Consider the following 72,089-nt stretch of genomic DNA (forward strand, 5'->3'; position numbering starts at 1 on the left):
AACCAGGAAAGACCTCAATTGGATAGACCTACAACCAATCAGAGCAACGGAGCGACGCATAACGTTAGTTATCAAATGTCAACAGAACTCAACTGCACTGTGTTGCCAAGTCCGCGGGTTGAAGTGACCCCAGTTATGTGATATACAGACCCAGGAATGCGATTTTTAGTTGCCAGCTCAGCCAAAATAACACATATTTTACCCCTCAAATGCCTTTTTCCCGGAGAACCCCCCCTGGAAAACGATTGGGCTTGTTTTTGGCTAGTTTTGAGGAACGTTAGCAATTGGGCGGGTTTTGTTGTAAAAACTTGGCAACCCTGTACCTGCAAACACGCTGGAATAAGTAGCCTAACGTTAGAAGAAAAAGATGAGATTAAACGATCTTGGTCGGTGTTGTAAAAAAAGATCTTTTTTTAATTTAAGGATACACAGAGTACTTACCAACACGATCATCATTTCTGAGAGAAATAGTAAAGGTGAACGCATATAACAAGTTCTCCGTTTAGGATTAGAACAAACTCAACCCAAGCGCCTTTGATGACGTGGATGATTACGTTAATGTTGATCATCTGTCCATCATCGTCTAAAGCCCGCCCTGAAAATTTCATTGGTCCGAACAGTTTCTGTTTGGGCATAATAGGCTTGTTTGAGATGCGCCTCGCCTCGCCTGCAGTTCAGCCGAGACTAGGCGGCTGCAGTGAGGGGAGGAGTGAAAAAAGTGCAGGCAAGCCGGACAGTTCTCTCTTCTCGTAGTGGATCAGACACCTGCGAGATCAAAGGCGGATATCGCGGGATTCACACTCGTGCGCTTTGTTGCTGATAAACTGGATGTAATTTAAGTTCTGTTACTCTTATATGAAAATAAATATGAAGACACCCAAAGTTTTTGTTATTTATTTCCATTCGAAAGACGTGTTTATCAATCATTTTTACTTTAATTAGGCCTACATACATGCTTTTATATATATATATTTTATAAATATGACAACAATCACATAACCCACAGAGAGATCGCCTTTGTTAGAGAGTTTGGGAATATTCACACATAAAAACATGATCTCAGAGTTTTAAAATCAAACACTTAAAAAAAAGAACCATACATCACGGTTGTTTAAACCAATAAGCATTAAGCTGTGTCGTCAGCAAGTCGTTTCCCATCATGCTTTTGCTCCGCGCAGTCGGTGGAGAGCAGCTGCGCTCGACTGCAGAATCCGACACATCCGCCTTTCGCTCGCGAGAGTTTTTTGACATACGTCGGCATGACATCAGAGCAAGATGGACCGCCCTCGGACACTTTTCTAACCGGCATGCATCTTGCGCTGATCACCGGTGATCGGTTCTGCGCAGATTTCGCTCATATCAAACAAGCCTATTTACTTCTCTACGGATCAAGTCCAGACCGAACTGCCCGAGTAAAAATGTTGTGGGCGGGGCTAAGTTCGGCTGGCATCCAGGCTAGAGTGAACCTGGTGATAAACCCAGAATTAGCACCTAGACTGAACGTCTACCCATTATCTTCACTTCAGAAGTCCATAGCAAGGCATAGCTAATAATAATAAATTTTTTCTATATTTACAGGAAGAAATTTACTAAATATCTTCGTGGAAATTGGTAACATTTTACAATAAGGTTCATTAGCTAACACGTAAACATGAATTAATAATGAACTGCACATATAAAGCATTTATTTATCTTTGTTAATGTTCATTTCAACATTTACTAATACTTTATTAAAATCTTGTTAACATTAGTTAATGCACTGTGAACTAACATGAACAAACAAACAACTGTATTTAACTAACGTTAACGAACATTAGTAGATACAGTAACACATGTTTGTTCATACTTTAACTAATGTTAACTAATGAAACCTTATTGTAAAGTGTTACCAGAAAATGGATAATTTTGACCAATACAATGTATTGTTGGCTATTGACACAAACACACCCGTGAGACGCATGACTGGTTTTGTGCTCCAGGGTCACATATTTCACTGTTCAAAATGTGCATTGGTCAATCTGAGGTAAGTGTGCGGTCAAACCGTTCTCATTGGTCAACCGTTTCATTCAACGCTGATCCGGCAAAGCCAACACACACTGATCTACTATTGAAGGCGCCGTTTACCAGAGGATAAAGTGCCTGAAAGCCACACTTGAGATATCTTACCAGTTTTAAACTATGTGATATTTATTGTACTTAAGTATGATGTATATATGTATATATATATATATTGTATGTATATATATATATATATATACATGTATTAAATATATATATATATGTATATATATATATTAAACGTACTTAAGTATTGAAAGAAAAAGTACAAAGTAAATGCAAAATACAAAATTATTTAAAAAAGTTCTATACACAGTTTGAGCAGCAAGATTGTGTTCAGTTTTAACTGTATCTTCCATTTTGTTTTCCTTGAACTAAAAAAATGGCTAAATGTTTATTGCAAGTTTTAAATATACATTTTTAATACATTAATTATACCTAATCTGGATATTAATGTGTTTTTGGAGCAACATGTAATGAAAAAAGAAGTGTAATAATGGGAGTAATAATTGGGGACATCTTCATAATAATATCTAATATTTCATAGGAATATTGATATATAATTTCTTTCTCTATTCACGTGTGTCTCCCAAAATGATTGAAGTCCTGGTGTCTCTACTGTGGTCATGATGAATCAATGCCCGTTTTGTAACAGAAACCCCATAACACTTTCCTGAGATGTTGATTTAAGACAAACAATTTAAACATTCATCTGATTTAAATGACAATTATAATATATATCCATAAGAGTGCTAAATGTGATCACTATATTAATGTCAGTCATGTTTAAACACCATGGAGTTGTTGTCATGTTGAAACCTCCACACATGTGGTATCTCTGAAAAGCCCTGAATGTGCTCTTTACAGGATCTCCAGACTGTAAAACTGTGACATGTATGATGTTAGAGAAATTTACTAAAACATAATGCACACTACATTTTGGGAAGTACAGGCCGATTTCTTACCAGTGTTAGTGGCGCCTCACTGTGGCCGAACTACGAACAACAGCAGTAACTGTAACCCAATATTAATGTGTTTAGTTTTCAATTAACATGTTGTAGAGCTGCAATATGAAAAAAAAAATGCATGGAAAAAAGCAAAGACTGTTGAATTAAAGAGACACGATGACACTGCTGGAGCGCCAACTAGTGGATGAGCATCGAAACAGCTCATTCATCACAATTTCCTTATAAACTTATGCTTAAAATGTTTATAACTCACATTAACACTTAATTCACAAGCAGAGAATTCAATATTACATTATTATTAAAAATGTTTTTAAAAAAGTGTTCTGAATGTTGTAATCCTCTCCTTAGGTTTTTGTGTGTTGATGTATATTATATATATCAGTGTTATTTCTTTAGTTTTACATCATACTTTTGTTTTTACCAGGCTTTTTATTTATTCTGAGCAACTTTATTATTTCTTTATACATCAGTGTGACATTCTGAAGAACCAATCTGAGAGGATATAAGGATAAGCATAAACCAGACAAAAGACCTCAATTATTTTTCTGTGGGTTATTTTTATTGTTTTATTCAGTAACAGCATGAAGTGAACGCTGAGCGTCCGGCTCAAAATAGCAAATACAAAAAATTCCAGCTGAAGCTTCTCTAATAAAATGAAATAAAGAACGATCAGAAATCAATAATGTCACACAACAGTGAAAATATTCAGAGTTTACAATTTTACATTCATATCTGATCAGAGACAGATGAGCGGATTTACTTCAGATAATATAAAATATAGATGATACAATATAAGTGCAATTATGTGTCATAAAAACAAGGCACAGATTATAACAAGCAAATCGCATAAAGCTAAATAATACTAAAGTAATATAAATGTGCAGATAATTTCTGCAATAAAAGCGTTACACAGAGTTTTCACACAGAGATGAACAGTCAAAGTGACACTGAAGCTTCTCTAATAAAATTAAATAAAGATCGATCAGAAATCAATAATGTCACACAACAGTGAAAATATTCAGAGTTTACAATTTTACATTCACATCTGATCAGAGACAGATGGGCGGATTTACTTCAGATAACAAAATATAGATGATACAATATAAATGCAATTATGTTTAATAAAAACAAGGCACAGATTATAACACAAGCAAATCGTGTAAAGCTAAATAATACTAAAGTAATATAAATGTGCAGATAATTTCTACAATAAAAGCATCACACAGAGTTTTCACACAGAGATGAACAGTCAAAGTGACACTGAAGCTTCTTCAATTAAACACAAACTCACGTGTTTTTAGAAACTTCTAGAAGTGATGAGTTGTGTGTTGAAGTGTCACTGATCTGATGAGGATTAATCATGAACATGTTATATGAAAAACACACATTAGTCAGAGAAATACTGGGTTAGTCCACACATTCTGGTGTAATATATAAACATGACAGCTCATCAGAGCTAACAATAAGTGGTTAGCCCAGTATGCATTATATAATGAGTAACAGGTGTGAAATGTGAGATTTTAATTAGATATACATGAGAAGATCAAATAAAGATGAGAGTTAGTCTACAGATCAGTGAATGAAATGTTTGTGTATTTTATAGTTGTTTAACTGCACAGCTCGACCGCACACAAACACAGTGAGAGCTTGTTCATACGGGATTTCAGATGCTCACATGAGGAGAAATATGATTTGGATTGATTCTGAATGTTGATAATGTCACAGTCCGGAGTCAGGAAACATTTACATCCGTCAAAGGCATCCCTTCTGGGTTATTTCCGTTATCTTCGCGATTTGAAAGAAAACACATGAGACAGATCATATTAAAGAAAAGCTTTTCTTTTGAATAAGGAGTTGTTGATTTCGAATGTATCAGTGCATTTCAATGTTTTTAATATTAACACAATCATTTACAATAATACACACACAGTGATGAGGAAGTGTCATCTGCTGGTCAAAATCACAGTCTTAGATATGTCTGACAGGCAGTGTTGATCTAAAATAAGATCATTATTATACAGAAAAATTTGATTTACTCACTTAAGACTTCGACCCTGAATAATTTAATTGAGTCATTTCCACTTTTGGTTTCGAGCACGCCTGGCTGCCCCGCACTTTTCTATTGCGTTCTTTTTCCTGAACTGCGCGTATATGTGTGATTGTTCTGCTTTTTAGTGAACTGTGGATGCAGAGCTCCTCACTCCTGCTGTCACACATTGACGCAAATGAAGAAATACTGCTCTTATTAGAGTGCTGTCATTTTTAAAGTACCGGTACTAATACAATTTCATATCGTACCCAACTTACCCAGTCGACTAAAAATATTGACGTCGACTAATTAACAGCGTCGACGCAGTCGATTGTCGACAGGCCTAGTAAGCAGACGCATATGTACATTAACGCGATCATCAAATATTAGCACATAAATCAAAACTGCCTATTATATTGTATGTTCATATATTCATACAAAATATTCTGGGGGCCATGAAATTTGGGTAAAAACAATCAAAATACTGCCGCTGACTGGCAACTTTAAAAATAAAAAACGCTTGCGGGTAAAGAGTTAATAAATTTCGTGTTTATTGATATAAACTCGAATAAGTTATTATTGATAATAACTCAAATTTCGAATAAGTGTTCGAAATCGCCCCCTATACACTCATTCACTATTCCCTACATTAGTCCACTGATATAGTCCACTTTGAAAACGAGTGAGTGATTTCGGACACTAAGTGCGCTGGAAAGGCTGCCGTTTTTGCAGTTTGTGCTTGCTATTTATGTGAAGGTAGCAAACCGGCAGCTTCAGTAATAATGAAAAGATTTATCATGAACTCTGCCACGGAAACTAGCATGTATAAACCTTAATCAAACAATATAATGATCATTTTAAAAAGGAATGTATACCTGTATGCACGATCTTGCGCTGGACTAGTGCGGTTTGGAAGATGGATGAATCCCACTATTTGAGGGAACAGCCATTTAGTGGTGTCCGAAACCATAGTGGATGTTATTAAGTGCACTCATTCAATCCCACAATGCATAACAATAATGAGTTTACAACCGATGTATGCTCGACGGCTAGAGAATACCCATAATGCACTGTGAGAGTCGCGCCGTGCATTGAATGAATTCCCGCGTTTCGCCCTGAGATGGCATTGACTCACACACTTTTTAAGACCAATAATATTGGACACACACTTTCATCGTCTAATTGAGCACATGTCTGTTTACATACATACCCTGATAAACACTGATTAAATGCGTTAGAAGCTTTATTTTCACTTTTCTAATATTTTCTTCATTTTCATTGAAAATAAATGCCTTTCCGATCTGATATGTGATGGGAAAAAAGGATCAGAGCGAGTTCGGCAAAAGGCAGATTGGAACCGCGGGTCGATTTGCGTCAAATCTTGACTTCATGCGTCTTACCCCTACACTATTGTTGCTGCGTAAGATTTTGAGTTTTCCGTAGTTTTGTCTGCCTCAACGTTTAGTAAACAAGCCGATAAATTTGTACTTAATGTGAATTGCATCTACTCCAGTTAGGGCTGTCAAAAGATTAATCGCGATTAATCGCATCCAAAATAAAAGTTTGTGTTTACATAATATATGTGTGTGTACTCTGTTAATTATTTTTTATATATAAATACACACACATTCATGTATATATTTAAGAAATATTTGCATGTATATACTGTATATACATTTATATAATCTACAGTATAATATATATAAATATAAATGTTTTATATATAATAATAATATTTTTTTCTTAAATATATACATGCTTGTATGTGTATTTATATATAAATAATAATTAACAGAGTACACACACATATATTATGTAAACACAAACTTTTATTTTGGATGCGATTAATCGCGATTAATCTTTTGACAGCCCTAACTCCAGTAAAAATGTTCTGTGAAAGGACCCACCCACATTTTTTGCTTCTGACATCATAGTATAAATAGTAGCCTACAATATAGTATAAAATATATACTATACTATATATATATTATAATATAAAATTTGTACATAAAAATATTATGTCTTTATTTTTAAATTAAATGCTTATGAGTTACTTTATTATTCATTACCCATTTCCCAGTAAGTTCAGTAAACCACACAAGTAAAAAGCTATAGGGTTAACTTTAAGCTTGTTGGCTCGTTTTTGGAGTAGTGGAGTAATGGAGAATGAGGGTACATGGGGCGATTCGGACAGCGGTAAGTTAATTCATTCAGATCGACTCTCACAGTGCATTGAGAGTACACCGTCTGGAATGAGAGCGATTCAAAAGCATAAGGAGTCATTTCTCGTTTGCTCTCGAAACGCTCTCGCGGGACTTTGCTGTCATACGCCGATCGGTCTGCGCAGCGCTGGTGCATCGAACAAGCATATTCTCCAGCGCGTACATCTGTACACTCGTTATTGCGGTGCATTGTGGCCTTTGCACTCAAAAACAGTCCACTATAGTTTCGGACACCACTACAAATGGAAGTTCACTCAAATAGTACCCTATTTAAGGGTATAGGGGGCGATTTCGAACAGCCGGCTTGCCTTATGTTTCAATACTTGTGCTGAATGCTACACATAAACTATAACTGAATCAAGTACAGAGCGAAAGTGAAAATAAATGAACAAAAACAAGTCATTACTAAGATAACTATCTGATCCCATGATTCATCTGCTTGTCATACAAACTCATAGTCATTAATTTAAATGATTCACACAGTGTTGATCTAACATAAAAGCACACAAAGATTTGAGTTACTCACCATAGACAGAAACAGTGAATGTATTCAATGATTCATGTCCTGCTCTGATGACCCGTAGTTCATAAGGTCCAGAGTCTGTGGGTTTGGTGTCTTTGATGATCAGTGATCCAATAACGTTGTCCAGCTCCAATCGGCCATTGAACATCCCATCATGTAGAGTGATCTTTCCATCGGCTCCTCTTTCAGCTATAAGAGCACCTCCAAACCTCCACTGTATGCGGTCGTCTTTAAGTATTTTAATACCACGGAATAAAGGGATTAGAGGGACAGATGCTCCCTCAGTCACTGACTGCATACGAACTTCATGTCACAGCAGCAAACAGAGACAGAGAAACACAGAACAGACATTAGCTGATAAATAAATAAAATCATCATGATCAACTGCTCCACATCTGACCCCTGCTCAATGATTGATCATTAAAGCGGGTTGTGAGCGCGTTGTTTGTGTTAGAGCTCCGTCAAAATTGATTCATAATCCTTGATTTTCTTCTTAATGCCTGGCTCACACTACAGGAGTTTTAGGCCGATTTATGGCCGATTTTCCCCTCCCGAGATTCTGAGAAAAAATCTTGTCCACGACCTCGATCGGTTCCGATGTTCGGCGCAGATTATCTGGTAATGTGAGACGTTCACAGATAAAATCTTGCCCCTCCCGATCTGCTCTCACACAAATCGGGCTCGCCCCGATCATATCAAACATGTTTGATATTTATCGGGATGAGCAAGATTGTAATAACGTCAGTACTGTCACAATAGCCAATAGGAAACAAGTCTACGACTATGTATGTGCGCGCGCGCTGTGTGTGTCTATGTGCGCGCGCGCGCTGTGTGTGAGAGAGAGAAACCTGCAAACCATTGTTTCTTATAAGTAGACACATTTCATAATACATAGCCTACTATACTAGCACCAATTGTATTTTCATATTACAGCACAAATCTACACTGTAAAAGCTGTCGCTTTTGAACTAGGCAGGCAATATTATAACGGTAAACATTCTAGTATAGCCCTATTCGCACGGGTTTAGTAGGCTATTATCTGGGGACATCTGGTGATTTGTATTAATTGCAGAGAATGTCTGTGATCTTAATCCCGTCCGAATCGGTCATGTCTGTAATATGTAAAGTAAATTTTCCCCCGCAAATGACCTACCATATTTCGCCAAACACCGAGGTGATAATATTAGTCCCGTGCGAATCGGCATCTCTGTGATTTGGCCGGGTTTAGGCGGATCGTATATCATTTTTGCAAGGTTTTTGTTTCCTGTGAGCATTTTTATCTTTATCTTTAACGAAGAATGGCACTAGGCTGCATAAAATGCGCACCGTTATGAATTCCCGTGCGGCCGCGCGGATTATACTTTCACTTTAGAATGAGCATCAATTTGGGATTAAATTGCTTGAATGGTGTGTTTAATATTCTTAATGAAAAACACAAAAACAGAAAATGACAATGACAAACTCACTTAAATGGGCGCTTTTACATTTAAGTTTGAAACTGAATCTTCCGCCGTATATATTATATTGCTCAGTTCAGTTTTTAATTGTGGCGTCTGTTCTCTAACTTAACTAAATTATTATTTTTATTACTATAAAACAATCAAAATGATATTGATACGACTGTTTATAATTTCATACAGCTATATCTATAACGAAAAAAACATTAAGTCTTGACATCATATCCGGGAGATAAGTCAGAAAATTCGAGTAAAATCACAGGCTTTGCTTATACCGTGCGAATGCGCCACGCAAAATTCAGATGTGGGGGAGTAATTTCTAAATCACACGAGGTCCCCAGATAATACTAATCCCGTGCGAATACTAGGGCTTATGATAGTAATATAAGGTACATTTTACCTCCATTTCTCGCTGAAGAACTGACAGTCCATGTTGATCCCGTCTCCCCAACCATTTTCTCATCCACACTCGTTTAATCTTACGCTTTTGTTTTTTTTTTCACAACAAGCGATCATTATTGATAGAGCAAGTTTTCGGTTTACAGTATCCATTTTCCCCGATTCCGATCTGCTGCGTAGATCACGTGACGCGCTTCCTCTGGCACGATAATCTTAATAACATTTTGTAGTGTGTGATGCTTCACGAATTTCAAATCTTGTAGTGTGAGCATGTTTAAGATTTGAGGGAAGAAAATCTGCAAAGATTCTCCTGAAGTGTGTGCTGCAACCAGATTTTACAATCGCATAGGATTTTAAAACTCCTGTAGTGTGAGCCAGGCATAACACTCGCTTACAAACGAATACTTTTTACTATTTACAGCGTGTGAACATATCTCCGATACGATTCTCTATAAAAAAACAAACGGATTGCTTTGATATCGCTACTTATATCCGAACTTCCGCTACTAGCCGTAGCCCGCTAGCATTGCACGCGTGGTAACTTGTTTACACCCGGTAACCACTGAAACTACAATTCGCCATCGTAGCACATCTGCTACAATGGCGAATAACTCGGATGTGTGTCTAATGCTGGGTACACACCAAAAGATAATCGGGCTGATTTTGGGCCGATTTCCCCCCTTCCGACAATCCTAGCTATGTCCCGATTATCTTGATGGTTCTAAAAGATTATCTTATCAGATTTTCCTGTGATGTGAAGTGTGTTAAGAGTGTCCGAACCTGCTCGGAAGAACGTCGGAGCCGTCCCGATCACGAATCGTAAATATTCAACATGTTGAATATTTACGATCAGAAATCCTGATGTGTGGGGGGAACCCCGAGGACAAACGCGCGCACACTCATGTGAAACGAAATAATATTCAATCCGAAAGCACGCTGAGGGAAACTCCATCTCTCTGTCACTCATGCGTCTCTCTCTCTTTCTCTCAACCCTGCTTTTGATATGAAACTTGAAAGTCTAAGCTTTTAAAATTGAATACGAAATTCAAACAATAAATATAGCGTTTTGGCGCTAATGTGGCATAAAAGTTAAAGCCAGAGGCGTGGAAAAACAGAGTTGCGACATGCTCTCATCTCCCGGCGGCGTGTGCGCTCATGTACGTGGTTCACAGAGTGCTCAATAGGTCCACAAAAGCTATTGGTAGTAAATAGGCCTACTATTTGTGCAATAATTATGGTCAATTAATGACCACTTAAAATATTTTTTTTTGTATTATTTATATTACAATTAGTGTAGTAATTAAGGTTAAAATAAAGAATTCCAATGCAAAGAAGCAAATTAGAGTCATTTTGTGGCTGGAAAAATCATTTTTATTTGTAATGTCATTACCCACCATGTGGATGAATGGCTCTTTAATACATTTACATGTATCTAGTCTGGTTGCTCAAAGTATTGCAGATCATAACTGCTTACTTATTTTTAGGTTTTGCATTTAAAAACATATTTATGATCAAACACTAGATTTCTTTAAATGTGAAATTTTAAAACGTTAACAATTTACATCCTAATTTTTTTAATGATACTTATATAAGCACACACAAGTGAATATTAATGAATGCAAGCAAATATAATTATAATAACCCTAACCCTAACCCTAACCCTAACCCTAACCCTAACCCTAACCCTAACCTAACCCTAACCCTAACCCTAACCCTAACCCAAGAAAAGTTTAAAATAGTGCTAAAAAGGCAAACTTTCCTTATACATAGGCTATATGAATTGATATTGAATAAAGATCGAAATTGATATTTGTGCCAATCACCGCCATACTTATTCTGAAGTCTCGCGAGATTTTGTGAGATTTCCTGTGTTTACAGTCGGGACTCTGGTTGAAAATCTGATCATAATTAGATCATAATAACCTAGCAAATTACAGACCAATTTCAAATCTTCCTTTCATGTCTAAAATACTAGAAAAAGTTGTGTCCGCTCAATTGTGCTCTTTCTTGCAAGAAAATGATAACTATGAAAAATTTCAATCAGGATTCAGGCCGCATCACAGCACAGAAACCGCGCTCGTTAAAATCACAAATGATTTACTTCTAGCTTCTGACCAAGGCTGTATCTCAATACTAGTTCTACTCGATCTTAGTGCTGCGTTCGATACTATAGATCATAAAATACTCTTAGATCGACTTCAAAATTACACTGGTGTTCAGGGACAGGCATTAAACTGGTTTAGATCGTATTTATCAGACCGCTACCATTTTGTCTGTCTAAATGGGGAAAAATCAAAGATGACGTCAGTAGACTATGGGGTGCCGCAAGGATCCGTGCTAGGCTCTCTGCTATTCTCAATATATATGCTGCCAATTAGTAATATTATAAGAAAACATGAAATTAATTTCCACTGTTATGCTGATGACACTCAATTATATATTTCATCACGACCAGATGAAAACGCTAAATTATCTAAACTGACAGCGTGTGTTGATGATATTAAATACTGGATGACGTGTAATTTTCTGCTATTAAATTCAGATAAAACGGAGGTGTTACTTATTGGTCCAAAAAACTCCCCACAAAACCTCTCACAATACAACTTTAACTTGGAAGGATGTCCTGTCACTATATCCACTACAGTAAAAGACCTGGGTGTTATATTAGACCGCAACTTGTCTTTCGAAAATCATATTGCATATGTTACAAGAACGGCATTTTTCCACCTTAGAAACATTGCTAAGCTACGTAACATGCTATCTATTTCTGATGCAGAAAAGTTAGTTCATGCATTCATGACCTCGAGACTAGATTACTGTAATGCTTTATTAGCTGGTTGTCCTGCATCATCAATAAACAAGCTACAGTTAGTCCAAAACGCAGCTGCTAGAGTTCTTACTAGGTCAAGAAAATATGATCATATAACACCAATTTTATCATCTCTACACTGGTTACCTATTAAGTTCCGTATCAATTACAAAGTATTGCTACTGACCTATAAAGCCCTAAATGGTTTAGCTCCAGTGTATTTAACGGATCTTCTATCGCCCTACAATCCATCGCGCTCTTTAAGATCACTAAACTCGAGGCTTCTGGTCTTTCCTAGGATATCTAAGTCCACTAAAGGAGGGAGGGCATTTTCACATTTAGCTCCTAAACTCTGGAATAGTCTTCCTGATATTGTTCGAGGTTCAGACTCGCTGTCCCAGTTTAAAACTAGATTAAAGACGCATCTCTTTAGCCAAGCATTCACATTATAATTATCTTTTTATACTACAGTTAAATCGAATCAAAAGCATTAATATAATATTCTGAACAGCAGCTATGCTAATTATTTCCCATCTGCTTTTCTGTTGTTATCTCGGGACACTAGTCCCGAGGTAACTAGTTCGTCAGCTCCAGTTTGTATCCAGCCTCTCATGGAGACTTCAGATGCCCCAACACCTGTGATGAGACGACTCGACGCCTGTGAAGAGACGACTCAACGCCAGCGTTGTTATGGCCTAAATTAATACATGATTGATTAACTTATTCTAACATTCTCTTTCTAACATTTTTCTATGTACATTTATGAAATGCACTTTCTGTAAAGCTGCTTTGAAACAATGTGTATTGTGAAAAGCGCTATACAAATAAATTTGAATTGAATTGAATTGAATTAAAGCCTGTACACACTGAACCACATTCACACTCACACCACAAGACAATATAAACTAACACATTATCTGATATACTTCGCGAATATTCATGTTTTGTGTTGTACTCATCATTGGATGCTTCTTCTTTTTAAATAAAAGTATCTGCTAAATGTGTAAATGTTGGGTAGTCAGAGAAGTCTTATGTATTTTTATTTTCATTTCTGTTTTTCATTCGGTTTTGTGAGATATGGTTCTGTTTATTATTTTGACATTTGGGAACCTCTGAAGCTACTGCTCTGCATTTCTTATCAGTTAAATAAATCTATAACTTTTCTATTAAGACGGATTACATTTTAAAATGTCTATTCTATATGTTTCAATTTCTTTAGTATGAAAAGCATCATCACCAGCCTGAGCTGAACCTGACCAGATGAAAAATGCACTAAATCTGTTTGAAATCTAAATCGAGGTATTGCACAGGCTTCTGTTGTTAAAGCTAGTTATAAATACTGCGACCTAACCCAAACCTGTGCATTTCATTGCTACACAAACAATAAAATAAGTGTTTAATGTTATAAAAATGTATTTAAAGTCCTTCATTATAAATCATTTATACTTTTAATCTTTACTGTGGCATAATAATGCTCAGGAATATTCTCTTGCTTTATCAGCTGTAATACTTACGCATTTTACTTTTTAGTTCAGTGGTCCGGCGGCGATGGTAAATCACAGCAGCTGCAGCTCCAAAGACCAGAAGAAAAGCAACAATCCCTGCTACAGCTCCTGCAGACAGACCTGAACCTGAACCTGAACCTGAAACAGATACAGACAGACAGTCATTAGTGTGAGTGAATCTGACAGTCTGATCTATATCAATATGAATCTGATTCTGTGTAAGGAGTGAATCATAAATGATCCTCTAATGTTCAGATCTCATGTTTCTCTTATTCACTGTGTTCATTTCCTGTATTACTGTGTGTTACAGCAGGTGTGTGATATGAACACAGGACTGCTTTCAATTAAAACATTACAGTAAATGCAGATTAAACAGTTTACAAACCTTCAGAAATGTGCAAACAGTCTTAAAGCTTTCACTGCAGATGTCATGGGCTCAGACATGTTCATAGATAACTAACATAAATGATCAGTGTCTTCCAGTTTACTTTAACATTTCCCAGACTTCTAAACACTTGTAATACAAATAAGAGAAACACATGCGACTAGGGGTGGACGATACGGCAAAACATATCACAATTTTTTTTTTTCAGGCAGGATCACGATTCACGATCTTATGATTAATTTTCATGTTGGTTTTTATATTTTGAAAGAGACTGAGCAGTCAGATAAACTAATTCCCTATTTTAGAAATGCAGCCTTACAAGTTAATAAAATATATAAAGGAAAAAAAGAATGATAAACTATTTAGGCCAAAGTTGGGGATGGAAGAAAATGAAAATCTGATTTCACTATTTTATTTAATTATTTTATCATTGATATAAAAAGAAAAAGAACAAAGGTGCAAAATACAATATAGTATACAAATGAAATAAACAGTATTTCTTTTTTTTCAGCTAGTAGGTGTATTATACGGAATATGCAACAATAAAATCTGTCGATTACTTTGAATTACTATAGTTTTCAGACAAATATTACGATTAAATGCTGTATAACACTGTATCTAAAGTGTCTAAGAAAACTAGAATGTACATGTTGATTGCATGATGTTAACATGATTAGCATTTTGTTACCATGATGCTAATACAATTAGCATGTTGGTAGGACAGCACGATGCTAACATGATTAGCATTTTGTTAACATGATGCTAATACAAATAGCATGTTGGTGGCACGATGTTAACATGATTAGCTAACACAATTAGCATGTAGCTAGCACGATTAGCATGTAGCTAGCACGATTAGCATTTAGCTAGCATGATGCTAACACAATTATCATGTTGTTAACACAATGTTAACACAATTAGCATGCTGCTAGCACGATGCTGTCATGATTAGCATTTTGTTAACATGATGCTAATACAATTAACATGTTGCTAGCACAATGCTAACACGATTAGCATGATTAGCTAACAATTATCATTTTGCTAGACGATGCTTACACAATTAGCATTTTGCTAGCACGATGATAACACGATTAGCATGTTTGCTAGCATAATGCTAACACAATTAACATTACGTAAGCATGATACTAACATGATTAGCATATTGCTAGCATGATGCTAGTACATTTTAACTTGTTTTTATCATGCTCTAACCCCAACCTAATTGCTTGTAGCATGTTGAAACTCCAGTTTGCTAGCACAAGTCAAAAGACCCAACCCCCATGTCTCTATGATGTTCTGATGCAGAGATATAGCTCTTGCTAAATGGTTGCTAGGGTACTCTGTTTGGTTGCTATGGAGTGGCTTGGCAGCTGCCAATGATACTCCAAAAAAGATACTCCGTTTGTGCTTGTCAGTATAAACGATATAAATCAACCCCCATGCCTCTATGACATTCAGATTAAAAGACATGGGAAATCCTTGCTCGGAGTTATGACTCGTTAAAGTTTGCCGCAATGTTAAGTCAATGGGATTTTTCAGCTACTTTTTTGCTTATAAAAATCATAGCACACACCATTCCCGAATAACCAGCACGATTTGATGCCTCATTCATGGGTTAGGGTAACAAACAATGCGGGAGGAGAAGCGTGTAAAAATTGTCCGGAAAAAGAATAATAATAATAAGTATGGAGAATAACAACAGTGATGCCTTGCTACTGCGAGCACCACTAATTATAAAAACAAAACACACCACTCCTGGTGAAAGCTGTGCTTGCATAGTCTGTGAATGAAATCTATTCTGCACGATCCTCTTGTTTGTTAACATTATTATTATTATTATTATTATTATTATTATTATTAAATCAATTGTTAAATCAATTGTTTTGAATTCAAATTGACGCTATGTCCATCTGAGTGAGTGGAGCTTGCTGAAGGGGCGGGCCATTTCCCGAACACACGCCAATCACTGCCAATCACAACACACTGGGTCAGCTACGATCACAGCACAAACAACGCATTCACCAAGACTGGGGAGAGAGGAGCTGTAAATTACAGCGGCCCCTCCCAACTTGGACTGATCCTCGTATTTCCTGACATCCGATTGGCTCAAAGGAGTTTACTTAGTTAGGTTTGGGTTTGTGTGAATGCAATGCAACAGAGACAGACGGTAAAAATGGCGAAAAGAATGAAAGAAGAGAAAGAAATGGGTGGGGCCGAAAAAATAAGAATGAAAAAGTAAAATATGTTGGCACAAGAGGCAGCTAAATGTGCCAAATTAACGGACCTTTTCCGCACTGAAAAGGGTGCTGTGGCAGGAGGTGCAGATGAGGAAGGACCCAGCAGCATGGACAGGATAGGTGCACGATTAGGCCGGCGAGCGGCTGGCTGCCTGTGCGTGAGCGTGGCGTTTTCCATGTCTTTGCACACCAGAAACGAGTCTGACGCGGCGCTGCTGCTAGGTGTCATGATAAGCCTACAAAGACAAACATCTTTTCCTATTATATTTTGCTTGGAAACGCTTCCAACACGTTTGCGTGTCACGTGAAAAATAGACGTCTGTTCTATTTCTAGCATGCGCCCGTTTTCCGCGCGCGCCCTGTGTCATGCAGCTCTAACCTGTTAACATGGGAGCTGAAATAAAAACGGACATGCCACGCATCCAGTCTGTCGCCGGCCTTAGTGATAAATGACAAAAAATATTGATTTGAAAAGGAGTTTATTGATTTAAAAACGATTGTATTGGTACCGCTAAGAAAATAGTCCATTCCGGTGTGGTGAACAAATGAGTCCTATTGAAGAGATGAGTTCGAGCTTAGGACCCTATTAGTATGCCTGATCCGTCAGGAGGAGAAGAGAGGAAGAGGAGCAGCAGGAGGAGAGAGAATGAGGAGGGGAAGAGCAGGAACCAGGAAACAGACAGGTAGAGGGGCAGTGTGCAGGGCTGGGAAGGCAATCATATTAGGCATATCAATCAATCAATCAATCAATCAAAGCTTTATTAAAGACACACACAAAAATAGAAAAATACAGCACAGTGTTACATATTTACATATAGGATAAAATGCCAATAGTTCCACATACTAGATAATAACCTGACTGAAGCACAGATTGAATTAGAAAATATATTATTCTTTGCCATGTTTATTACTCATGTTCTTCTCATTATGTTATGTAGCTGTACAATCAGTAAGCAGAGGCAGGGTCCAGCACAGGGGAAGCTGAGGCAGGGAGAGTTGAAAGTGAGTACACACACACACACACACACACACACACACACACACACAAAATATCTATTGTATGGGACTGCATTGTAGTTTTTGAGTATGAGTGGGTGTGAGTATTTGTAACTATTTTAACACTCCGACTAACTATACACATGACATGATGGTAGTTAGCAGTATTCTGTGTGACTTATGTGTTTGAGATTAGGTTTTGCTGACCTGGTTGTTTTCAGTGCAGTGGTGACTTGCTTATACAACCTGATGAGGCAGGTGTTATCCTAAAGTTTCTAGAAGGTCTTCAGCGTAATCTGATTGTCTTTATACCATAAAAACACTTTTAGAATGAAAATAACTGCAAAAAATCCTGCTCGTGTACCAAGGGCACTCGCGTAAAAGGCCTCTCCGTCTTAAAGTCCCGGGCTGAATTTCAGTCCCAGTACGTCCCTGGCTGTAATGTTCAATAGTGTTCATCAGAAAGAAGAATGTCATATACACCTAAGATGGCTTGAGGATAAGTAAATCATGGGCTGATTTTCATTTTAAAGTGAACTAATCTTTTAAAGGATTTACTGCAGATGTCATGGGCTCTGACGCCTGTTTCACACATACAATCATTATTTTTATTACAAATCCAAAAGTTGCTACTGAACATTGCAATTCTCTTTGTATAGCCTACAGTATTTCATGTCACATTTAAACTACATTTAAACAATGTTTTATTAAATTCATTATTTTATTCATATAGCCTACTTTAGATTAATAGACATTACATTGTTCACGCAAGTGGCAAAACATTTAAACATAGACTATAGCCTATCTTAAAATCACAAACATTTAAAATGAAAACTTACAATAGACAAAAACAGCATACACACGTATTTTCTTTCAGTTTTAAATCTTTTTACAAGAAATCCTCCAGCTGTCTCTTTCACTTGTTCAAATTATTGCTTGTAAATTTTGTATATATTTTTGTATTTCAAAATTATTTCAATTTGAATTAAATACATTTTATAATCCCATAAAAGCACAGATGAGAGTGGAAAGTTCAGCGCGTGATCTACTGACGATGCTCAAATTGAAGAGCAGAGACGCAGCTGGATCATTTCCATAATGACCAACACAATCTATTAGTGTCTGGTTTAAGACATGCTTTTTGGGCGGTAAATAATGGCGCAAAACACCAGTAAATTGACGAGCGCAATCCTTAGTAAATCACCTTGCGTGATTCATTTAAAAACTCTCCTCCCATAAATTTTGCATCTGAAAGGGAAACTCTTACAAATAAATATGCAATAAGGTCAGCCACAAAAATAACCCTGTCCACGCCTTTTCAGCGCTAATTTCTCACTGCGTGCCTTTAGTAAATCCTGAAAGTAGATTTTAACGCCAAAAGAGGTAGTAAATCTGGCCCTAAGTCCTTAAAAATGAGGTTTGATTCTCAAGATAGAAAACTGGAAGACATCGCAGACAAAATCAGACAAAACAGCATTATGATTGCCACCATCTCAAAATCGTTTAATGCTGTTTAATGCTGAGATAAAGGAGTACACACAAAAATATTGGAAAAGCAAGCCACGCTTTCTTCAGATTTAAGGTTGAAAATGTCAGAACTCAAGTGTTATAAGTAAAGATGGAATTTCCATATTAAAGGGATGAAAGAGCCTGCCGACGAGGATGCATGGAAAGAGGTTTTATTGTATTAATGGTGAAATGGCTTATTATGGTGAAATGGCTTAACTAATCTTTGGTTTTGCATTCCCAGGGGTATATATTTAGACGTGTATATTTAGATTCCTATTGAGATGTTTTTAGACTGCCAATCAAATTGTCTTCTTTTCACCAACAGGTTTTGCTGTATTAAAAGTTATAGATTCACAACTGAGATTTATAGATTCTGAAATATTTATTTTATCCAGATATAAGTTTCTATTCGATTGGTTTGAAAAGGGTGTTTGGTCAGTAATGGGAGTCTGTTCACTTTCAGAGATTTATATACTAAATAATTATAATACATTTTGTGAATCCAAACTTTAAATTAACTCCCAACCCTTCTCCTTAATGATAATGACCTCATGAAAATGTTCCCCAACAAATTTATTTGCTCTTGTTTACATAGCTCTTGCTATACCATAATGGGATTTTGAAAGTTTATGATGGGTTAAGGAAACCCATTTTAAAACGTTTAATGGTGTCGTCAAGTCAATTTTTGTCAAGTTGACAGACAACTGATAATTTATTTTCTTGTGTTCACTCAGAAAATAGATCTTATCAGTTGGAGACAAAGATCCAGTCATTGCCCACTTTTTTATAAACTATATTATATTTGGAATGCTGTTGGATGATAAAAAGACTATTTTTTAAATGTATTAATGCTGATTCTGGGCAAATTCTTTATTCGTAAATGTTAATGTATGAAGACAAAACCTTATTTTCCTGTATAAACCTTCGTATAGACACTTTTTAATTATTTTTTTAGCTGATATGTGTCTTGTTTATTTGGTATTCATGAATGTCATTATAAATGTATATTCTGTTCATTATGTTCAATAAAAGAAAAAAGGACTGCAGTTCTGAATCTTCGTCTGTGTTAAACTACGCAAACACAGCGAGAAGCATCAAATGACCAACTTCCAACCCCTGCAGCAAATGATTAGCCTAAGCTAGGCTACATAAAATGCCTTGTCCTGTATTGTTAACATTAAAACGTGTTAATTTTAGCATCTAAACTGTTGACTGGAGTTTATCAGTCAATATTTGATACTTATATTATAGATAATTATATAATTTAATAAAATCTTACAACAATAACTTATTTACAATAAAAAATATCTACTCACCAATCATAATAATACGGAATTTCTTGAGTAAAATCATACTGCTGGTGTTGATCTCCACTTTGTAATATCCAAACTGATTTTTTCGGATGTTAGTGATGTTGAGGTCTCCGGTCTGCTCATTCAGATCAATGTTGCTCCATGTTGTGCCAACATTAGGGTCCTTTAAGCGAGCAGTGGGGATGACATGATTTCCAAACTTCCACAGTATCTGATAATTTCTCGGTTTTTCAGTAACACCAGTTTGTAGATGGACAGAACCTCCCTCCATCACTGACTCTGACTTCATATCTGCCTCAATAACAAACACATGAGGAGAACAAACAGGAGCAGTTTTGAGAGATTGAACTTATAATGCTGACAGTAGTATAAAATGAATCTGAATTAACATGAACATGATTTCTACCGATAGGTACTGATTTCAGTAAGATCATTACAAGCAGTAATGCAGAATAAAGTCAGTAATGCAGAATTTCAAGTCAGTAGGAAACATTTCCAGATGTCATGGACTCTGCTAGTTCACAGGAAACAAACAAACATTTTCAGTGCACGAGTGTCTTCCAACTTACTGAGAGATATTTTATAGAAAATTATAAAAACTTATTATAAAAAACTTATATAAACACATAATGTTAATGTAAAATTAATGTAATCTAGGTTACCAATCATATAAAACAAACATTTTAGCCAAAGAGTTTTAATTAAAAAAAGATGTTAATTATAATAATGGTATTTTCTTTACACCAAAATTCAATGAGAGACTAACAAAATATAACAGTCTAAAAACAGCTAAAGATACAAATTTAACTGTTCAAATAAAGTTTACATTTGTGAACACTTGTGTTCAATAACTTTATGATTGTTGATAGCTCTGATCTCAGTGAGATGACTATTACACTGACAGCCTTGAGTTACTCACCAGTGACAGTAACAGAGATTCTCTTGTGTACGGTGTATTTGCTGCCGCTGATGGTCACTTCATAATCTCCAGAGTCTGTGAATCTGGTGTTTGTGATGGTCAGAGATCCAGTCTGATTATCCAGCTTCAGTCTGCCTCTGAATCTCCCATCAGGACCATCATATGGATGGAATTTTTCATCTGCTTTAATGATTTCAGCTATGTGATTGCCTCTGAACTTCCACAGGATCTCATCATCTGTCTTTATTTCAGTAAGACTAGTGTTTAGAGTGACTGATTCTCCCTCCGTCACTAACACTGACTTCACTGCATCTTTATCTGTATGAACAACAAACACATAAAGAACAGCTACTCAGACATTACTTCAATCTACACTACATAAATTACGTATATGCAGTTTCCTGGAAATATATCCTGACAGCTCTAAAATATAAATGATAATTATAGGTTTATTAAAGTGTATTTGGGTAAAACATTGTTTGAAGATGGATTTTTGGCACTCATTAAAGGGTAACTAAACCCTAGAATATATTTTTTTAGTTAATGATCGGCAAGACTGGGGCTTCTTAGTTCTGTTCATTGATTTGAGTAAATGTTTTGACATTTGGGTATAAAGTAGGGCTGTCAAAAGATTAATCGGGATTAATCACATCCAAAATAAAAGTTTGTGTTTACATAATATATTTGTGTGTACTCTGTATAATAATTATGTATATATAAATACAAACACATTCATGTATATATTTAAGAAATATTTGCATGTATATACTGTATATACATTTATAAAATTTATATTATATATAAATATAAATATTTTATATATAAATATAATATATTTTTCTTAAATATATACATGCTTGTGTGTGTTTTTATATATAAATAATAATTATACACAGTACACACACATATATTATTCAAACACAAACTTTTATTTTGGATGATTAATTGACTAAATTACACTGCATGAAAAGTGGGATTTTCGTCAGTATGTGGCACTGTAGATTGCCGTGAAACTTCAGGTTTACGACTGTGCACAGCAATTTGCAGGCAACACCGAAAACTGCCGTAAATTGTCGTAAATTGTCGTGGGCCTTGCTTGGCAGTTGTCCCCCCATGACCCCCCCTCCCCTTAATTCTAGGGGAGGCTTTATCATGTAAATGAACAGCTGTGAGCTACACAAATGCAAATCAGAGTAGCAGCAGGGGGAGTTTTATCTAGGTTCTGAATTTTTTTTGACTAAAACAAGTTTAAAGTTTAAGTTAAAATGTTAACTTAAATTTAAGTTAAATGTACTCGTTTTAGTACACATTACTAAATTTTTAGGGCAACCAGTTTGCTCCAATTTTTTAAGTAGATTCAACTTGTCCGGGCTCACAGTGTAGATGAATTACTCTGTATGTCATTAGCAATAACCAATGTTATGTAAAAAAAATAAAAAAATACAGGACAGCAGTTCATGTCTTCAACCTTTAGAGAGGTTATGTGATGCAACAAGACAATGAACCAAAGCACACAAATAAATCAAGTAAAGCATACAGTTTACATACCAACATTAATTTTTCCACCCTGCACTGTGAATGATTTTTTAAATGGCTATTAATCATAAATGTGAAAAGTATAAGTTTGTTTGTTTATAGTTAAGTCAGATTGTGTTTTTCTGTAATTGTCATTTAAATTGAGCTCACACCACATTTTATGAATTATCAATGCAGATTTTCAAGAGGTGGTTTCCTGGACAGGGTTTAAATTATGCCAAAAGTAGGCCTTAATCTATTTAATCGTGAGTTAAAAAATTGTTGCCTGGAACAAAGATTAAGCACAGATTACTAACACCTGGACTATGAGTCCTGAACTAAAATAAACTGGATTCATTTACAGTTTTATCTAATTGCTTACACACATTTTCTGAAAATATGGCTCCATTTCTTGTAACTCTACACACAAAACATCAGACATCTCTTGCAAAAGCAACACTTTGTGCAAAACTATTTTAACTATTTCCAAAAATGTTGTTTTTGCATATATCTAACTACACACAATGCACATCTGAGGAATTTACAGTTGAACTGAAATCAACTGAACTGAATCAACACTGAAGTCACTTGAGCTGAATATTGACACTATATTGGCTTGTTAGAGCCGGTTTACAGCAGAATTTGTTTTGAACTTGTTACTGAAGCTGCTATGAAACAATATATTTTGTTGTATGCATATTCTTTCTTTCTCAAACCTTAGTTTTGATTTCTAAGTGATCAATTTATGTATAAGTGTTTTCACACATGATCATTGGCTGTATGGGTCCTCAGTAAATGAATGTGGCATTTAAATGGCAAAAGTTATTCTTGTCTCTATAACTTATGGCTTCCTAAAGACACGTTTATGGGTAAATAAAATATTAATAATATAAATAAAATGAATATCAAAACATATTTTAAATATAATGAAGTCATTTTATTATAGCACTCATCAGATGTTCCTGGAAACAAAACAGAGACAGAACAGTATAAACAAACTATACAACAAACTAAACACCAAATTACAAAAACATTATTATGTGAAAGTGAATAAAGTTGTGTGTTTTCAGTTATAAATATGTGCTGTGTAAATTAGCCTATACTTTTAGAAATTATATATAGCCTAACTTTAAAAAACAAACAATAACCCATATAGATAAATTATAATAATTGTATAATATTAAGCATTTACTTAATATACATTGTAACATTAGGCTACTTTACTCTAGCACAGTAGTCAGTTAAGCAATTAATTAATATCTTATATTAATATGTATGTAGCCTAGGCTACATCTAAAGGTAAGTCTGCTTAAAAAAAAAAATATTACACTTCGACATGTACAGAATGTGCGCGTTAAGAAACACGTTCAAATGTTTTTCTTAACATGTTAAAACTGTGCGTGAAGCGGAAAACAGGGCGTGTTGAAGGTTGAAACGATCATAAGTCACGCGTTTCGTATAAAGAGATTTGGCCCCAGGCGCGTTCCATATCAGAGCCCTAGTCCAATGAGGTGCGAGGTCGAGGTCATGGCCATGACGCGTAGAAGACGAGCTTTAAACTATTTTTTTTAATGTTTTTTGCTGCTTTCCTTTTTCGTGATCAACAATGACAGGACACCGTCTTCAACTCAATCTCTGCATGGACGCGACGAACTTTTTGGACTCATTTTCAGGAGGCTGTCTTCGTCTTCATAACTCTGAGGCAAACTGCAGTCGCTATGAACCAGAGCATGGGTAATGTAACGTTACGATTTAAAGAATATGCTTTTATTCAGCTGTATAAGGAAATGGATGCGTTAATAGATCCGAGCTTAAAACTGCACATTTTGTTTACACAGACTATCCTCGCCTCATAACGAAACCGTGAGCTCTTATCTGCTTGGAGCGATTTCCGCGAGTCCAGATTTAACCGCTGATCACAACGAAATTGTGTGTAAGTAACTTCTAATGTGTTTCTCATTCCTTGTTTAATTTTACCGTGACTGTTTTTATTAATACCAGTCTCATGTAATTGTTTTCCAGCTGCCTGTAAGACGTATTATGAATCGACACGCCGGAGCTTCAGATACAAACAACCTGAAACTGCGAAGTTTAGCTCGGAGTCGATCAAGAAGAAAAAGGGTAAGATTTATTATATTAGATCCGTTTTTTGTCAATGTGAGTATTTTTCAGGCTGCTTATTGTCTTTATGGATTGTATTACAGTTGCTGGAAGCGAGAGTGTGCTGGATGAGGTGGACGTTTGGAAGTCCGCGACCATTGAACTCATATCTGACGAGGAAGACGGCTTTGTTGACGGGGTGTCTGGATGGATTGTGCGGCCACCGCCCTCTCGCAGCCTGGAGCTCGACGAACTTTACATTACATTACGAGACATTACTGCTGCACTGTACATAGTTGTATGTTTAACAATAAAGCTCTTTCTTTGAGTAAACCGCTGTGTTTTATAAATGAAGCCCTTTCTTTGAATGAACAGCTGTATGCTTATAAATGAAGCCCCTTGTTTGAATAAACGGCACGGTCCGTATAATTTTCCCATATATTCCTTGATGGTATGAATACTTCATAGCACAATAACATTAATATGAAACAAATTATTACAACATAAATTATATATTTATTATTATTATTGGGGTTTACATTTATAATGAGCCAGGGGGACCAATAATGATTGGTTTGCAGTGATCTGCCAACCAATCACGAGGGATTTTTCTTTTTTAAATGTAGTGGCTTCAGCCAATAGTGAGTGAGTAAATTCAAGTCTGGCCGTTGACTCTCTGGTTTCGCTGCTATTCATATGCAAATTAGAGGCGTCGCACCTCCGCGGGCTCTCTCAGCGGGGGGCTCTCCACCTACGTCATGGTTCGTTTACGACAATTTGTGGAACAGACGAACGCGACGTTCGCTGCCTCTAAATTGTCGAAAACTGCCGAAAATTAGGGAGATTTCCAGGAGTATACAGGCGTTTACGGGGTCGAAAATCCCACTTTTCATGCAGTGTTAATTAAATAGCTTTCCAGCAGACTTGGAAATCAGGCGCCAGTGGTTGCATGCACTTGGCCTGGAAGACTGCAAGTTCCCGCCTAGAGCTGGAGTGTGCAACCTGCATTTTACGCGGGATTGTTTCTCCAAAGCAATGGAGGTGTAAACAGGCTTCTCCAAACAGCTCCCGCTGAAAAGCGACGCAGTGCCAAATGCTGCTCCTCCTGCATGGACTCCACCACTGCAGCGGCGTCTTGAGGTGATTGAGCATATATTTTTAATCACAATTTAATGTTCCTTCCTATTAAGCTAAAGTTAATTCATCATTTGTTAGGTTGGTTTATTTATTATTTTGTATGTGTGTGTTTTATGTATAGGGGAGCGCGGGGCACAACCTAACGCGGGGTTAGTTGTAACACGCATGTTTTAACCCTTTCCACACATGCCAGGATGACGAAACTTAGTGTATTTACTAGTTGCCATATCAACATTATTTAGAGAAAAAAATACCGCCAAAATTTAAAAATCTCTGGAAGATATTACTGAACATGTATTTAACCATAGCAAAAGTAAATTTCTTACTTAAGTTTAGTTTTCATCTCTGTTTTTTGTGTTTATTTAAAATAAGACAAATCTGATATTATTTTAATCTTATATCTGTTATTTAACAGTTGAGATCGATCTTTAATGCTGATCTAACAGCAGAAGACACGAGCCGGGGTTAAATCCCAGTTGTGCAGGCGGGGTGCGTTGTCACACTGCGTTACAATGAGCCCCTATTAGAACTACGCCATTATATTCTATACTTTTATTCATTCTTTTGAAAAAACATAAAAAAAGGGTGAATAATGACAGAGTTAATGTTCAGAAATTATTCATTATTATTATGTTTTGAACTATGCTGTATAGCTGAATTTAGCGATGTGTTTGTTGTCAAACTCAAAAATGCTTATATTTTTAATGATTAAAAAAATGCCATTATTTTATTTTAAAAAGTTAATAATTGTATTTTGTTGACAAAATATTTTAGTTTGTCTTGTATATTTTTTTGATTATATCAGGTAACATTTTAATCTGTCATTTGGTCATGTTACATTGTGCCCCACCACATGTTACAATGTACCCCACCTATGGGGCATGTTGTCACATTTCACTTCCATTCTTTCGGGTTAAATCAAGAAAAAATTATACACTGTATTAATGAAACAAAACCACATAATTGTACTTGACATGTGTGCAATTAATGTGGGAAAAAATAAATACTCTGAACCCCAAGTGGATTTACACAAACTGAGAAAGTCAAAAAGCGTTAGGTTGTGCCCCGTTCTCCCCTAGTACTTATTAAATTAATTTACTGGAATAAAGACTGGTCTTGTCATATTTCATAGCTATATCTTGGGGATCTCCCTACAACATACGTTCTCTAACAGTTACCAGGAGCCCAGGGCCCATAGGTGCACCTGTTGAGACAGAATCATTTTGTAACTGTAGAGGGAGACTTGAAATCTTTTTTTGTTGTTGTTGCTTAATTATTAACACTAAATCATGCCAAATTTAACCTAAATACATGGGTTTAAATTTTTTTTAGAATTTGCTATGAGCATTAGCCATAATGCTAATGTTTTACCACTCAGACACTGGTCCCATTCTCTCTTGCGCTGCTGTTTCTCTAGTATCGTCGGCATCGGGAGTTAACACAGTTTGAGCCAGCGGCTTGAATCGGTAAGGCTCTGTGTCTACAAACAATTCACCCTCCTACATCAGGTGAAGGTTTGGGAGAAAAGTCCTCTACTTTGAATGACCGCTCTGTTGCAAAACTACTGGTGTCATTCCAGTCATTCTTCATCTTTTCGAGTCTGACAGCTGTCAATCAATCAGTCACTGCGGGTCTCAGGTGCACACCCCCCGCTCAGCCCCGCCCTCGGCTCATCCCCTCTGTCTCCGCTGGGCTCTGCCCACTTTACCAGCATTTTTCAAATATTGCCAGTGGGTGGAGTTAGGCTGTGAACAGGGGTTTAGTTACCCTTTAATAATATTTTGTTACTTTTCATTTAAAAAAAGTAGTATAAGCCCTATTTGGACAGTAATTATTTCTCATGTTAAGGTATTTTCAACATTTACAGGGGCTAGTCTGTGATTTTTGAAGGGGCAGGTCAGATACCTGTGCCTCTTCGTTCATACACATATCCTTCAAGAATGATTTTATGATCAATATTAAAATAAGAATCAATGATAATCAAGTTATAACCATTTTCTATATTTGATAAATCAGTTCACCTATAACCTCTCTATATTTAATGAGTGATTTTGGATACAGGTCTGTGACTTTCGGGGACCTCTTTTATATGCTTTTCTTACTAAATAGAATAAATTCACTTCTGTACTAGATGTAGTATCAGCATGTTTTGGAGAAATGCCTTGTTGATAGTTAGTTAAGATGTTCTCAACCTTGAGGGAACTGTTATTCTCTGGAGCTTTTGTATGTGCGTTGCATGATCGGTGCAGGCCCAATATTGAAGATTTTCTGCACACGACCCCAGACCTGAAAACGTCTTTCTATGACCTCCTGGGTCATTTTGATCTAAATCTAGTCATGAGGCGACAACTAGTCTACGCATTTTAGTGATATGCTCTGCTATCTATCCTTGTGTGGAAATTTACAGTGACTGGGCATTTTCTCTGCCAATCAGAATCGTTCCACATGTCAGAAATGACGTGGCTAGACCTTGAAAACAGTATAACTGTTCAAATAATTGTATGTACGTTAGGCGGAGGCGGGGAGACTGTCAGAGGGAGTGTGGCCTACAAACTCCTTGTGAGCTGGCTTTTACTGATGAAACTGCAAACTATTCTTCAGTAAAGTAAAAAAAGAGTCAGTAAAACTCCTGACTCTTGTTCTTCATTTTTCAATACTGGTCCTGGGTCCTAAGCGGTTACCCCAACAGTTTATTGCCATCCAAATTTTCTACCACCACCCGCGTAAAAATCCCCAGCCAAAATATCTACTGTTATTTGACAAACATTGTCTTGTAGTTATTTAATTGCCATCCCAATCCATATCTCTTAGTTTACAAAAAGCGATCAATTAAAAATTCACAGTTTAAATAGGTTCTAAACCATGATGGTCTGTCTGAATACTCGATGCAAAAATTATAATTTTTTTACGAAAATGCATAACTGACGGATGGCAGATGTAGCGTAAACGTTTTGAACTGCGAGAGGCGTTACATTTTCTGCATTGTTCTGCAAGTTGAGTACTGAAGGCGATCTGGCAGAAGCTAGATATTTTACTTCATAGCGTGTTAAATATGGATATTTTTCTTACACAAACCCATTGATTCGCTTCAGAAGGCCTTTATTAACCTCCCGGAGCCGTGTGGATTACTCTTATAATGGATGGATGCATTTTTGGGCTTCAAATTTCGTCCTCCATTTACTGCCATTATAAAGCTGGGAAGAGTCAGGACATTTTTTAATAAAACTCTGATTGTATTCGTCTGAAAGATGATATACATATACATTGTATATATACACCTAGGATGACTTGAGGGTGAGTAAATCATGGGCTAATTTTTATTTTTGGGTGAACTATCCCTTTAAGAGCATCGCTTCAGCAAAATGCTTTAAGACTTTGAGAAAAACTAAACTAACAGCACCACAAACATATTTTTTCTAAGCCTTAATTTAGAGCAAACATGTGTTTATCTAAACTACTCACAGAGTGCTGATCTAAATACTGTGTATTCATTATTACATTGATGGACTCACCGCTGACAGTCACACTGAATGTCTTGTGTATGGTGTATCTGCTGCGGCTGATGTCAACTTCATAAACTCCAGAGTGATTCTTTCCGATGTTCCTGATGGTCAGAGATCCAGTCAAAAAGTCTGCCTTCAGTCGGTCTTTGAATCTCCCATCAGGACCATCGTGTGTAGAGACGTTTTCAGTCTTTCTATTGATTTCAGCTACCAGAGAGTTTTGAGGTCCAAACCTCCACCATATCACATCATCTCTCTGTATCTTAGTGTTTAGAGTGACTGAATCTCCCTCCTTCACTGACACAGACTTCACCTCATCTCTATCAGCACTAGCCACACCTGAGGAACAAACACAAACAGTTTTTGTCAGTTATCACTTTTATAACAATAAAAAAAACAGATTAACACAGATAATCAAGTCAAGTTTATAATATTTTTTTCTACAACTAATCATTTCTGCCACATGAACATTTTGGTTTTCGATTTCACTCAGTTTTTACAATTTCTTAACTAGTCCAATCCAGATGGAGTGGATTTCACAAATAATGTTGAAAGAAATTGATGCTTATGTTCATCAAGGAAACATTTAATTAAAACATGAGTAATTTGTATATAAATAGAAAAAAAATTATGTTTTCCATTTTTAAAATAAAAATTTTACCAGTGCTGGCAAAGCCCCAGCATTAAGCAGCCTTTTCTAAGTGCTTTAGAAATTTGGCATTCAAACTTTGATTATGTAGATTACCACAAACTGCAGCCAATCAGTAAAACAAGAACAAGAAAAAAGGATATTGTGTTATATTGTGTCTGAATACTAGACGACGACACTCTAAGATGTTTTCACTGGAAGTTCAGCAGCTGCGCTACAGAAAGGTGACAAACACTTTAGTAAATAGATGTCTTTATGGAAATGTAGTCTAGTCGCATTATGTTAACTTGCAGGTTACACTCATTTGTCTACAAAGGAAGCGAATGGCGACAAAAACACATCATAATCAGGGATTCTGTCTACACTGGACACTACAACTGGAGTTGAAAAAAGTGTAACTGGCGTGACGATGATGTCGGACATATTGTAAGCGTTTTGAACTGCGTTACACTTTCTGCATAAGTTGAATACGGAAGGCGGTACGCTGGAAGCTAGATATCTGACTTTATAACTTGTTAAATATGGATATTTTTCTTACACAAATGCATCAATTTGCTTCAGAAGGCCTTTATACCCCCTGGAGCCGTGTGGAGCAGTTATATGATGGACAGATGCACTTTTTAGGCTTCACATTTTTTTGGGCTGCCATTCACTGGCATTATTAAGCTTGGAAGAGCCAGGACTTTTTCAATACAACTCTGATTGTGTTCGTCTGAAAGAAGAATGTCATATACACCTAGGATGACTTGAGGGTGAGTAAATCATGGGATCATTTTCATTTTTGGGTGAACTATCCCTCTAAACAAACGCCGCCCAAGAACACCTCAACGTCACCCTTTCAAAGATATTGCTTCCTGAGCCCCCCGATGTTATCCAAACACCCCGTTGAGAAACGCAAAGTTAGAAATGTAAAATTAAGCCATCTTATGTTACTTTTAGACAAATCTGATAAGAATTGACTTTTTAAGAAATTGATACTTTTATTCAACAAGGACACAGTAAACTGATAAAAAGAATTACAGAAAATCAAATGTTTCTTGAGCATCAAATCAGGATGTTAGAATGATTTCTGAAGGAATGATGCTGAAAATTCAGCTTTGATCACAGGAATAAATTACATTTGACTATATATTACAATAGACACTTGTTTTAAATTGTAATAATATTTCACTGTGTTTACAGTATTTTTGATCAAATAAATACAACCTTGGTGAGCAGAAGAGACTCTTTCAAAAACATTCCAAATCTTACCGACCCCGAACTTTTGAACAGTAGTGTAGATTAGTAAATTTACCATCCAAATGAAAGTTTACTTAATACTTCATTTTTATATTTTTGTGTAGTGGTCCTACTTGTGGAATTATTGTATTGACAGTATTGGCAAACTGTCATTTATAGTTTGTCTGCAAATGTTTACAACATATTTCAGTTTAAAATGTGGCATATATCTGTGGTAAAACAAAAGTTAAATTATTTTTTTGTTGTTGGTAAACAATTCACAATTAGTGAATGGTGTCCCTCAAAAACAACGGTGAAAACACACATTTAACCATTATTTGGAAGGAAGAGTTTATGCACAATTGTTTGTAAATGCTGACTAATTTTCATGAAGGGTTAAATTTGTGTTTTTAATGATGATGATAGGCATTAATACAACAATAGTTTTTAAATGTGACAGTCCAGTGGGGCTGTTGACTAAACCAAAAAGAGAAACAGAAAGCAGGAAAGGTGCAAGAAACAAACAGATGCTTTGAGAATGTAGAAGAAACACTGGAGACCAGCACCATCCACAAAAGAGTATTTCGGGCTTATTTATTGTCAAAATTAGTTACACACATCATATTTTTTCCCTGTTTATTATTAATATGTTTGCAGAATAAACTGCACCTGAGATGTCATATACAATATTGACTCCCAGCCTTTTTGTCTGGGTCACTGGGTCTCATTAAAGGCTAGATTATTTCAAAATGAAAATTATCCCATGATTTACTCACCCTCAAGTCATCCTCAGTGTACATGACATTCTTCTTTCAGATGAATACAATAAGAGTTGTATTAATAAACACCCTGACACTTCCGAGCTTTATAATGCTATAATTTTACTTTATAATGTGTTAAATATGAATATTTTTCTTACACAAACTCATTGCTTTGCTTCAGAAGGCCTTTATTAACCACCCGGAGCCGTGTGGAGCACTTTTATAATGGATGGATGCACTTTTTTTGAGCTTATAACTGTTGGTTGCAATTCACTGTCATTATAAAGCTTGGAAGAGCCAGAACATTTTTTTAAATAACTCGGATTCGTCTGAAAGAAGAAAGTCATATACACCTAGGATGACTTGATGGTGAGTAAATCATGGGATCATTTTCATTTTAAAGTGAACAAATCCTTTAAGGAACTTTAACATGATCAATATATACATTTTGAAATGCAATTTAATGAGTATTTGGAAATCTGATTTAATGACTTATTTTAAACATTTGCAGACCAACTATAAATGACAGTTTGCCAATACAATGGTTTGCACCTGTAAAAATACAAATTTCAGATGATTTAAATTGTTCCTAGAATGATAAATAACTATGTAAATAATTTATTATTTACTATTATTACTATTACATGTAAATTTTTTTATATATATATATATATATATATATATATATATAAAAATGGACACACTCACCATTGACACTGAATGTCTTCTCTGAGGACCCTCTGATGCTGGTGATCTTTAGTTTATATTCTCCAGAGTCTGTGGTTTTGATGTTTGTGATCTTGAGATCTCCAGTCTGTTTGTCCAGCTGCAGTCTGTCCATGAATGCCACATCAGTAGTAAACGATTCTGAGCCACTACTGATTTTAGCTAAACGAGCTCCATTAAACCTCCACTCTATCACATCACTACTCTGTATTTCAGTCAAAATAGTGCGTAGAGTGACAGATTCTCCCTCCTTCACTGACACTTCATCACCAAACACACCTGAAGAACAAACACACACAGTTACTCAGAGATGAAACTTATAAAACACTCAGAAATCATAAGTCTTGCTGAATGATACCTTCACCTGAAGTGGAGGAGGGTGGGTTGTCTGTAGACACAAACCCGGAGCCTTATCAATGCGAGCCGCTGCTCAAACTGCTTTAACTCCCGATGCCGACGATGCTAGTGAAGCAGCCGCGCAAGAGAACTGACCTAATCTATCTGCGTCGGCGGCAACCACTTGCGTGTCAGGGTTTGAAAGCGCGTCTCATGTATGAAAATTATCTGTACACATGACGGGCGGCAATAATATCGCAAGAAAAGCCTGACGTGTACTGACAACTTCATTATTTAACCGTATTTTCTTCAATACAATGTTAAAGCAAGTGTCAAGTAAGTTTCATTCATAATGTTTCTACTTCATGTAACATGACAGTTCATACTGGAGTGAAGCCGTTCTCATCATGTGATTGGGGGAAACATTTCTGAGGGCGTGGTGAGCTCGTGCCAGGGGCGCGGATAGTGAGCCGTTGGAGGAACCATCCTACGTCACGATGTACCACAACGTCCAATAGGAAAATTCAACTGCAGTAGCCACCGTTCAACCTTAAGAGGGCAGCACTTTGGCGGTTTTACACCATATTTTATAGAATTAAAAAACTTTATACTCAAATGTCAAAACATTTACTCGAATCAATGAACAGCATTAATAAAGCCCCAGTATTACAGATCATTAACTAAAAAAAGTTGGTTTAGGGTTTAGTTACCCTTTAAAGTCATTTTTTCAAAGATAACAGTAAAAAAAAACATTTTGATTACATGTGTGAAGTAAAGAACAGTTTGGACGTGGTAAGTACGTTTCTGCAACGTTGAAAGGAGACATGGTAACGTGATAAACACGTTTCTGCAACGTTGAAAGGAGACGTGGTAACATGATAAAAACGTTATAAACGTTATGCAACGTTGTAAAAAAAAACGTATTTATAACGTGAAAAAAACTCGACATCTGTCGTATTAAATACGTAGGATAAAAACGTTATCACGACCTTTTCACAACGTGAAAAAAACGTTTTTACAACGTTGCTTCTGTAAGTCTAGGCGTCCTTTCAAAAAGGCCCTTTATTTCAGAACATTTGTAATTGTAAAGAGTAGTTCCCTTACGAGAGTACTCTCGTATTGCGTTTTGCTAAAACGCTATGGGGGAATTCCTTTCCTCGAGATATTGAAGCAAATTTTTATCCAAAAATACCTTCTATACGCAGTGCAGCTGCACAACTCTCAGCAGGAAGCAGCTGCGTGCTGATTGGCTGTGCCGCTGCAACTGCAGCAACCTATAGCGAGACCGTGGGGCGGGACGGACCAATCAGGTCCTTCCAAACTCCCGCCACAAGGGGCAACATAATTTGCATAGCCTAGGGTATATAAGACCCACTCTCGCAAGGTTAGTCAGATTAATTCTTCTTCAGCGACTTGCAATCGTTGAGCTCCGGATCGAAGCCTGCCGTCGACACGCACCCAGCGGAACACGCAGCCTGAGGACGTCGGATTCTCCGCCTTCAGCCTGCCTTCCAGCTGCGCCATCCGGCACCATATCCTTTATACCTTCTGTTTTTCTAAAACATTCAAAAAGAGCCGAGACGTTGATGCAAATGTCTCGTTCCTGCGCCTCGTGCAGAGGTTTCATCGCGGACGAGGATCGGCACATCATCTGCGTGTCATGTCTCGGACGAGACCACACGCAGGCTGCACTCAACCAGGGCGGCTGCCCTGAGTGCGACGAGCTGGCGCTGCAGACCCTTCGGGCTCGGCTCGCCAGCTTCGACTCGGATCCCGTCCCGTGCTCCCAGCCTCTAGAGCCACGGAAGAAAAAACGTCGCGACCAGAGGCCACCGGAGCGCTCTGACGAGCACACGCCGGGCATGTCCCCGCGTGCCTCGCCATCGCCCGTGTTGTTCGCCGACGAGCAGCACAGCTCCCCTCGCATGGCGGCTGCTGCTGTTTCGTTCGGCGGACCGGAGGAGGAAGAGGATGACAGCCTTTCCCTTGCTGCATCCGGGAGCGGGTGGTCGGACGCCGCCTCGGAGCACGCCACTTCGACGCGGACGGCTAGCGGCGTCATAACCTCAGTCGACGCTGAGCTTATGCGCTTGCTCACCAAGGCCGTGGACGACCTCGGCATTGACTGGTCTCAGCCCGAGGAGCCCACGAGAAGCCGTCTGGATGAGTGGTATTTCGAGAACCGCCGTCAACCTACCGCTCAAAGACCCGCTCCCTTCTTCCCAGAAGTCCACGAGGAGCTAACAAAATCGTGGAAGGCGCCATTTTCATCTCGCGCCAGATCCTCTTTTTCTCCAGCGCTCTCGGTAGTCGATGGCACTCAGAAAAAGGGATATCAAGCCCTTCCTCCCCTCGAGGAGGCTGTCGCTGCACACCTTTGCCCGCCCTCCGACAGAGGATGGCAGTCAAAGACCGTGCACCCTTCCAAGGCCTGCCGCACTACGTCCAGCCTCGCCGGTCGAGCATTCGCCTCCCCCGGCCAGGCGGCGTCAGCGCTACACTCCATGGTGGTTCTTCAAGTCTTCCAGGCCAAACTCCTCCGTTCCCTGGACGAGTCTGTTCCTGATAACGAGGCTCTGAAGGATCTGCGCGGCGCCACTGACTTGGCCCTGCGCGCCACCAAGGCCAATGCTCAGGCGATCGGCAGATGCATGGCCAGCCTGACGGTGTTGGAGCGCCATTTATGGCTTAACTTAACGGAGATGAAGGACGCGGACAAGACCGCTTTCCTGGACGCGCCCATTTCGCCTTCAGGATTGTTTGGTTCCGCCGTGGTTGGGTTCACAGAGCGCTTCACTGAGGCACAGAAAACTTCGCAGGCAATGCGACATTTCCTGCCCAAGCGTTCCAGCTCCTCCGCTAGCCGTCAAGCTAAGGCTGGACCAGCCCAGCCCGCCAAGGCGCCGCCTTCAGCTCGCCAGCCTCACGCGGCTTCCAAGCCCGGTCAGCGTTCCCGCTCTACGAGCCGCAGCAGACCGCCGGAGCGTCGAGGTCCACAACCCAGCAATGTGTCGAAACCTGAGCCTCCGAAGCCGTCCTAGCCAGAGGTATGAAGAGAAGGCGGATAGTGCCCGCTTCGGCCGGTGCACCGCCTCGCTCTCTTCCAAAACGTTCCCCAGCTCCCTTCAAGGCGGCTGGGAACGCCACATTCACAGCCAACGAGCCCGCAAGCAAGCGCGCTCGCCTGTACACAAACGCCGTTTTCACGGCGACCCATATGAGTCACAAAAAGAGCTTTTTCTCTGTAGGCAGTGTGCCAGCATTAAAGCATGCACCCCTACACTCAAGCACTGCCCCATGTTCCCCAGCCCCCTGCACTCAGGTGGCTGGAAACATTATTCTCACAGTCAACGAGCCCGCACTCAAGCGCGCTCGCCTGTACACAAGCACCAATCCTCTATGTCCCCCGGCCCCCTGCACTCAGGCGGCGGGAAACAATTCCCTCATAAGCGCCAGCTTAGCGCAAGGTTATCGGGCCACCGAGTCCCTGTTACTCAGCGACTCGCCCCACAGATTAATTCAGCCCCTGGCTTCGAAGGCCGAGGCCTGGCGGGCCATTCCCGGCATTTCGAAATGGGTGTTGAACATAATAGAACGAGGTTACTCGCTACAGTTTGCTCGCAGACCACCGCGCTTTCGCGCCGTGGAAGAGACAACGGTGAGAAGCGACAAAAGTCACGTGCTTCGAACCGAGATATCAAAACTGTTAATAAAGGGAGCGGTAGAAGCCGTACACCCCTCACAGAGCGAGTCAGGCTTTTACAGCCGTTACTTCCTTGTACCAAAAAAGGACGGTGGTCTAAGACCCATCCTAGATCTCAGACATCTGAACAAAGCCCTTATGAAGCGCCCGTTCAGAATGTTGAGAATGAAACAAATCCTCGCGCACATTCGCCCGGGAGATTGGTTTTTCACTGTGGATCTAGAGGATGCCTATTTTCACATACAAATAGCCCCCCATCACAGGCCATTCTTGAGATTCGCCTTCGAGGGGAAAGCATACCAATACAAGGTGCTACCTTTTGGTCTATCTCTAGCCCCTCGCACGTTTACAAAGTGCATGGAAGCGGCGCTAACCCCGCTGAGGCTTCGGGGAATGAGAATTCTCAACTATCTCGACGACTGGCTCATAATAGCTCAGTCAGAGATACAGTTATTAAACCACAGATCTTGGCTTCTCAACCATTTACAATGCTTGGGACTCAGAATCAATGTGGCAAAGAGTTTATTGTCTCCCACACAGAAAGTTTCGTTTCTGGGAACAGTATTGGACTCAATGCAGATGAGCGCGCGGCTGACGTCACAGCGCACGCTCTCTGTTCGGAACCGAGCGGTTTCCCTCAGGTCCGGTGCACACATTCCTCTCAAACACTTTCAGAGGATGTTGGGTTTCATGGCCTCGGCGGCGCCAGTTCTCAGACTGGGTCTGTTGCGCATGCGCCCCCTACAGCACTGGCTGAATCGCCGCGTTCCAGCTCACGCATGGCTTTCGGGCCGATTGCAAATCAAGGTAGACCACAGCTGTGTGTTAGCTCTGGCTCCTTGGAAAAATCCCGTCTGGTACAAGACGGGCGTGAGTTTGGGCACTGTTACGAAGTGGAAAGTTATCTCGACAGATGCATCCAACCTAGGTTGGGGAGCCCTTCACGAGGGCAGGCCGATCTCCGGTCTCTGGTCAGACTCGGAGAAGAGCCTTCATATAAACTGTCTAGAGATGAAAGCGGTCACGATATCGCTAAGAGCTTTCCTTCCGTACATAAAATACCACCATGTCCTGATCCGAACGGACAGCAGGTCGGTGGTAGCCTATATAAATCGCCAAGGCGGTCTGAGATCTATCGATCTGCACTCAATGGCGGAAGAAGCCCTAATATGGGCAGAGCACAATCTGAGCTCACTGAGAGCGACTCACGTGCCAGGCATTCTGAATTTGGGTCCGGACATGCTGTCCAGGGGCAAAGTGTCCCCGGCAGAGTGGTCTCTTCCCCCAAATATAATTCAGATAATTTGGGGCAAGTTTGGAGAGGCAAAAGTGGATCTTTTCGCCTCAAAAGACAATGCTCAATGCCGAATATATTTCTCCAAGCACGAGGATGCGTTGGCCCACGAATGGCCCAACCTTCCTCTTTATGCGTTTCCCCCAATCTCAATGTTACCTCAGGTCATAGAGAGGATCAGGGAGAGCAAATGCGCTGTGCTTTTAATAGCCCCGCTTTGGAGAAATCAACCTTGGTTCTCACTGCTGAGTCAGATGTCAGATGCAGCTCCGTGGCCGATCCCGCTGAGGAGAGATCTCCTCATGCAGGCGGAACGGCAGATCTGGCATCCCCGTCCCGATCTATGGGCGCTTCATGTTTGGCCCATCAACGGGTACATGAGAACCTTTCTGAAAGCATAATGAACACTATTACTGAAGCTAGAGCCCCCACAACTAGGCGGCTCTATTCAGGCAAATGGTCAGTCTTTTCAGACTGGTGTAAAGCGCGAAGTCTGACCCCACATGATTGTGCAGTGTCAGAGGTGCTTACATTTTTACAAGAGCTTCTGGACGCGGGTCGTTCCCCCTCCACGCTCAAAGTTTATGTGGCTGCTATAGCAGCGTATCACATTAAAGTGAACGGACTGTCACTAGGAAAGAGCGATCTCATTGTTCGCTTCCTTAAAGGGGCTAGAAGGCTTCACCCACCTCGCCCCCCTTCAGTCCCTATTTGGGACCTGTCCACGGTCCTGGATGCCATGAAGAGCTCTGCATTTGAGCCTCTGCATTCTGTGAGCTTAAAGCTCCTGTCACTAAAGACCGCTTTTCTGCTAGCGATTGCATCAGTTAAGCGAGTGGGTGATCTGCACGCGCTCTCTGTGAGCGCCTCGTGTCTGGAATTTGGGCCAAACGACTCCAAAGTCGTCCTCAAACCAAGACATGGATATGTACCTAAAGTGCTTTCAACTCCGTTCAGAGCACAGGTTATTTCACTTTCGGCACTTTCATCACAGTCAGATGAAATAGATGCTAATTTGCTCTGTCCTGTCAGAGCGCTGAGAATATACATAGAGCGTTCCGCTGCTTACAGGCAAACTGAACAGCTCTTTGTATGCTTTGGCGGACGCACCCGAGGGTGCGCGGTTACAAAGCAGACCCTGTCACGGTGGATAGTGGATGCTATCTCACTGGCCTATGAGTCTAAAGATCTCGGCTGCCCTTTAGGCATTAAAGCCCATTCTACTAGAGGCATGGCCTCTTCGTGGGCTTGGTCTACTGGCATTTCTCTGAATGATATCTGTGCGGCGGCAGGCTGGGCCTCCCCGTCCACTTTTATCAGATTCTATAATTTAGATGTTCCGGCTTTACAAGCTGGGCTTCTTGCTGTATGAACAGATTAACCCCTTAAGGCTCGATAAGTCCGGCCTGGGTTGAATATTGTATAAGTCATAAGCATATTCCTTATACGGCCCGAAGTGTCTGGCCACTCATTATTCCTGACCCGATTATGTCTGGTCTATACTTTATTGCACGAATATCGTGTTCATTCTCATGAGGGCCCGACTCAGGTCTGGCCCATTCTGAATTATTGATATCATACTACGGGCCCACCTAGGTTGGCCTGGGTTTGGTGTCGTCGGCTTTAGAGCCGTTAAGCAAGTACGGCGTTTTGCATTGGTCCCCCATAGCGTTTTAGCAAAACGCAATACGAGAGTACTCTCGTAAGGGAACGTTTCGGTTACTAACGTAACCTCGGTTCCCTAAGATGAGGGAACGAGTATTGCGTTTTGCTTGCCGTGCTTGCTCACTTGCTCAGGAGTCGCTTCAGTCGATTAACCTGACTAACCTTGCGAGAGTGGGTCTTATATACCCTAGGCTATGCAAATTATGTTGCCCCTTGTGGCGGGAGTTTGGAAGGACCTGATTGGTCCGTCCCGCCCCACGGTCTCGCTATAGGTTGCTGCAGTTGCAGCGGCACAGCCAATCAGCACGCAGCTGCTTCCTGCTGAGAGTTGTGCAGCTGCACTGCGTATAGAAGGTATTTTTGGATAAAAATTTGCTTCAATATCTCGAGGAAAGGAATTCCCCCATAGCGTTTTAGCAAAACGCAATACTCGTTCCCTCATCTTAGGGAACCGAGGTTACGTTAGTAACCGAAACGTTTTTCATTTAAATAAATCTGCAATAAACTGCTTTCACTGTTTGGGGAGTGAAAAAGTGTGTAAAGTCAATGTCCCTGCAATAACAGATAGGTGTGCATCCATAAATTATTCATTCATGAACGTTTGCAAGTTTACTGCAACAATGGACCCGCAAACTTCTCATACTTTTGAAAACCCAGCATTTAGTTGATCCTGGTATGTGTTCATTTGTCCAAGGACATTTTAATTTGACCTTAAAGGGTTAGTTCACCCAAAAATGAAAATTCTGTCATTAATTACTCACCCTCACGTCGTTCGAGACCCGTAAGACCTCCGTTCATATTCGGAACACAAATGAAGATATTTTTGTTGAAAGCTGATGGCTGAGAAAGGCCTCCATTGGCATTCAGTACACTTATACTCCCAAGACGGATAAAAGGCACTCAAAACATTGTTACAAAGTCCATCTCACCACAGTGACTCTACAATAATCTTACGATGCGACGACAATAGTTTTTGTGCGCAAAAAAAATCAAAATAACACCTTTATCCAACTTGTTACTCCCTTCCGTGTGTGCCTCAACGACGCATGCGCGAGAATATGACGCAGATCCGGCGTTCGGACAGATGACCCAGAAGTGATTTGTTTACAATCAGAGGAAGACGCGCGTATCTCAGCTGTTGGATTCTACATCGATCGTGCTTTAGGTCTCGGCGTAGTGCTCAAAATGGGGTTAAAGTGCGCATTTCATGGAATCCCGAGCCCCGGCGCTCCGTCATATTCTCGCGCATGCGTTGTGGAGGCACACGCGGAAGGCAATAACAAGCTGGATAAAGGTGTTATTTTGATTTTTTTTTGCGCACAAAAACTATTGTCGTCGCATCGTAAGATTATTGTAGAGTCACTGTGGTGAGATGGACTTTGTAACGGCGTTTTTAGTGCCTTTCATGGATCTTGGAAGTGTCAGTGTACTGAATGCCAATGGAGGCCTAACTGAAGCCTTTCTCAGCATCAGCTTTCAACAAAAATATCTTCATTTGTGTTCCGAATATGAACGGAGGTCTTACGGGTCTCGAACGACATAAGGGTGAGTAATTAATGACAGAATTTTCATTTTTGGGTGAACTAACCCTTTAACAGTTTTAGTATAGGACTCTATTGTACTATACTTACTATAGTATAGTTCTTAAACTAATCAGTGTTTCCCACAGGATTTTGATGTTATGTGAACCTCTGTCCAGGGTCCAGGGCAGTGCCGTTTCTAGCCATTCTGACACCCTAGGGAAATCCTTATTGGTGCCCCGAGTCAAATTTTAAAAAGCAACATTGGTATTACTGGTATTAATTAACAAATACATACATACCAAATTATATTTGTATATATTTGTTGATAAGGATTAAAATGAATACCAGTAACATTGTGTAGCCAGATGCCTGTATAGCCCTAGGCCTATAATATATAGCCTATATGTGTGCAGTCCCTAGTTGTTAACAAATTGTTCTCAGACATAACTACATAATTATTATGTGTTATTATTACATTTCACATGAAAGTAATACGAATAAATACTTATTCAGTGTGTTTTTGTTACTCATTGATGCGTGACTTCCCCTTTAAATAATGCAACACTTTGCCCTCTGTGTATACGACGCTGCTTGCCTTGAGCACTATTAGAACGGTATGAATCGATTCAGCATTCAACACCATTCATAAAGATACGTTAAATTCGACAACGTGATTTAAAGGAACACTCCACTTTTTTTGAAAATAGGCTCATTTTACAAGTCCCCTAGAGTTAAATAGTTGAGTTTTACCGTTTTTGAATCCATTCAGCCGATCTTTGTATCTGGCGGTAGCACTTTTAGCATAGCTTAGCATACATCATTGATTCTGATCAGTCCATTAGCATCTCATTCAAAAATGACCAAAGACACTTTCAATATTTTTCCTATTTAAAACTTGACTCTTCTACAGTTACATCGTGTGCTAAGACCAACTGAAAATGAAAAGTTGCGAATTTCTACACCTATAGGCTAGGAACTACTTTCTCATTCCTGCATAATAGTCGCGGATCTTCACGGCCGTACCATGGCTGCAACGGCACAATGATTCGTTGGTATTCTGTGAAACATGGTGGTAGTATACACCTTCGACTTACTATCACAGCCCTTTACAACACACAGAACCATGGCTAATAGGGCTGTCAAAATGTCTGAAAAGCTAAATTCGAAATTCTTTCATAAATATTAGCAAAATTCGAATTATATTTGAATTCTAAAGGCAATATTTAAATGTTAGATGGAAAATGTACTGTATTGTCTCCTATGGCCACAAGAGGGCGCAAGCGAGCGCAACAAGCAAATGTAAACCAAATCAAGCATCGCATATTTTATTGAAATGAAATGACATTCAATTTTTACAGTGCATTAACTTTTTTAAAACAATTGTTATTAAATAAAATATAATTTCATTAATGAGCATGTAAGGAAAATTAGGTAACAAAAGTGCATAAAACTGCAAGTGCATCAGTAACCTGAGAAGACACGCTTCAACAGGCAACGTAATGTGGACACAAAATAGCAAACGGACATTCAGAAACGTCTCGGTTACGTATGGTAACTCTCGTTCCCTGAAGGAGGGAACGGAGACGTAGGTCGGATGTACCGACTAATTGGGATCACTTCTGGGAGCCCCTATCAGCTTCGAGCTATATAGAACCGTCCAATGAACAATTGGCGTGCGAGATTTGCATCTCGCGCTCCGCCCCGCGCCGCGGGTATAAACAGGAAGCGAGCACGCTGTTTTTCACTGAGGAGCCGAACTTAGTGACTCGGCCCTGCAGTGATGGTACAGCAACTGTGGCGACGGGACGTACGTCTCCGTTCCCTCCTTCAGGGAACGAGGGTTACCATACGTAACCGAGACGTTCCCTTTCAGGAAGGGAATTGGGATCCCTTTGGAAAACGCTATAGTTACTACCACTTCCAGCGCCCAGCGATGAGCCCCTCAGACCCCGATCTGATGCGGGCGGGGAAATTCACGCAGGGAGAGTCAAAGCTGCTGTTCCGCAAGACCCACTCAGCTGACTGTATTGGATAACACTGGGAAAGCGTGCCTGTGAAGGCTGCTGCGGAAGCCACATCATGCCCGGAGGGAGTTAATATGTGGAGAATACACGTATGGGCTGGCCGTGGGCAGCACAACATACGGAAGCCCCAGGGGTGGCCTCGGCCATTCAGAGGCGGGGGAACAACACCTTACTGAGATGGCAGAGAGTACTCTGCCGAGGGAAAGACACGGGCTCGCCGTAGGGAGCCGTACCGTGGAAGAATACACATATGGGACCGCCGTGGGGGTCACAACATATGGAACCCAGCCTAACACAAGTTCCACCAATGCATATGAGTGTTAGACCTGGCATCGAACGCTCCGCCACGTCCGACTGCCGTGGGTTGCGGAGGACTCAACAGGGTTCGCCATTCTGGGGAACTCACCTGGAACAGATAAGCGCACATATCCATACCATGAGGGAGGGAATGGCGCAGCAAGCCGATACTAGAACGGGCACTTCGGTGTTACTAATAAGGGGACTTATTTGGAACTAATAAGCCAAGACGATGGTATCAACTATCCAGTGGACCATCCTCTGCTTGGAGACAGCCTTTCCCTTCTGCTGTCCTCCGTAACAGACGAAGAGCTGCTCTGAGGTCCTGAAGCTTTGCGTTCTGTCCACGTAAGTCCGGAGAGCACGGACGGGACATAGAAAAGCTAGGGCTGGGTCTGCCTCCTCCGAAGGCAGCGCTTGCGGGATCACCCCTTGGTCCCGGAAGGGAGTAGTGGGAACCTTGGGCACATATCCAGGCCGGGGTCTCATGATCACATGAGAGTTACCGGGCTCGAATTCTCGAATTCTGCTCCTCATCCTCCCTGACCTTGCACAGTGTCTGCGCAAGAAGGCTCACTGGGGGAAACGCATATTTGCGTTGGTCCCGGGGCCAGCTGTGAGCCAGGGCATCCGACCCGAGGGTCCCCTCGTTCAAGGAATAAAACCACTGACAGTGGGTCATCTCTGGGGAGGCAAACAGGTCTACCTGTGCGGCCCTGAAACGACTTGAGATCAACTGGATCACCTGGGGATGGAGTCGCCACTCTCCCGGAAGTACCGGCTGACGTGACAGCTCGTCGGCTGCACGATTGAGCAGGCCCGGAATGTGAATGGCACGAAGCTACCTCAGATGCTTCTGACTCCATAAGAGGAGATGGCGAGCGAGTTGTGGCATGCGACGGGAGCATAGACCACCCTGTTTGTTGATGTACGCTACGGCCGCAGTGTTGTCCGTACGGACCAGAACGTGCTTGCCTCTGAGCGGAACTTTGAAGCGGCTGAGTGCAAGACGAACTGCTAACAACTCGAGGCAATTGATATGCCATTGCAGTTGAGGCCCCGTCCACAGACCCGAAACTGCAAGCCCGTTGTACGTGGCACCCCAGCCCGTGGATGAGGCATCCGTGGAGACAACGGAGTGCCTGGACACTTGTTCTAGGGGAACTCCCGCCCGTAGAAACGAAGGGTCCGACCAGGGGCTGAAGGTTTGGCGGCACCTCGGAGTCACTTGGAGGGTTCCGCTGTGCCACGCCCATCTCGGGACTCGGTCGTGTAGCTAGCATTGAAGCGGTCTCATAAGAAGCAATCCCAACGGCGTTACTGCGGCTGTGGATGCCATATGCCCCAGGAGCCTCTGAAAATGTTTCAGTGGTGCCGCTGTCCTGCCTCTGAACGAATTCAGGCAGTTCAACACTGACTGGACACGCTCCTCTGTGAGGCACGCTGTCATGGCGACCGAGTCTATCTTCATACCGAGAAAAGAGATCCTCTGTGTGGGACAGAGTTTGCTCTTCTCCCAGTTGACCCGAAGTCCCAACTGGCTGAGGTGACTGAGCACCTTGTCCCTGTGTTCGTAGTTGAGAATGCGAACACCATGCTCTCTCATGGGAGCAATGGCCGCCTCCGCAACCTTCGTAAAGACGCGGGGTGACAGGGACAGGCTGAAGGGCAAGACTGATATGATATGATACTGATATGCCCGTCCCTCGAAGGCGAAGCGCAGAAAGGGCCGGTGTCGAGGGAGAATCGAGACATGAAAGTACGCGTCCTTCAGGTCGATCGCTGCAAACCAATCTTGGGGACGGACGCACCTGAAGATGCGCTTCTGCGTTAGCATTCTGAACGGCAGCCTGTGAAGGGACCGGTTCAGGAATCGCAGGTCCAAGATCGGCCGTAACCCACCGCCTTTCTTGGGTACAATGAAGTACAAGCTGTCTACTGTCGTGAAGTGAACGCCCCTGAACTTGGGTGGACGCCGGACGAACTGAATCGCATAGCCGAGTCTGATGGTACGGAGGAGCCACCGAGACGGGCTGGGAAGCGCTAGCCAGGCTCCCAGACTCCGAACTAGGGGGACCAACGGCACCACCGACGTACCCGCAGCGGGGCAGCGAGGCGGAACGCAGGGATCCGGCTCGGACGGCATGGGAGCGGCCCGAAGCGGGATCTGAGTGTGCTGTGCAACACTTACCTGCATCCGCAGAGGGGACGTGCGAGTTTGGGGAGGCCGCTTGAGTGCGTCCCCACAGCCGGCGTCCCCTGCTAGCGAAGGGAGAGGCACCTGAGGGTGGCGAGGCATGGGAGCGTCGACCACCGCCACGCGCACTCTCTTTGCACCCAGAGATATTGGAAACTGCTCTTTTATTGAAGTTTTGGGTGCAAACAGAATTCAAACAAAAGATTCTTTTGAAGGGAGTGGTGCTGCAGCCATCTCCCGAAGAGCAGTCTCCTCCATCTCTGAGCGGCCCGTCTAGGGGTCGCTTGCAACGACACTTGCCACCTGGCTTGGCAGCGGCCTGAGCGGCCCCACGCCGTCGGCTGGTATTAGGCTGCTACGGTGCCTTGGCGGGGGCGGCGGCGGGCGGACGTCCTCGGCGATGAGCAGTCAGAGGCGGTGCCGCCGGCGGCTGGGTGGAGGTAGCAGCGGGCCGCCAGGGCAGGATGTGCTTGATGGCCTCCGTCTGCTTCTGGGCGGCCGAGAACTGCTGGGCAAAGCTCTCGATTGCGTCGCCTAACAACCCGGCCGACGAGATGGGGGAGTCCAGGAACCGATACTTGTCGGTCTCCCTCATGTCGGCCAGGTTGAGCCAGAGATGACGCTCCTGGACCACAAGCGTGGACATCGCCTGACCGATGGAACGGACGGTGACTTTCGTCGCCCGAAGGGCGAGGTCCATCACCATCCGGAGCTCCCGGAGGAGCTTTGGGTCAGGCCTACCCTCGTGCATGTCAAGGAGTACATGGGCCTGGTGGACCTGAAGCAACACCATGGCATGCAGGGCGGACGCAGCCTGTCCACAAGCCTTGTAAGCCTTCCCAGTCAGACTGGAGGAGAACTTACAGGCTCGGGAAGGGAGACGCGGGCCACCGCGCCAGTTAGAGGCGGTCGCCGGACACAGTTGCATCGCGATAGCACGCTCCACTGGCGGGATTTCCGCGTACCCCTTGGCCGGTCCGCCGTCGAGGGTAGTGAGGGGGGAGGAGTCACTCGGCCGGTTTCTGGCAGAAAAAGGTGCCGTCCACGACCTTGTGAGCTCCTCATGCACCTCCGGGAAGAATGGTGTCGGGGCGGGACGCTGAGAACCAGCGCGAGCCGCCCCGAGGAACCAATCATCCAACCTAGAGGGTTCGGGACACGGTGGAGGAGCAGTCATATGCCACTCTCCCAGAGGGAGGCAGTACAGCCGAACCTTCATCCTCCGAGGACTGAAACTCCCCCTCCGATGCAGCGATCCAGTTGTTCATTGGCCGGTTCTATATAGCTCGAAGCTGATAGGGGCTCCCAGAAGTGATCCCAATTTGTCGGTACGTCCGACGTACATCGAACGTGACCGACTGAAAGGGAACAATCCATTTCCACTCACTAAACATCAACATATTGTTGGTGAAAAACACCAAACAGTCAACTTGACCTTTTTTTGTAAATTCGACGAATATTCGAAATTCAAAATTTTTTTTGACAGCCCTAATGGCTAATCACACAGGTAAATCCACAACACAATTTGTCGACTGCAAGCCTGAAACTTTCTCTGCAACTACACAAACTTAGTGCCGGTCACATTGAAAGTTACCTAGCTGGGGGCTACTTTCAGACGCTGCGTAATTTCATTGCACTGCTGCAGCCATGGCAGCGAAGATCCGCGACTATTACGCAGGAATGAGAAAGTAGTTCCTAGCCATATAGGTGTAGAAAATCACAACTTTTCATTTTCAGTTGGTCTTAGCACACTATGTAACTGTAGAAGAGTCAAGTTTTAAATAGGAAAAATAATGAAAGTGTCTTTGGTCATTTTTTGAATGAGATGCTAACGGACTGATCAGAATCAATGATGTATGCTAAGCTATGCTAAAAGTGCTACCGCCAGATACAAAGATCGGCTGAATGGATTCAAAAACAGTAAAACTCAACTATTTAACTCTAGGGGACTTGTAAAATTAGCCTATTTTCCAAAAAAGTGGAGTGTTCCTTTAATAAAGGATTTATTCATGTTGTGAATTTGCACATTTTATTATACCATTTTTAAATTGGATGTTAAAGTTTTATATGGGACAATTACAAAACACACTGATTCTTTTAGCGATCCATTGGCGCAAAAACCTTTTGGAGGTGCAAGTAAGAGAAGAAAGCTTTATAGAGTCAAAATATAACTGCACACTCATGAAATGCTGAAGTGAGTATGCAGTTATATTTTGCCTCTAACATACACACGAGCAATGCTATCTGCCCATTTAACAGCGTGATTCCTCGACTGCCACAAATACTGCCCTAACAAAATACAGATTTGTACCTGTTATTTTAATTGGCCTTTAGTTTGAATTTAGCTTTATTGTATGGTTAAAAATAGGGTTAACTTGCCAAAGCATTGACCGAGCTCATTGATCTAATGTTGTTCAGCGCTCCAAACGCGAACTTTTTTGACAGTAGCCTACTCTGATCTGATGGCATATAGGAATCGTCAGATTGACAGTTCCCCTTCAAGGGAACTCGAGCTGCGTCACCGCTTTGGGAAACGCCTCTGCGTGATTGCGTCGTGAAGCACGTATGTCATCAGTCCAATAGAGAGACGGAACGTCATAGGCGGGTGACGTCATAGACCCGGAAGCTATAAAGCACACCGGCAAACACACGCCGTTAGCTTCTGTTGCCTTCAACAAGCGCTCTGTGTAATATCTGTCCAAAGTGTCTTTGTGTTGTGTCTGAGTTCAGACTGTTTTGTTCGTTTGCACTCTCACCACATTGATAAAAAGAGAAAAAAATTATGACGAGCGAACAGCGTTACAGACAGTGTGTTCCTCCCTGCTCACGCTACATCACGAGCGGGGATACACACTTGATGTGCGTTGTTTGTTTGGGAGAGCAGCACGCGCAGTCGGCACTCGAGGGTGCCGGCTGCGAGCATTGTGAGGCTCTGCCTCTTCGCGTGCTGCGATCCCGCCGGGCGCTCTTCGAGGAGGGCGTCCCGGTTGGCGCTCCCCACGGCACGGGTCCCGCTGCTGCTGAGGCTCAGCGGCGACTCATGTCGTGGGGTTCGCAAAAGGATCTGACGGAGGGGATGGAGACGGGCCCCGCCCTATCTCTTCCTTCACCCGCCAGATCCAGCGCTGCCTCTCTGGGATCGGGAGCCCGCTCTGCGGCTTCTCCCGCCCGGGGAGCGGCCGCGATACTGCAGCTATCTTCCTCCGAGGAGGTTGATGTCTGTAGCATCGATGCAGGGGGTGGAGACTCGTCACTTCATTCCCCTGCAAGTGAGGAGCTCATGGAGGTGCTGAGCAGAGCGGTGGCCAGACTACACATTGACTGGCCACATGAACATCATGAGCGAGCTGCCGTAAAAAGCAGACTCGACGAGCGCTTTCTCCCCGCGCGCTCTGTTCAGCCTCCTCGAAGGAGTCTGCCGTTTTTCCCGGACCTCCACACCGAGGTGTCGAGGTCTTGGAAGCGGCCCGTGTCTGCACGCATTTTCACCCCGCAAACGTCTGTTTATAGCAATATCGCGGGGTGTAAAAGACACGGTTATGGTCAGCTGCCTCGGGTTGAACAGACGCTTGCGAGCCATCTGTCACCCGAGTCTGCGTCGACCGTAAAGGCTCCGACCTTGCCCACAAAACCTCTTAAAGTGACATCATCTTTTGTGGGCAAAGCATACTCGGCAGCAGGTCAAGCCGCCGCGTGTCTGCACACGATGTCTATTGTGCAGGCATATCAGGCTGATCTGCTAAGGGACCTGGGGGAAAGCCACGAGATCGGAGTCGATACTATTAATGAACTTCGATCGACTGCCGATCTCGCTCTCCGTGCCACCAAGGAGACGGCCCGATGCGTCGGCCGTTCTATGGCAGCCCTAGTGGCCACGGAGAGGCATTTATGGCTGAACCTTACGGACATTAAGGAAAGGGACAAGAGCTTTTTGCTTGATGCGCCGCTGTCTCCGGAGGGCCTGTTCGGTGACGCTGTCACCACGGTTACCGACAGGTTCCTGGAAGCGAAAAAACAGGCAGCGGCGCTCAAGCAGTTCCTTCCCCGTAAGCCCCAGGTCTCGTCTGCTGCTGGGCGGGAGCAGCAGACGCCGAGTACGAGCTCCTCGCACAGGGCGCAGCAAAGAGTGAGTGTCGCCACTCGTACACCCCCGCAGAAAGGGTCGTCGGGTGCGCGGCGCTCACAGGCGCAGCCTTCTAACCCCAGGGCTGATCTGAGGACAGTCATTGTGGCGAGGAAGGCTGCGTCAAAGAAGTCCTGACGCCTCTGGGCCCAGGACAGTGAGGGTGATCCCCTCCGCGGGCGCACGGTGCTTACCGCTGTACACGGTACCCGTGCGTCCGCGGTACCCTCACGGGGTCAGTCCGCCAACCCCGCCCGAGTGCCGGGGCGCGGAGGAGCCCCGCGGGTCATTCGAGGATGGCCCGCACCCTCTGCGGAGGGAAACTATGCCGTCGAGTCAGTCGTTCCCTGCCGGTTCGCCGCTTCAGGGCGCTGCACTCGCGGTGCAGAGTACATCAGAGACCAGCCTCGAGAGGCTGGTTCCCTTAGTAGATTTTGTGTCAGAGTGGGAAAATCTGCCTCACATATCTCGTTGGGTCCTGCGATGTGTAAAGTTGGGGTACGCGATTCAGTTCAGATGCCGTCCCCCCAGCTTCAACGGGGTCCTCTCCACTGTGGTGGACCCGGTGCAGGCTCTGGTTATGACTCAAGAAGTACAGACTCTGCTGCAAAAGGGGGCTATAGAGAGGGTTCCCCCCCCGGACAGGGAGTCAGGCTTTAACAGCAGGTACTTCATAGTGCCAAAGAAGGATGGTGGGCTGCGCCCCATCTTGGATCTTCGCGTCCTGAACCGAGCCGTGGCAAAGCTCAAGTTCAGGATGCTGACACTCAAACAGATCGTGTCTCAGATCAGGTCCGAGGACTGGTTTGTCACGATAGATCTCAAAGATGCATATTTCCATGTCTCCATCCTTCCGCAGCACAGGAAGTTCCTGAGGTTCGCTTTCAGGGGAGAAGCGTACCAATATCGAGTGCTTCCTTTCGGTTTAGCCCTTTCACCTCGCACGTTCACAAAGTGTGTGGACGCTGCTCTGGTTCCCTTGCGTTTGCAGGGGATCCGCATTCTCAATTACATCGACGACTGGCTGAAACTAGCACAGTCAGCGCGTCTCGCGGTTCAGCATCGAGATGTTGTTCTCGCGCATATGAGGAGGTTGGGGCTGAGGCTCAACTCCAAGAAGAGTGTTCTCTCTCCTGTGCAGAAGATCACTTATCTCGGGGTGAGTTGGGATTCGGTCGCTATGCAGGCTCGTCTGTCGGAGCCTCGCGTGGGGTCGATCCTCTCAGCCGTGAAAGGGGTGAAGCTAGACCAGCCGCTCACTGTAAAGCAGTTTCAGAGACTGTTGGGTCTGATGGCAGCCGCGTCCAACGTTATTCCTTCGGGCCTGCTGTTCATGAGGCCGCTACAGTGGTGGCTCAAGACCGGGGGTTTTTCCCCGAGGGGGAACCCCTTTCGCGTAATCAAGGCAACGCGGCGGTGTCTCCGCACCTTGGTTATGTGGAAGGACCCCAGGTTCCTGACCCAGGGCCCGTCGCTGGGGGCACCGTGTCAGCGTACTTCTCTGACCACGGATGCCTCCCTGACGGGCTGGGGGGCGACCATGAGTGGTCGCTCGGCCCAGGGTCTGTGGCAGGAGCACCAGCGTTCGTGGCATATAAATTGCCTGGAAATGTTGGCGGTGTTTCAGGCTCTGAAGCACTTCCTGCCGCATCTCAGGGGCCATCATGTGCTTGTACGCACAGACAGCACATCGGTGGTCTCCTACATCAACCATCAGGGGGGTTTGAGGTCCCGTCGCTTATACAAGCTGGCGCACCTTATCCTCCTCTGGGCTCAGGGGAAATTGCTGTCAGTCAGGGCTATGTACATTCCTGGGCGGTTGAACGTCGAAGCAGATATCCTGTCGAGGCAGGGGCCAAGGCCCGGGGAGTGGAGACTCCACACCGATGTGGTGGAGCTCCTTTGGGAGAAGTTCGGCAGGGCCCAAGTGGACCTGTTCGCCACTCACGAGAACTCTCATTGTCATCTGTGGTTCTCCCTGTCGCCTCCAGCTCCTCTCGGACTGGATGCGATGGTACAGGAGTGGCCGAGGCTGCCCCTGTACGCTTTCCCCCCGATCGCTCTGCTTCCGGGAGTTCTAGAGAGAGTGCGCCGGGACGGTGCCCGTCTCCTGCTAGTAGCCCCGTTCTGGCCGGGCCGGGTATGGTTCTCGGATCTGGTGTCTCTTCTCGACGGCTCTCCCCTGGAGATCCCGTTCAGGAGGGACCTTCTCTCTCAGGCGGGCGGAGTTTTTGTTCACCCCCGCCCGGAGTTGTGGAAACTGTGGGCTTGGCCTCTGAGGGGGCCCAGCTCATAAGTTCCGGTCTCTCAACTGAGGTTGTTGAGACCATTCTACACTCCAGAGCTCCTTCTACGAGGAAACTGTACTACCTAAAGTGGAGACTCTTCACCTTATGGTGTCGAGATCACCTGCAGGATCCAGTTAACTGCCCTGCGAGCGTGGTGCTGGAGTTCCTGCAGGAGAGATTCTCTGCTGGGTTAGCCCCCTCCACACTAAAGGTGTACGTGGCGGCCATAGCTGCTTACCACACTCCTTTGAGTGGAGTTTCATTAGGGCGACACCCTCTAGTAACTCGTTTCCTCCGTGGAACCTTGAGGCTGAGACCTGTGACATGCACCAGGGTGCCGGCCTGGGACTTATCCATCGTCCTTCAAGGCCTTTCCGAGGCTCCCTTCGAGCCGCTCGAGGAAGTTTCTGAAAGTTTCTCACTTTCAAAACTATTTTTCTTCTTGCTATTTCTTCTCTTAAAAGAATTGGGGACTTGCAAGCCCTCTCTGTCGCACCCTCATGCTTGGAGTTTGCCCGGGTATGGCTAAGGCCTTTCTCTCTCCGAGGCTCGGGTATATTCCTAAGGTCCTCACTAATCCTGTGAGACCTATTGTGCTCCAGGCCTTCTGTCCTCCTCCCTTTGTGACGTCAGACCAGGAAAAGTTAAATCTGCTTTGTCCAGTTCGCGCTTTAGACGCCTATGTCCACAGAGCTGCCCTGTGGAGGAAAACTGATCAGTTATTTGTTTGCTACGGACCTCCATCCCGTGGGGGTCCGGTGTCAAAGCAGAGGATGAGCAAGTGGGTAGTCGAGGCTATCTCACTGGCTTATGTGGCGGCCGGACAGCCCTCTCCTTTGGCTGTTCGGTCCCACTCCACTAGGAGTATGGCTGCTTCTCAAGCTCTCTTGGCAGGGGCCTCCCTGCAGGAAGTGTGTGATGCGGCGGGGTGGTCATCGCCGCATACTTTTGTCAGGTTCTATGAACTAGATATTTCTGCTACTCCGGGGTCTCGGGTGCTCGCCTCGTAGCTGTTACAGGCGGGCATCCAGGCTCGCATGGGGACGTGGGTATTCTCGTTCCCAAAGCGGTGACGCAGCTCGAGTTCCCTTGAAGGGGAACGTCTCGGTTACGACTGTAACCTTAGTTCCCTGATAGGGAACGAGACGCTGCGTCACCCGGCCATACTCCTCGCATGCCCGCAAGCGCTTTGTTTCAGGCCTTCTTGAGAAGCTAACGGCGTGTGTTTGCCGGTGTGCTTTATAGCTTCCGGGTCTATGACGTCACCCGCCTATGACGTTCCGTCTCTCTATTGGACTGATGACATACGTGCTTCACGACGCAATCACGCAGAGGCGTTTCCCAAAGCGGTGACGCAGCGTCTCGTTCCCTATCAGGGAACTAAGGTTACAGTCGTAACCGAGACGTTCTCTGATCCAATAGTGTGGGGGAACTAGTAGGGGCGGCAATAACATTTTAGGGTGACCGTGACACCCTTTACACACAAACATCTAGTGCCAGTATTGCGCTTATTGGCGCCCCCCTACTGATGGCGCCCTAGGCGACCGCCTAGTTTGCCTATGCCTAAAAACGGCCCTGGTCCAGGGACATGCCCCCAGTAAAAAAATAATAATTTTAAGGTTAAATGCATCAATCTGGTGCCCTTTGAGAGATCGAAATGAATAGTTTCAACCCATGTTCAGTGTGCAAATTTAACAAAGGAAAATACTTATTTTGTTGGAAAATACTTTTACACTACAGTATAGGGCAGGGGTACTCAATAGGCGGATCGCGGTCCGGGTCCGGACAAAGACGCAATACAATTTGGACCGAAGCCAAAATCAACATTATAATTTAGTTATGATCCAAGCAAGTTTTTATTGGTGCGTGCGTGATTTCCTATATTGTTTTCCTACTAGATGTGGTTTATCTATCATCTGTGTCCAATCCAAAGATCCAATCAGGAGCTGTGATCACTGTAATCACCATGACAACTCACTCACTCAACACGGGTTGTGTGTGTCATTCACAACAACGCAGGCGCTAATCCATCTGCTAACGGTACCTGTTTTCCTTGCTAGCGAAAATCATGGCGTACTCAAAACCTGACAAAAAGAGAAAAGTCGATTCTGAAAATCGAGAATTTAAGACTGACAAGACTGAGTGGACTGACAGTTATGCATTTGTGCTGCCGGCGGGGAGCACAAAACCAATGTGTTTAATTTGCAACGAGACGGTTGCCGTTGTCAAGAGTGGAAACGTGAAACGTCATTATGAATCAAAGCATGGACACTTTGACCACAATTACCCCCAAAAATCTGAGGTAAGGGCCAGAAAAATCAAACAACTGCAATCATCATATCAAGCAGCATGCAGTGTAATAGTTAGATCAGCCACCCATCAAGAGCGCGCAACTGAAGCCTCATTAAGAGTGGCATGGGTCTTAGGAAAGCACAAGAAACCATTCTCTGACGCGGAGATTGTGAAAGAATGCATGAATGAAATAGCAATTGCCCTGTTTGAGGGAACTCAAAAAGATGACATCATTCAAAAAATAAATCAGATATCTTTGTCTAACACCACTGCTGTAAAGCGAACTGAAGTCCTTGCTGATGATTTGCTTGACCAGATGAAGTCTGCATTAAAAAAAGCTAAATGCATTTCATTTGCTTTGGATGAATCCACAGACAACACAGACAACCCACAACTTCTGGTGTTTGTCAGATTTTTTGATGAAGAGAAGGGAGAATTCTGTGAAGATGTGTTAGGCCTCACAGCCCTCCATGGACACACAAGAGGGGATGATATTTATGAAGCACTGATGCAGATGTTGAGAGACAGAGAGATAGACCTGAAGCATGTTATTTCCATTGATACTGATGGAGCTGCATGTATGACTGGAAGAGAGAGGGGATTAGTGGCACGCTTGAGGGCTCATCACCCTGACCTCATTGCATATCATTGCATAATTCATCAGATGGTTTTGTGTGCCAGTCTTGAAGAAAAGTATGCAGAGGTCATGACAACAGTAATGAGACTTGTGAACTTTTTGAGGGCATCGTCTGCTCTGCAGCATCGCTTGTTGCGCTCATTCCTAACAGAGGTGAATGCAGAATTTGATGATTTGCTCCTCCACAACAATGTCCCGTGGCTTAGTAAAGGCAAGGTACTGGAGCGCTTTTGGACATTACGGAAAGAGTTGGAAACCTTTCTGTTGGATCAGAAGAGTGCAAAAGCAAAACAATTCGTGGAATTCATGCAAAATGAAGAAAAAATAGAAATTGTTGCATTTCTAACTGACATTACCTCCCATCTCAATGATCTGAACACAAAGCTCCAAGGCAAAAATAACACAGTGTGTAACCTCACATCAGCTGTCTGTGCCTTTCAGAAGAAACTGGATCTGTTCAAGTGTGACTTACAGAAGGACCTGCTTCACTTCCCAAAGCTTTTGAATCAAACAGCAGGAACATATCATCATCACAATCATGCTGAATTCCTGGACAAACTGATTGAACATTTTCAAACTCGCTTTGGGGATTTCCCTCTGGGAAAACAAGTCTTACTATGCATGGAAAATCCATTCCTTGTCAAAAACACAGAATTTTCAACTGAAGCCCTGAAAATCTGCCCATGGGCTAGTGCTGCTTCTCTTCAAACAGAGCTAATTGAGCTTCAGGAAAACCTTGCACTTCAGGAGTCTCTCTGTGACCCTACCACCTTCTGGACTAAGATGGTCCCTGCAGCAGGTGTCCCTTTCTTCCAGAAGATGGTCCTTCAAATTCTCACCATGTTTCCCTCAACATACTGTTGTGAGTCTGCCTTTTCAACCATGAATATGGTGAAAAACAAATACAGGAGCACCCTCAGTAATGAACACTTACATCAGTGCCTCTGCCTGGCCCTCACACCTTTTATGCCCAAGAACTGGTGGCACAAAAAAGGTGTCACTTTTCACACTAATAAGGCCAGACCACGTCACCTTTTGTACATAGTTTGAATGTTTTGGGGGATTTACCACCTTTGTTGTTGGAGTTCTGTTTTTGGATTTTGACCATCACTGTTCCGGACCCTGGACGTAAGGAAAATTTGGTGAGTGGACCTTTTAGGTTTCTAATTGAGTACCCCTGGTATAGGGAAATTATAATACTTTTGTCCTAATTTTTTCACTTGCAAGAGATAAACCCATCTTTTATTTTGGAGAAAACTAACACCGATCACCAGCTGACCGCGTGAGCAAATGAGAGAAGGAGTAAAATCTTTGCGTGGCAGGGTGAGCTGCCCCAAAAACCTACCATGACTATAGGCTAACTGCCACTGCTGAAGGCAGCTGCTCTAAAACCTGCCACTGCTGGAGGAAGCTGCCAGTCGGGTAGATGCGTGTGAATGAAAGGACAATTCTATTTTTTACACAATAGGCTATGTAATTCCGCCGTTTTAACACAAACTACAGTACATACCCCTGCTACCAGCAGGAGCCACTACGGTATGCAGAGAAGGTCAATATTCACCATTAACCAAATGCGTTTCGCCTGCCACAAGATCTCTCACTGTTTTACAGCTGCCCGACTCCCAGATGGATGTACGAAAGCAACCATACCCTTATTTACGACCTTACCATGTATTTTATTCCACTCATTTCATTTGGCTGTAATGGAGTGCACGTCCCGTCACCTGCTAAAAAGACAACTGGCAAGTTCAAAATATTGTTGTGTCCTCTGTTCTATTTTATTATTTTTCAATAATCATTCAAATTGTCTAAATTCAGTATATGTCCATTTGTGTGGGATTTGCCATAGGCCTACCGGTGTTGGTTTTTGAACTGTCCTGTAGGTAGAATAGCCCATAGGGATGATTGGTAAAACACTATTCAGTTAGGGATGAGTAATGATGATTATTAAAATTTCAATTTATTTTTAATTATTAAAAATAATATTTTCTTCTTTGCCTGAACAAGCTTTTTTGTTTATTTTGCAGTTTTCACTGATGCATATTCAAAAATTCAACATAGCCTCTTAGACAAATGCTAGCCCTAAAGAATCACTGATTCTTAAGGGACAAAACATGCTTTAGATGTTAAATAAAAACTAACACTGCAATATTAAATATATATATATTTGTGGACAAAGGTCTCAGATAATGAACCAGGTAAGGGAACAGGATATGAAAATATATTTTTCTAAAAGTTAGCATGTTCCATTTTTGGAGAAGTGCTACCATTATTATTGTGCTGTGTTGAGGTTTCAAGAAATGTTAGTTAATATTTATTTTTGTTCATATTTATATATTGTTCAACAATGCACTGCAATATGTTTTAGAAATACTGCTGGGTTTTAATAGGACATTAAATGAAAATCCTGATGCATTTACAAATAAAACTGATATTTTCCATATCTGTTTTATTTGTAAATAGCAAATATAACTTTTTAGTAAAGAGTAAATAGCCTAGATTTTTTTAATTAAATAATGTATTGCTTTTATAGGGCTCATAATATCTTCTTAATGTTTATTAACAGGGTTATGAAAATCACATTTGCTTTACAACAGAACATACATTAGTTTTAGTCTGCATCTGCATCTAAAGGTTAAATTGGCTACCTCCTTTCACTGAACCTATGCTGCCGTCACGCTGCATTACAGACAAATGAGTGGAATAAAATACATGGTAAGGTCGCAAATAAGTAAAATAAAGGCATGTATGCACTGTCTGTTGCTTTCTTGTGAAATCTTGTGGCAGGTGAAAAGCGTTTGGTTAATGGTGAATATTGACCTACTGTGCATACCGTAGTAGCTCCCGCTGGTAGCAGGGGTACATGTAGTTTGTGTTAAAACGGTGGAATTACATATTGTGCACACAAAAAAAAGAAGAAGAAGAACAGCACTGTCCTTTCGTTCACACCCATCTACTGGACTGGCAGCTGCCTTCAGCAGTGATGGGTTCTGTGACATTGGCTGGATCGTACTTCTCATGGTTGGCCATTTTAGCCTACATGTGTGTCAAAAGCACTAGCCAGTGGGCGGTTCTCTTATCGAGAGTGAATGACAACGTAAATTGGCACTGTAGATGTGCAGAGAGCAAATCTGCACATCTAATAGCCTATAAATTATTTCATTACGCATGCAAAATCAGTAATGGTGCGCACCAATTCAGCGCCGCCCCTGAGGCTAAGCATTGTTGTTGAACAATAGTATACAAAAATGTGTTGCTGCACCTTGATAAAAGTGATCGCAGTATTGGAAACTTAGCATGAGACATAAGAAAAAATATGGAAAAGAAAACACGCATATCCGGTGTGAAGAAAAACGAAACCGAAAGTGCTGCAGCTATGTTTAAAAACCAAACTTACCTATCAAGAATAATGGGGAAAAAACAAGTATAAGTGCGTTCTTCATCTTGATGTAGAGTTCCGTGAATATAGTCTAGATGTTCCGTAGAGTCATTAAAGTCCTCCGAGTGCTCGTCAGTTTTCGTTTCTGAGCCGCGCCCTCAACCGTAAATGTAGCCTACGTTGGCTATGAGCCGACTAACAGAAAGAAAACTATTTACATAGACACTATTTAAACTGAATAACATTAATTGCTGAATTATCTGGATGATTTGTATTATGCTGAATCAGACTAGAAGTGATCCGAAGTCTATAGGCGTTATCATCAAGAACAGCTAAAAGCGCACTCCAGCATCTAAAATGGCAGAATCTTCCGTTTGTTACGGTCTATGAATGAGACACATGCGCACCAGTGGCGGAGCTAGACTTTAAAAACAGGGGTGGCAAAGGGGTGGCAAGGTGTTATTTTGGGGGGTCAATATACAGTGTTCAATTTCACTAAAAATAAATTAGTTTCCACAAAATGTATATAGATTAAATTAAAGTTGTTTATTTTCCAAAATGTTTACAATTATATATGTATTAAGTATACAGCAAAAATAGAACATCAGGTATTCAAAGTGCTCCTTGGACTAATCAAGTCCAAGAGAAAAAACTGAGGTAAACTTGGACCTATCAAAACAATGCAGGACTAGGCAATTGTACACATTCAAACATGTACCACAAGAATAATAGTAGATATATATTATATTTATTTTATATATATATTTATATTATATATATATTTATTTATTTATTTATGTATATATATATATATATATATATATATATATATATATATATATATATATATATATATATATATATATATATATATATATAATAAATAAATATAATATATATATATAAAATAAATATTATATATATATATAAAATAAATATTATATATATATATATATATATAAAATAAATATAATATATATATATATATAAAATAAATATAATATATATATATATAAAATAAATATCCCAGATAGCACACGTACGTTGGGCCGATGTCGACCCGATGCACAAAGTTCCATCGGCAAGATGTAGCTCAGAGAGCGTTTGCTAATTGGGAAAATGTCGCCGCGACATCGGCATCTGATCGCGAGTGCTCTCCGGCCGATGTGTGGACGATGCAAATCCTGGCCGCTCTACATGGGCTTTCTAGGACCTTCATTCATTTAGGCTGAACCTTTAGGGATACACCCAGATAGCACTGGCCTAGAATCAACGTTAGGCTACTCACGGCATAAAGACCAGCGTCAGACACGCCATTCAAAACTAACGTAAATCTACGCAGATGTTTTAGATTAGATTAGATTAGATTCAACTTTATTGTCATTACACAAGTACAAGTACAAGGCAACGAAATGCAGTTTAGGTCTAACCAGAAGTGCAATAGCAGCAAGTGCAGGATATATACAATGGTTGCGTAAGTGCAGGACATAAAAATGTTCTGAATATATATAAATATGTATAAGTAGAGAGATGGTTATTACTATAAGTAGAACTGAATTTACAGATGAATATATACAGTGAATAAATATACAGATGGCTATTACTATAAACAGAATTTACAGGTGAATATGTACTATGAATAAATATACAGATGGCTATTACTATAAACAGAATTTACAGGTGACTATGTACTATGAATAAATATACAGACGGTTATTACTTGAACAGAATTTTACAGTTAGAGGTATACAATAATATGTTAGGCTAATATGAGGAATATAGCAGTGGATTAAGTTAGTACAATAAATTATGGACAGAGCTATCCGAAAGAAAGTGTAAAAGTGCAGTGGAAAGTGGTTGCATATTCCAGTTAGAAGTACGGTGCAAAATGCAAATGTAAACATTGTTACTGTAAATACAGTCGGCAGTGCAGATGAGCATTATCCAGTTACGGTATGGTGGTGCAGAATGCATAAGTAAACAGTTGTTACTGTAATAAACAGTCAGTAGTGCAAATAACAAAGTGAAGGCAGATGTGAGGTAGGAGAGTTATCAGTTAATGAGGGAAGTGGATCAACGGGGGTTTGAGTTCAATAAAGAGACAGCTCTGGGGAAAAAACTGTTCTTTAGTCTGCTGGTCCTGGTCCGGAGGATCCTGAAACGCCTGCCGGAGGGCAGGAGAGAAAACAGTCTGTGGGCTGGGTGAGAGGAGTCCTTGAGGATGCTGCGAGCTCGATGCAGGCAGCGTTTCCTCTGGATGTGTTCGATGGCAGGCAGTGGAGTCCCTGTGATGCGCTGGGCAGTTTTCACCACCCGCTGCAGTGCCTTGCGCTCCGCAACAGAGCAGCTCCCATACCATACTGCCACACAGCTGGTCAGGATGCTTTCTATTGCGCAGCGGTAGAAGTTCACCAGGATAGCCGAGGAGAGCTGATTCTTCCTCAGTGTCCTCAGGAAGAAGAGGCGCTGGTGAGCCTTCTTGACCAGGCTGGAGGTGTTGGTCGTCCACGACATGTCCGCCGAGATGTGGATCCCCAGGAACTTGAAACTGGAGACACGCTCAACAGCCATTCCATTGATGTGGATGGTGTCGTGTGTGCCTCTTGACTCCTTCCTGAAGTCCACGATGAGCTCCTTCGTTTTGGTGGTGTTGAGGAGCAGGTTATTATCAGCGCACCATGTGGCCAGGTGCTGGATCTCTTCCCTGTAGGCAGTCTCATCGTTGTTGCTGATGAGACCAATCACCGTAGTGTCGTCCGCAAACTTGACGATGGAATTAGTTCCATACACAGGCTTGCAGTCGGAGGTGAAGAGGGAGTAGAGAAACGGACTTAGCACACAGCCCTGTGGTACACCAGTGTTGAGTGTGATGGATGTGGAGCAGGTGGATCCTGATCGAACATTCTGGGGTCTGTCAGTTAGGAAGTCCAAAATCCAGTTACACATTGAAGTGTTGATGCCCAGGTCTCCAAGTTTGGCAATTAACTTGGATGGGATGACAGTGTTGAATGCTGAGCTGAAGTCAACAAACAGCATGCGTGCATAAGTGTTTTTACTGTCCAGATGGGTGAGCACAGAGTGCAGTGCCATGGAAACGGCATCCTCTGTGCTCCTATTGCTGCGGTAGGCAAACTGGTGTGAGTCCAATGTGGATGGTATAGAGTCTTTTAGGTGTTCCAGGACCAGCCGCTCAAAGCACTTCATAATGATGGGTGTGAGTGCTACAGGGCGGTAGTCATTAGGGCACCTCGGGCTGGAGTGTTTCGGCACTGGCACAATGGAAGTGCGTTTAAAGCATGATGGTACAGCTGCTTGGGCGAGAGACAGGTTGAAAATGTCTGTAAAAACCCCAGCGAGCTGCTCCGCACATGCCCTGAGCACACGTCCAGGGATGTTGTCTGGTCCAGCAGCCTTGTGCGCGCTGATCCGGCTCAGTGCCTTGCAGACATCTGTGGTGGAGAGTGTGATTGGTGGGTGGTCAGCTGAGGGTTTGAGCTTGGTGGCAGTTTCTCTGTTGTCTCTTTCAAAACGAGCATAAAAGTAATTTAGCTCATTCAGGAAGTTGACATCAGTGGCTGCGGGGGTGGAGTGGGGGGGTTTGTAGTCACTGATGGCTACTGATTTTGCTGATTTTGCTTACCTTATGCTGAAACGACGTTGATTTGGTTAAAGTTGTATACAGTTAACACATTTTCTGTTTTAAAAATCTCAAATACTTATTAATACTAATAAGATAAATTAGCCTGTTTACGTAATAATCACACATCACATTCAGTTAACATTGTTTTAATATTTACAAAGCAGTTACAGATAGAATATATGTTTAAAGCACAAACCATCTATACAAATCTTCAATATGACTAATAGAAAAAGGCATTTACATTCAAATACACAAAGAGGTATACAAGTAAATTAAAGACTAATATCAACAGTCTCAAGTTAAAAAATTAAAAGCAATACTTACTCTAGAATACAGCTGATCATGTTGTTTTGTACCAAATCTCTTATTTTTATTGGAGCACATCACAAAAAGATGTAAGGCAGAACCTAATGAGCCTGACAGCCTTAGTCACAAATCACAGGTTTGTTTCTAAAGGTGACTGAGACTCTCCTCTCCTTTTGTGTTCCACAAAATAAATGCATATGGGTGAGTAGATAGTTTATAAAGAATCTTACCCTTTGCAACTAGTGTACAAATCAGCAAATGTAAACTCCTTAGGTGAAAAAGGTGACAAAGATGTAACCCACAATTTCAATAGCATAGAGAAATATTTTTAATTACTTTAAAAATAAAATGCATATTATGGGCCAAAAAAGAGGTTTAACCCACACAGTCATTAATAAGCTAGATGTGGTTCGGCATTGGTAAATTGTAAAAAATGTAATCAGAATATCGACTCAAATTATGCATATGCTGTATAATATCTAGTATTATTGTAGCAAAACTAAGCACCTGTGACAGTGGAGATTGTAGAGAATATTTCAGTAAAGTCACAAGAACATGTATTAGGATTTGTAAACTTGTAGTTTTCTTTTCTCTATCACAAATACAACAGTTTGTACTAAACCCATTCTACAAATCACAAAATAAGAGATTTTTTTAGATCGTTCAAATAAAGTTGAATGAAAAACAACAAAAATATCCCTTTATAACAGTCTTAAATATTAATAGTAAAATAGTAGCATTTATAATAAATTATTACTGATTGATTAATAATGACAAGAACATGTTTATCACTGGATAGAGCATGTGTGTGAATGTCAGATACTGATATGTCATATCATTACAAATATTATGTGAGATCTCGCGTATCAGTTAACAAATAAAATTTTGTCCACGACTTCATACTTTAGATGCAGGTGTGCAGCAACTGCAGAATAAAGGTGCGGTCACACTTTACATTCCAAAATGTTTGTAGTAAAGTTCAGAAGATATATTTTGAATATACTATTTGTTAAATGTTGAATTCATGTTTATAAAAAGACTGCAGAGTGATGTCATATCATGACTGTTACAGTGTCAAAGTTGTGTGTCCGCAGCTTAAATGTGAGCATATGAATTTCTTAATGTGTGATTTGTAGAATATGACTTGTGCACCACCAGAAAATAATTTGAAAAGGTTTAACTGTTGTGTTGTCTGTAAGAGAGAACAGTTTGCAACTTCTAAAAATACCTTTTCTCTCTGACTTTAAGTGTGTACTGATGTGTGTCTATTCTTTACAACTACAAATCCCACTGTCACAGGTGCTCCGTTTTGCTACAATGATGCCCTCACAGAACATGATAGTAATCAGCGATCCAGCAATCAGAGGTCAGTGTGGTGGACTGTTGGTTCATCTGTCCAGGCCAACATCTGATGTCTTCATTCCTTCAACTGCATGGGCATTCCCAGTGAACCTGTAATAAAAATAGTACAGTTCAAAATACATCATACATACTCATTACAAAGTATCGCATCTGTAAACACAAATGATCATTCCAGGTTCAATGTAACTTTGGCTCAATAGACAATATTTGCAGCATAATATTACACAAAATAAACTTTAATAAACGTTTTGACTTGCACTCTGAATATTCCTTTAATATGGCATTTTGTGGGAAGCCCAGTGACCTTGTCACATTTTCTTCTATATGTAATTTTTATACCAAATAACGATCAATGTAAAATATAAGGAATTCATGCATTTACAAACCTCATTTGGATAAATATTAGGGATGCCACAATTCTAAACACAATATTGATTACGACCTATGATACGTTTCAGTAAGTGTTAATGTATCCTCGATATACCTTAAGATATTAATTCATGTTTATTCTTTAGGAAGACATGATCAGTAGTGGCCGCTCCTGTACAGTGATCAGTCACGCCACATTAATGAGAGTCAAAGCGGCATTTATCGTTTGAATTTCGTGATAAAATGGATTTAATATGTTTGTGTGGGAATGTAGTAGGGATGGGCGATATCTTATCGTTTGCGATATACCGGTAAAAATTCTCCCCACGATAAGAATTTGTCTTCCCGCGATAATAACGATAAAGCCTAGTTGATGGCGCGACCCATCCGCACAGTGCTGAACGGGGGTTGGAGAGAGAATTTTCTTGTGGTGCCCCCCGCAGCACTCGGTGCCCTAAGCGCCGCGCAATGGGAGCGGCGGTACTGAATCCGCATCTCACGTGCAGAACGAAAACAACTATGGCGGAAGCTGCTGAAGAGTTCATAGCTAAACGAGGGGCTACCTGAGGGGAATCTGAACCTGTACATACAGATGTATTTTCACTCGCTGAGCACTTGGACTGAGCGCTTAAGATATTCGCTCTGTCTCAATCGATCGGTAAAGCAAACTATTTCTGTTCAACTCAATGAATGCGCAGTGTATTTGACGCACATTTAACACCAGTGTGAGGCGCGCGACTGAGAGCGCTCAGTGTTTCACACACACTCAAAGAGAGAGTGAGAGAGAGTCTTATACCACACAGAATTGACGTGCTACATGTAAACAAAACAATATCCTTTTGTTGTATTTTCCTGTAAAATAATGGCGTTTATTTGGAATTATTCAGCCTTTCATGAAACAGGAAGAAACGAATGCACAAACGGGAATCTCATTGGCTGGCGCGCACCTGTTACTGTGTTTTGATTTCAGCAAATCAGTTTGAATGAGCGCTGACAACGTGATTAATATTCATGAACCCAGAAGCTCATTAATCCTTAGTGCAGTTTATTTTTATTAGTAGAAGAATTCGTAGTATTATTATCTTTACTCAAATTACTGAAGTTCTATCATTAAATCATTATTTTAAACTTTTTTGTAATCTGAAGACATTTTTGGGATAATTACTTTTGCTGCCTCTGCTATTTTTACCACTGTTTGCACCATGTATGAATAAATACAGAATCGGTTTACATGTAAAACTTGTCATTGATTTCAAAATTATTATTGTTTGTATTGTGTGATGTTTTTAGCACAGTTGCACTATTTAAACATTACCTGCACTTTTACAGAAGACAATTATATCTGCAACTTTTCCATTTCTGAAAAGGCTGGTGTGGAATTTCACATAAAAAAATAATTATATATATATATTTTTTATTTTTATTTTTTATTTTTATGTATTATAGGAGCCTATTTGATGACAGGTACGTTTTACTAGATCATTGTTTGTTTTTCTGAGTCTCTCAAGAATGCATGCAGCTTTCACTTGTATCCAAAAACATGGGGAATGATACTACATTTATCGTCATTGATATCGTTATCGCAATAAATACTAGAAAATATCGGGATACATTTTTAAGTCCATATCGCCCATCCCTAGAATGTAGTTAACATGACATTATTTTATATAGAAGGCATGGCAAAATTAAACAGTTAATCTGACACAATTTTCTCTATTAGGCATGGCTGTCTAGTAGGAATGACACAATTTGCTTAGTAGTCTTGACTAAATTAATTTAAAGGGTTCAACAAATGAAAATTAGCCCATGATTTACTCCCCCTCAAGTCATCCTAGGTGTGTATTCTTCTTTCAGACGAACACAATCTGAGTTATATTGAAAAAGTCCAAGCTTTATAATCCATCATCATAAAAGTGCATCTATCATCATAAAAGTGCATCCATCCATCATACAAATGCATCTATCCATCATAAAAGTGCATCTATCCATCATAAAAGTGCATCTATCCATCATAAAAGAGCATCTATCCATCATAAAAGTGCATCCATCCATCATAAAAGTGCATCCATCCATCATAAAAATGCATCTATCCATCATAAAAATGCATCTATCCATCATAAAAATGCATCTATCCATCATAAAAATGCATCTATCCATCATAAAAGTGCATCCATCCATCATAAAAGTGCATCCATCCATCATAAAAATGCATCTATCCATCATAAAAATGCATCTATCCATCATAAAAGTGCATCCATCCATCATAAAAGTGCATCCATCCATCATAAAAATGCATCTATCCATCATAAAAATGCATCTATCCATCATAAAAGTGCATCTATCCATCATAAAAGTGCATCTATCCATCATAAAAGAGCATCTATCCATCATAAAAGTGCATCCATCCATCATAAAAATGCATCTATCCATCATAAAAATGCATCTATCCATCATAAAAGTGCATCTATCCATCATAAAAGTGCATCCATCCATCATAAAAGTGCATCCATCCATCATAAAAGTGCATCTATCCATCATAAAAATGCATCTATCCATCATAAAAGAGCATCTATCCATCATAAAAGTGCATCTATCCATCATAAAAAGTGCATCTATCCATCATAAAAGAGCATCTATCCATCATAAAAGTGCATCCATCCATCATAAAAGTGCTTCTATCCATCATAAAAGTGCATCTATCCATCATAAAAGTGCATCTATCCATCATAAAAGTGCATCTATCCATCATAAAAGTGCATCTATCCATCATAAAAGTGCTTCTATCCATCATAAAAGTGCATCTATCCATCATAAAAGTGCATCTATCCATCATAAAAGTGCATCTATCCATCAGAATATTAACATATTATTGGTCACAGCAAATACACAAGGATTGTCTCCGTCCTGTAGCCTAATTCCCGACATTAGCTGTCCTTTGTGTGAAATTGTGTACAATTTCTAGCAGGGCGGTGCATATTTTCAGTTCAATCATAAGAATAATCAATACTGTCAAACATCCTAGACCTATAGTTCTGTAATAACTACTAGCGCTATATCTTTTTTTATCAATAGCCTATATCTTTTTGGCCTATGCACTTTAATAATAAAGCACAATTTTTATAATTTAGCCTATAGCAACATGTAGTCATTAGGCCTAAAGAAAACGTATTTCGTTTCATATTTATGCTTAAATAGGACTATTATAAAGTTTTACATTTTTTATTTTATCTATGTTAATAATGGAAAATTAACTGCACGAGTAGATAGCACATCATAAGATGTACAATATGTCAGGAGACATGGAGTGGGTCACGCATGATTTTGACCACTTCATTGCCTTTCTTTAAAGTGAATTTCGTTTTGAAAAAAATATATCTTAATATTGATCTATGTTCATCAACCAATTGCCTGAAATTAATAAATAAGAAGCAAGCAGACAATATGAAGGCGCCGGCGGGATGACTTGCATTAAACGTGAACTGGAGCGCGTCTTGTAAATAAACAGAAAATACTTGGCTCACAAACATGAGAAATATATTGAAAGCTTGAAATGAGGCTCGCACAAGGCTACTGTGGAGATGAGTCAGCCGGCACTGATTCAGAAAACAGTTTATCAATAAACAATTAAAATGCCCCCTCGCTATTTTTGACACTTTCATAATCATTACTTTTGCCTGTTCTTTGTGGCAAGCTTAATGTGTGCGAATATATATTACATTATGGTTTAGTATTCTCTAGTTGTACAAAACGGCCTTCAATGAATCATGTATATAGTTAATTTGGAAGTATTACTCATATCCAGTAGATAGCAGCCTACCCTCACTCAAGTTCATTGCAAGTAGGCCTATTGCATCAGCAGTAGCTCCAGTTGCGTTAAGAAAGATTGCCGGAAGCTTCGTCCAGGTGTGGACTGTTTGTAGACTAGAAATCTAGACGCACCCTAGCGGAAGCCAATCTAATTTGCCGCGAGTGTAGTCTAGCAACTCTCGGTAGACCTGCGAGCTGGAAAACCCAAACTCTGGTCAGGCCAATCACATCGTGTATAGAGTCGGTGGGCGGGCTTAACATAATGAAGGCACATCACGGCAGAGTTGCGGAGGTTCTGCGTGCTACTCGTAAACAAAGAAGCTAACGAAGAGCATTTTTTGAACCGGCTTTGGCCGCGACTCTTGAAGACTTGGAGTTAAGCTTTTCTTTGAGAAAAGAACAAAGAACGGCACTGAAGTCATTCTTAAGAAAAGAAGATATGCTCAAAGTTTTGATGACCGGATCCGGCGAAAGTCTATCAAGATGCATGTTTACTAAATTCAAGCATTAATTTAAATTAAATTCAAATTTATTCGTATAGCGCTTTTCATTTCATTACAAAATGTATGATTTATACATATCATTTCAAAGCAGCTTCACAGAAAATGCATCTACATTACAATTTAAATTGATTTGTACATGCTATGCATTTCAGAAATGCACATATACAGAGCACACAGATTAGCTAACTATCTATTATTAATCAATATAATAACTATGGCACAGAAATACGAATTCATGTTGTTAATGAATAGGTATAGAGATGAGCATGGAAGAGAAAACAGTGTCTTCACTTTTTACACATTCATTTCCCACATATAATTAAACAAGCAAATTTCTCAATGACTCTGATTAAAGTCAGTCATCTCAGTAGTGTCATGACGTTTGCATTGTTCAGTCAGATATTTGAGGTCTCTTACCCCCGTTGTTGTCCACAAAACTTCAGTACCGACACTTTGAAATAAAAGACAGAGAAAGAAATAAAGGGCATTGCTAACAACACATCAGCCACCTAACTTACGTTTCTCAAAACAAGCGCGTGAAGCTCCGAGTGCAGCTTCGTCCTCTGTCACTGGCCTGCTGCTGGATTTGTAAATCGTGTTGGTCCGGTTCGGGATCTTCCAACGAACGCCTTGTGAAAGAATTTGATTTAACTGCTGCCATCTCTATGAAACTGATCATCCTAAAGGTTTTGGCGGAGTCGTAGTGACTGTGTCGCCAGCGCATTTTCGCTTTAGTGGCCAAGAGCGGAAAGTTGAATGACAGGTGACGAGAACCAATCAGATTGGATAAAATAACACGCATCCAATTCTGATTCGCCAGGGACGCACTGACCTGCGTCCGGAGGAGGATCTTTAAGAACCAATTAGAGACCAGCTTCAGGTCACATGCTGCCCGTATATTTTTAGACTCAGATAGACATCCATTTGTCCGGCGTCCCTCACGCATGAAACCGCATGAAACATATTGAAGAACATATAAAATAGTTAACCCATCAAAGCCAGTTTTTATTAAATGCTGAGGCTCTTACTAACAGCCGGTACATCGCATGAGTAAACTATTTTATTTTTATTTCACTTTTATATAATTTTTGTATACATGTATATTTCTGGAATTTTGATGGGGGCGGCGCCCCAGCGCCCTCTATTGACCAGCCGCCACTGACTATATGTTAGTCCACTGTTTACGATTAAAGTCACTTTGAGATCTTTTCTAGACACTACCTAATATTGTGATATGTGAATATGCATCCTAATGCTAAGCTAATTATGACTGGTAGTGAAAGACATCATCTGAATGTTTGTCTAGCGTTAAGTAATTATTCATGCTGTAATCATTTAAATGTTGCAGCTGATTACTTTATAAAGAGAATTGTTGTTCTATTTCTAATATATATTATTCTAGTATCCTAGTGTGTGAGAATAATGCTGTACTATTTGTGATAATATTGCAGTTAGCAATTTATTCCTTCTTTCTGTTTATTGTAGAACCACACACACACACGCATATTGTGTAGATTGGAACAAGAAAAAAGAACTGGATGCCATACCATGCTGGTTGCTGATTCTCAATCTTAATAAAGTAAAAGTAAAAAGTAATAAAGTAAAGTAAAAAGTAAAACTATAACAACCTGATTCTGTCTTCCTGAGTAGCCCAATTAAATTAATATAATTGTGATAGCTAGTCGACTAATGGCTTAAATGAACAACTACTTGTCGACTAGAAATATTACCGCTTCGCTCACATGCTCTGGAACATCATAGGTTAGCTAAGACTGTAATATGCCTATATTATTCACATATAAATTATTATTTATTATCATCGCCTTAAAATGTACCTTAATATTGCTAACAGTGAATACTATATTGTGCACCTTAGCCTGTTCATTCTAATGTCATATAGCCTAATATAACGATTAGGCTATTAGATGTGATTTTTTTTTGTAACATTAAATTATTCATTTTCTGTAGAATCAGAATCAGAATTGCTGGCGCTATTTTTAGCGGACCCCTGCGGGAAAAAGGGGCTAAAGATGGAAAATGTAATGGTAAAATTTTACCAGGACATTATTCAGTAGCCTTACGGAAATTTCTGTTAACTCTAAAACACAACACAAACCATAAAAAAAACATGTTCTCGTATTATTATATAATAGCTTACATGCCATATTTTTATGAACTGTAAATAATAAAGAGTTGTGATAAGCCTGTATTTCCATAATGCCTTCTATACATATTTTATTAAAGGTTTTTCTTTAAATGGGTATTTTAAAATTAATTGTTGCCTATATTAAAAAAGAAAAGAAAAAAAGGAACAGCTTGAATTGTCATGGTTTTTTTATTGTTTCGGTCAAACTTGGACTCGGCACATTTGGAATATTTACTGGAGTAATAAAAAAATTAGGCTAATACTTTTTAAATGTAAAATCTTTATATTTAATGAAAATATTGTCTCGTTTAAGCCAGTGGTATGTGGGTTCTCATGGTCTTTCATTTGTAACGTTTAAAAGAATGATGATGATAAAATAATGATAATAATAATAATAGAAGCTGCAAGCAGCATTTGAGCGGGTGTAACGTACTGCTCTGAGAAAGAAGGTAGAGGATCCAAAGGCAGCTTTACTGAAGGGTAATCCACAATCATAATCAAAACAGGCAAAAGGTCATACACAGGCAAGCAGTCCAAACAGGCAAACAAGACAGGAGAGACAGGCAAATGGGTAATCCACGGAACAGGCAAGAAATCCAAAACCAGAGACATGAAACCAGGGAAAACGCTCAGAAATGCAGTGTTAGACAAAACAAGACTTCGCAATGAATGACTGAGATAACCAGGTTTATATAGGGTGAGGTAAACAGGGTAATGAGACACAGGTGTAATCAGGGATGAAGAGGAGCAGTGAGTTATGGGAAATGTAGTTTGTGATGGAGTGACAGTCCGGGGTGGAGTGCCCTCTGGTGGTAACCACGGGCACTCACACTAGTGAATTGTGACAGCGGGGTTCAAGCATTTAAGCCCATTAAAGCTACACTATGTAACTTTTCCGTCCACTAGAGGTCGCCTGTTCAAAACAAAGGCGTAGTTTGATGACGCCACGTTTGAGCGCAGAATCGTGGGACATGTGGTCTTTATCTCAAAGCCAGTGGAAAAGAGTCAGGATAGGACTCGGGCAGAAATCATGTTCATGTATGCGATTATTAACGTTACTGTAGTGAAGCAGAGCAGGGCCGAGTGTTGTGGAGCTGAGCAAGGCCGCAGGAGCGATTGAAGAGTGGGACTGTTATTATGGCATAGTCGCCAGCTGGACTTTTATTATGACACGGTCGCCGGCGCCACTTCCTCTTTTCCAGTCATGAGTATGAGGTAACGCAACTCTGATTATCGTATTAGATATATCTGAGTGTGTTG

At 41.1% G+C, this 72,089-nt stretch overlaps 1 protein-coding gene across 9 annotated transcripts; it reads right to left on the reverse strand.

Annotated features, from left to right (window-relative positions):
• Nucleotides 1-3,466: 3,466 nt before the first annotated feature.
• Nucleotides 3,467-59,097, reverse strand: LOC307120266 (uncharacterized protein). Of its 9 annotated transcripts, XR_013815762.1 has the most exons (9): nt 58,715-59,097; nt 32,921-33,217; nt 29,594-29,923; nt 21,330-21,647; nt 20,414-20,701; nt 13,980-14,108; nt 7,804-8,103; nt 4,702-4,811; nt 3,598-4,370 (listed from the first exon to the last, which is right to left on the reverse strand). XR_013815762.1 is itself a non-coding variant. In XM_079807198.1 (8 exons), exons 1-8 carry the CDS (start codon nt 58,758-58,760, stop codon nt 4,759-4,761), a joined length of 1,761 nt encoding a protein of 586 aa, XP_079663324.1. In that variant the 5' UTR covers nt 58,761-59,088; the 3' UTR covers nt 3,473-4,758. The 9 variants fall into 9 exon arrangements, 7 of the variants coding, with proteins under 7 accessions (XP_079663327.1, XP_079663329.1, XP_079663330.1 ...); XM_079807198.1 differs by having other exon boundaries at nt 3,473-4,811; nt 58,715-59,088; XM_079807199.1 differs by lacking the exon at nt 58,715-59,097 and adding an exon at nt 33,303-33,858 and having other exon boundaries at nt 3,473-4,811.
• Nucleotides 59,098-72,089: the final 12,992 nt, after the last annotated feature.

This window comes from Gobio gobio (assembly GCF_949357685.1).
Source record: "Gobio gobio genome assembly, chromosome: 24".
NCBI lineage: Eukaryota > Metazoa > Chordata > Actinopteri > Cypriniformes > Gobionidae > Gobio > Gobio gobio.

Bases quoted from the DNA above. Each gene is read 5' to 3' on its own strand.
- LOC307120266 (XM_079807198.1), bottom strand. From the start codon at position 58,760: ATGAAGAACGCACTTATACTTGTTTTTTCCCCATTATTCTTGATAG. The intron at 20,702-21,329 runs GTGAGTAACTCA...TTATTGAGGCAG, and splicing joins AATCTCTGTTACTGTCACTG to ATATGAAGTCAGAGTCAGTG. The intron at 8,104-13,979 runs GTAAGTATTACA...TGTGACATGAAG, and splicing joins TGAACTAAAAAGTAAAATGC to TTCGTATGCAGTCAGTGACT.